The 72,089-nt window shown below is 35.0% G+C and overlaps 1 protein-coding gene and 1 pseudogene across 4 annotated transcripts; both read left to right on the top strand.

Moving 5' to 3' along the window:
* Window positions 1-769: 769 nt before the first annotated feature.
* On the top strand, window positions 770-58,645 carry LOC110591405 (UDP-glucuronosyltransferase 2A1). 4 transcript variants are annotated; one of them, XM_044912712.1, is made up of 7 exons: window positions 770-1,485; window positions 12,177-12,808; window positions 46,749-46,897; window positions 49,392-49,523; window positions 51,837-51,924; window positions 53,171-53,390; window positions 57,584-58,645. In XM_044912712.1, exons 1-7 carry the CDS (start codon window positions 770-772, stop codon window positions 57,861-57,863), a joined length of 2,217 nt encoding a protein of 738 aa, XP_044768647.1. In that variant the 3' UTR covers window positions 57,864-58,645. The 4 variants fall into 4 exon arrangements, with proteins under 4 accessions (XP_044768647.1, XP_021557980.1, XP_021557978.1 ...); XM_021702305.1 differs by lacking the exon at window positions 12,177-12,808 and having other exon boundaries at window positions 770-1,487; XM_021702303.1 differs by lacking the exon at window positions 49,392-49,523.
* An 8,057-nt stretch (window positions 58,646-66,702) lies between these two features.
* LOC110591361 overlaps window positions 66,703-72,089 on the top strand; it is a 10,555-nt pseudogene continuing 5,168 nt past the window's right edge.

Here is a 72,089-nt window from a genome sequence, read left to right on the forward strand (position 1 = left end):
ATTCTTGTAAGTATTCTCTTTGTAATAATCTTATCTATTAAGAACCAGTAACTAGGGGTGCTTGGGTGACTCAGTTCATTAAGCACCTGTCTTGGCTCAGGTCATGATCCCAGGGTCCTGGGATTGAGCCCTGTGTTGGGGTCCCTGATCAGTGGGGAGCCTGCTTCTCCCTCTCCTCCCCGCTCCCTCTCCTCCCTGCAACCTACTCTCTCTACCTCTGTCTCTATCTCTGTGTGTCTCTCTCTCAAATAAATAAATAAAATCTTTAAAAAAAAAGAACCAGTTACTACTATAATAATATTTAATTGTTGCTAATGATATTTTATTAAATTTATTAAATATTGGAAAATTTATAGCCTTGGCATGTCTACATTTCTGAGTAAGTTCTGACCCAATCTGATATTTCAGTACCCAGGCCTGAGTGTAGAGTTGAGATATATAGTGGCTTCATGGAATTTAATAGTAAGAATTTCACAATTATGAGATGTAATGAAAGGTTTGAAGGATCAAGTTTAAGAAAATGATCAGAGAGTAAGAATCATAACCCAGCTAAAGGAACAGGTTGAGAAGACACATGTTACCCCAAGCCTGTAATTATCATAAAATATTGTGCTACCATGAGTAGTATCATTTGGTCGAGGGAAGACTCTTAAGGGTATCAATTGTTTTGAATCAAAACTGAAAAATAATTTGCCTTTCCTTTTTGCTCAAAAAGCAGAGAAATTCATTTATGTCACATCTCATCAAGTCTTCTACATCAAGCTACATCATGTTAAACAAGAACATTCTGCTGTTATCTCTTACGATTAGTCTTTTAGGAATCACTCTTGGTGGGAATGTTCTGATTTGGCCAATGGAAGGGAGTCATTGGCTGAACATTAAGATACTTATAGATGAGTTGATTAAAAAGGAGCATAACGTGACTGTCTTAGTTGCCTCTGGTGCACTTTTCATCTCGCCGACCTCTAACCCATCTCTAATATTTGAAATATATAAGGTGCCCTTTGGCAAAGAAAGAATAGAAGGAGTCATCAAGGACTTTGTTTTGACATGGATGGAAAATAGGCCATCTCCTTCAACCATTTGGAGATTCTATCAGGAGATAGCCAGAGTCATCAAGAACTTTCACATACTGTCTAGAGAAATCTGTGATGGTGTTCTCAAAAACCAAAAGCTGATGGACAAGCTGAAGAAAAGCAAATTTGACATCCTGATATCAGATCCAGTATTTCCTTGTGGTGATATAGTAGCTTTAAAATTGGGAATTCCATTTATGTACTCCTTGAGGTTTTCTCCAGCTTCAACAGTGGAAAAGCACTGTGGGAAGGTACCATTCCCTCCTTCCTATGTTCCTGCTATATTATCAGAACTCACCGACCAGATGTCTTTCACTGACAGAGTAAGAAATTTCATCTCCTACCATCTGCAGGACTACATGTTTGACACTCTTTGGAAATCATGGGATTCCTACTATAGTGAAGCTTTGGGTATGTAATTTTTTTTTAATATCTGAATTTGAACAGAGTTTTGTATCACCTCTTTATTTCCCTGTAGCTGTTATTTTTCAATCCTACATATTGATAACTATCTATTAGTATCATTTGAGAGCAGGAAGGAAGATTAAAAAAATATGCTTTGTAACTATAGTGTGTTGTTTTCTAATTTTATGGACTCAAAGATACCAGCTAAGTTCTTTTATGGATAACATGTAGCAAGAGTTTAAAATCAGGACTGAATTCCCATTTAGATATTGCATTGACAATAGAAATTGCCTAGAAATTTCAGTGGTGAGTAGAGAAAACTGGAAGAGATTAAGTTTCCTATAAGTCCATTACTAATATAGGCATTTGTGTGTGTGTGCGTGTGTGTGTGTGTTTAAAAACATACATGCGTATAGACAATCTCTGATCATTGTTCATATATTTCCTACTGTTTACTAGCCACCACCACCCCCCCCCCCCAGGTAGGGAGGTTACAACAAGGACTAAGATCAAGTTCCTGGCTTCAAGAATTTCAGTCAAGCAGAGAAGTCATACAAGAAAGTGAATACTTGCAGTATGAACAACGTGGGTAATGAAAATATGTATAAAGAACAAAGATAGTATAAAGGAGATGGGCAGTATGTAACAGGAGAGAGTGACATTCTGAGAAACTAGAGTTGAGGTGATACACAGAAAAAAATTTAAACAGTTAATATGAATTTTCCTGCAAAACAAGTGTGGGAAAAGAAACTATGTCCAATGTTATGAAATCTGAAAGTAGCATATGTGTGCTGGGTATTACTGATGATTATTTATGAAGGTCAAAGGGTAAGGTGGGGAGGCGTGAGAAAGAAACATGGAGATGTCAGGATTGCAAAAATGAATTAATTTAAATAAATATTTTCAAAGTCTCTTGTATGTCATGCTAAGCATTTTGGGTTTTGTCTACTAAATAACTGAGAACAGTTTAAAGGGCTATATTATGACTAGATTGCATCTTACATAAAATATCTGGACAGATGTGGACCTAGAGTCAAAAGATGTTAGACTATAAGCTTCTGCATAACTCCAGGAAAGATGTGGTAAGAGCATGTACTAGTGAAGTAGCTTATAAATGGAAAATAATAATGCAGATGAGACTACGTAGTAAGGCAATTAGGAGTGTAGGCTCTTGATAAACAATTTCCACTTACAAGTGTGTGACCATGGTGAAGTAATTAATTCTCTTTACACCTGCACTTATTTACACTATCTCTAACAGAGCTACTGTAAGGACTAAATTAATTAACATAGAAAAGGATTTTACAATAGCGTCTAGGAGCTAGAAACCATTCAATTTGTGTTAGCTGTTTATCATGTGAAACTAATAAAAGCTAATGGCTAATTGGTTAAGTCATGTTAAGAGGCATGAGGAAGAGATTAAGATGGTTTCTTTTTGGGGGGGTATAATTGATATATAACATATTAGCTTCAGGTGTAAAACATAATGATTCTATGTATGTATATATTCAAAAAATGATCACCACAGTGAGTCTAGTTAACACTTGTGACCATACATAGTTAAATTATTTTTTCTGTGGTGAGAATCTTTATGAGCTACCCTTTTAGCAACTTTCGAATATACAATACAGTATTAACTGTAGTCACCAAGCTATATATTATATCCCCAGGATTTATTTATTTTGTAACTGGAAGTTTGTGCCTTTGACCCTCTTCACCCATTTCCTCCATACCTATCCCCCCCCTCTAGCAACCACCAATCTGTTCTCTGTATCTATGAGTTGGGATGGGTTTTTTTTTTATATATATATATCCCACATATAAATGAGATTATACAGTGTTTGTCTTTCTCTGACTTATTTCCCTTAGCATAATGCCCTCAGGGTCCATCCACATTAGCAGAAATAGAAGGATTCTCTTATTTTTTATGGCTAAATAATATTCCACTGTAGATATATATGCCAGAGCTTCTTTATTTATTCATCCACCAGTGGATACCTACATGGTTTCCATGTCTCGGCTATTGTAAATAATGCTGTAATGAACATGGGGACGTAGCTATCTCTTAGAAATAGTGATTTTGTTTCCTAGAAGTAGAATTACTGGATCATATGGTAGTTCTATTTTTAATTTTTTTAGGAATCTCTATACTGTTTTCCATAGTGACTGTACCGATTTATACTCCCATCAATAGTGCACCAGCGTTCCCTTTTTTCTACATCCTTGCCAACACTTGCTATACCTTGTCTTTTTTATAATAACCATTCTAATAGGTGTGAGGTGATTAACAACACAGGAAACAATAGATGTTGGTGAGGATGCAGAGAAAGGGGAACTTTCTTACACTGTTGGTGGGAATGCAAACCTACAGCCACTCTGGAAAACAGTATGGATTTCCTCAAAATGTTAAAAATAGAATTACCCTATGACCCAGCAAATGCGCTACTAGGTATTTACCCAAAGGATTCAAAAATACTGATTCAAAGGGTTACATGTACTCTGATGTTTTTAGCAGCATTACCAACAATAGCTAAATTATGGAAAAAGCCCAAATGTCCACTGACACGATATATATATATATTACTCAGCCACCAAAAAGAATGGAATCTTGCCATTTGCAGCAACGTGGATGGAGCTGGAGTGTATTACGGTAAGCGAAATAAGTCAGTCAGAGAAAGACAAATACCATATGATTTCACTCATATGTGGAATTTAAGAAACAAAACAGATGAACATAGGCGAAGGGAAAAAAAGAGAAGGAAGCAACCCATAAGAGACTCTTAACTACAGAGTACAAACTAAGGGTTGTTGGAGAGGAGGCAGGCAGAGGATGGGCTAAATGGGTGATGGGTATTAAGGAGGGCACTTGTGATGAGCACTGTGTTATATGTAAGTGATGAATCACTAAACTCTACTCCTGAAACCAATATTACATTATATGTTAACTAACTAGAATTTAAATAAAAACTTAAAAAATCAATCAATAAATAACAGGTGTGAGATGATATCTCATTGTGGTTTTGATTTGCATTTCCCTGATGATGAGTGATGTTGAGCCCCTATTCATGTACCTGTTGGCCATTTGTATGTTTTCTTTGGAAAAATATCTATTCATGTCCTCTAGCCATTTTTTTTTTGCTATTGAGTTATATGAGTTTTTATATATTTTGGATATTAATCTCTTATAAGATGTCTGATTTGCAAATATTTTCTCCCATTAGGTAAGTTGCTTTTTCATTTGTTGATGGTTTCCTTTGCAGTGTAGAAGCTTTTTAGTTTCATGTAGTTGCACTTGTTTATTTTTCTTTTGTTACCTTTGGTGTCAAATCAAAAAAATCATGGCCAAGACTGATGTCAAGGAGCTGACCACCTATATTTTATTCTAGGAGTCTTATGGTTTCAGGTCTTATTGATCAAGTCTTTAAATCATTTTCAGTTAGTTTTTGTGTATGGTGTAAGAAAGTGATCCAGTTTCATTCTTCTGCATGTAGCTGCCCAGTTTTCCACTTATTAAAGAGGCTGTCCTTTCCCCATTGTGTGTTCTTGGCTTCTTTGTAATGAATTAGTTGACCATATAAGTGTAGGTTCTTTGGCAAGGATTGTTAAGAGAAGCGTTAATTACAATTGGTTCATCATCTCCTCTGGGTATGCTAAATAGTTGTCCCCAAATTCAAAAATAGATGTTTGTCTCCTGGGATATAAATGAAAACTGAGCTATTCTGTTATTCAGAGAAAATAAGCATATCTACTATGTTGATTATAAACTACCCTATGAAGATAGAAGTGAATGGTCAATATTGTAGGGCTAAAACTGGATCTTTAAAAATGAAGAAAAAAGGGGGCACCTGGGTGGCTCAGTCGGTTAAGCAGCTGCCTTTGGCTCAGGTCATGATCCCAGAGTCCTGGGATGGAGCCCCATGTCGGGCTCCCTGCTCAGTGGAGAGCCTGCTTCTCCCTCTCCCTCTGCCTGCCTCTCTCCCTACTTGTGCTTTCTCTCTCTCTGTGTCAAATAAATAAATAAAATCTTAAAAAAAAAAATGAAGAAAAAGGATGAAGAAAAGGCAATTTTATGAGGCAACCAAGCTGTCAGGATCTGCAAAATCTCTTTAATCTGCTCATGCATGTAGTAAACAAACACATCTGAATATGTGCAGAATCTCAGTTAATGAAATAGAGGAGTGTGTACATAGTGCCTTAGTCACGATATAGGTTTACGTTTTTATCTCATTACTTATGTTTTTATCAACGACTTGTTCTCAGTCTTGGAATAACAATTATGATCACAATGCTTCTTATTCATATTGGTGAGATTATTAGCCAGATAAACCTTCCTCATGCTGGCAGTCTCAGAATCACGTATTCCTTTGTATTGTGCTTGTAAGTGAATACTGGTAATAAAACCACACAATTTTCCCAGTCATAAGGCATGAAACTAATCTTTCTTAACAATTTGTTCGTGGGAATGTAATGAAGATTTATAAAAATGTTCTTATCCTCTGATTTTGATAATATCATGTTTCTAATCAAATTACACTCTTTTGACTTAAAATGACTATTTAAGTTTGTCTTTATGAACGATATTCTTATTGATGTCCAGGGACATGAACACTCATATTCAAAAGACCAGGTAAGAAATAAAAGTACTTAAATGACAGAGTAATTCATTTTTGTGCAAGCCTTTGTACATGTAGAATGACAAATGGGAATGATAAATGGAACTGACTTATAAAAATCACTTCTTTCCAATGTGTAATTTGATTTTTTTTTTTTACTTTAATTTAAATGCTCTAAACAAAGTCATTGCAATGAGCCCATATCCACAGGTCTCAAATTATCACACCTGAGTAAATAAATGGGACATCTTTCTGTAAGATTACTTTTCTGCTCTGCAGTGGAATGCAATAACCTCAGAGTGAGTCCTTAATCTCTGCTAATTGCTAGGTCAGATATTATAATGTTTAAATAACTTCTTTTATTTCAGCATATGGGTATTTGGTTCAAACTCATGGTTCAAAATCATGATAGCAATAATAGTTAATATTTGTTGATTTCTTCCTGTGTACTAGACACTATAATAAGTCTTTCACATGTTATATCTCTTAATCTTTGCAATGTATTTGTGAAGAAAAAACTACTATCACAGATGAGATTATTGCGGCTGAGAAATATCAGTTGCTAAAATAAAATTATATAGTGACTAGTAGGAGAAAATAGTTTTCAAATGAAAGTCTGACACCAAAACTGCTAGAAAAAAATTTCTCTGTTTTTAAAACTTCAGGTGCAAATCTATCAATTATTCAGAATATTTTAAGTTTAAACTTTCTCCAGTACTTTTCCTCTTCCTTTCAGTGGATTTAGCTTATGAAGTCTGCTGTTCTATTTCTTATTTATATTAAGTTTGCTAACTGGAGTTTAATTGGCTTATGTTATCACTAGGTAACTTGCTGTTTCTTTAGGCAAAGGTTTCCATATGACTGTTGCCTGCGCGAGTTGCCTGAGGATAGGTATCTGGTCCTAAGAGAACTTAAAATGCCATGTTTAACTGAAAGAAAAGGCTTCTACAGATTTCAAATGTATTTATTTAAAGTTGAGCCAGGTAAATTTTGTTTTTATGTACGTATTAACAACAAAAAACCCCACCAAAATTGGGGGAATGTTTAAGAAAAAAATAATGTAGCATTTTAATGCCAGTAAAAATATTTATAATCCATAAACATTACCTATTGCTACCAACAGTTATACCTTTCGGCCTGTATAGAAACAAATAGCTTTTTTGTGTGAATAATCTTTATATGTTAGATTTATATGAATACATAATGTATTATTATACATGAATAATTAGGTGATTAATCTCTAAGAACTAATGCCATCTATAACAGCAGACTTTCCTATAAGTATAATAGAAAAAACAACAGATCTTCAAAAAAAATTATGACTATAATATTCAGATCTTTACATGAACTAAACACCGAGCACAGGTAATTAATGTAAAATGAAGTGTTAGAAATGTAACAAATGTGAACGTGTATATCTCCAAAGTGCTTGATTTCCAATAGTCATTTTAAAGGAGAGAAAAATGTATCAGGGTTCTTTCCCTGAAGAGTACTACATGTTGGTTTGGAACTTTTTTTTTTCTCTCTTTCTTCCCAGTCTTTTTCTTGCTTCCCTCTATCCTTTCTTCCTCTATTTTTTAATGTAAATTAATTTTGTTTGGTTAGAATCTTTCAAATGACTTCTATTAGCATCCCCTTTTTCATAATGACCCATGAATGGAATGACAGCCATAAGCAAGACATCCAAGATGGAATTTGCTATGGGACATGCACAATTTCAAGGGCACTGTCACTCTTTGTTCCCACTCAATGAAAGGGAATGGAGATGATCATTTTTATGGATATAATCTTGAGTTTTCTATGTGTGTACTCCTTAAAATAAGTCACTTGTGAACTCTGGTACTGAATATATTGTTAGTAACATATCATTCGTGATGTGCCTCAAGACTGAGCATGACTGACACCTGTAAAGGAACTTGTGGTGTTTGGGAAGACCTGCCCCAAAGCTCAGACACCCCAGAGGACCATTATCTGGGAAGTGGAAGAGGTGGGTCTAGGTGATGAGATCTGGTTAAACTGGTCGTTTTTAAAGTAAGATTCTCTCCCTATGTTATCAAATATAGCTAACATTTATTGAGCGTGGATGCTGTTCCGAATAATGTACACGCATTTTTTTCATTCAGTCCTCACAACTATAAGAAATAAGCACCAGGATTCTCCACCATTTTGTAATGAGGAGGTGAGTAACTCACCTGAGGTTACAATGAAGAAAGTGGTGATGCATTTGATGCGAGACCCTGAGCTAAAAGAAAAGTTCTAGAAAGATACTCAGTTTATATACAATAAAACAAAGGGGAAGAAAAAGTACATCGAATTTTAAGCTTTCAAGAATGCATTAACTAAATGAATTCAAGGAACTAAAAAAAAAGTTGAAGCTCTAATGTGAAGTTAAAACTCTAAGGTTACTAAGGAGTTGATTACTCAGTTTTTAAAAATAGTATGAAAGATGGTTTCCAAGCCATCTTTGGGACATCTTTATGGCCTTGGGACCACTTCCAACCCAAGAGACAATGAGAAATGGATTAGCACAATTAAATTCTAGCCATTCATTGAAATGCTCACAGGAAGAGGAGACCTTTAATTCAGGGTATGTAGTTGGGGGAAAAATTGTAAGAAAGAACTTGCATACAAAAATATTGTTTCAAGGATTCTCAATTCAAACTAATAGCATTATGCATATTTTAAAGAACTTTAATCTTAATTTAATTTTATACAGATGAACTACACATTCTCAAGCGTTATATACACTGTTAAACAACACAAATTCAACTGAGTGAATTTGAATATCTAATTGGCTTTATTAAATGGTTCAGAGATAGGACACATCTCATCTAGCAAGTAGAGGGGAACTCTGTAGAGCTGTAGAAAAGAAAGGTTTAAACAGTGTGGATTGAAGGGAATTACTAGCAAAGAATGCAATGTTTTAGGCAAAGTTTCCTTCCTAAGGGGAAGAGAAAAGTCAGCAGATTACCTCCTACTGTTTGACCAGGAAATTCCAGTTGGCAGGTTAAAGGTTACATGCCTGGGGGAGAGTGGGGTGCAGTTAGATTAAGTCTTGGTTTACTGACGTGGGACATTAACAAGACTTCATTTGGGCCTGTGCCTCTCTTTTTAACAACACAAATCTTATTAAATATGATTCTGAGAACTTTATATCTATTTTATTACCATTTGGAGTACTTCCTTTCAAAGCAAGCAGAGTAAGAATGAGAACTTGATTCATAGTATAAGGACAATATTCTAATTGGTGCAAACTTTCTCTGGCTGACTTATTTTTCACCCATGCTACTCATATATTGATGTTTCATAGACATATTTAAAAATATTATTTTCTGGGCTCTTTAATTATGTTTAAGATGTCATATTATCAAATAGTCATAATTATAAAATGTAGTGGTTTTCTAATTTTTGCTGTTATAAACTGTATCTCACATTTTAAAAAATAGAAGAAAGAAGAAAGAACATTGGGCTAGGAACTGGAATACTTAGGCATTCATCTCATCTGCCACTTACTAGCAATACAACTTTGAGATTATTTAAAACTTTCTCGATCTGTGTTCTTACATATAAAATGATGGAGTTGGCCAAACTGAACTCATGCTTTCTCCAGAATGCCAACCCCACTATGCTCTTACTCACTTCTTATTCAGAAAAGCTATTAGTGAACTCATGAAGCAAGTAAACATGTGATCATTTTAAATCACTGAACTTCATTTTTGTCATTTGGAATATTTGTCAGGAGTTATTATTTTTTCCCATTGATGGAAATTTAAATCTATGATTATACCTACATATATCCTCACACATAATTTATTTTTTATCTTCTTAAAATGTTTGAATTTGCAATGATATATTGCAGGCATACAGGGAACTGGGGAATAAATATAATAGACATCTACATTGACACTGGTGAAATTAAACACTGTAACATCGAAGTATACTTTGAAAACAAAAAAACAGATATGTTAGTTATTAATAAATTCTATTATCTGCAATTGCTCTTCAGTAAATTAGATAATTATGTTACTGTCCTGAAAAGGCCACTTAACAGTGGCAAATGGACTCCTTGAACTCTTCTTTTTTCTTTTATTCAGGGTAAGTCGTGTATTTGATTTGGGGATATATTTTGATAAGTTTTAAGTGCTAATATAACTGTTGCTAATGAACGATCCCTAATTAATTATTATATTCTACTTACATGGACCTCAATAATTGGACAAATCTAAGTATTTTATAGATAAACTTTTGGTTATGCTTTATATGTTGTTGTGTTTTGTCCCCTCTGTATTGGAAGGTCATGACAGCAACAGAATTATGAAGATACATCAAATTCTTTTCACTAGGCCTATTTTAATGGTCATTGGGGTTACTGATACTCTTGCTGTTGTGCTTCAAAATCTAATTAATTTTAAAAGTACAGACATTATATTCAAATTGAGGCTGACTCTTGAAAGGACACAAATACAATAATTCTAAAAGCATCACGTCTCTCTCTCTTCTTCCCCTTTCTCTGTCTTTCTGGTCTTTTTGTTACTCCAAGTCCTGTAATTAGTCAGTTTAAAGGCAACAGAGCATGAAAAGAAAACAAACCACTTAATTTCCATTCTCAATTCCTGGTTTCTATCCTTTTAATCACATTATTTGTTCTTATTTTCTCTTTTTAATGGCAACTTCTAATGATTTTAGCTTTTAAAATAGCATCAATATATGGTTACCCTTGTATAGTTTGGCATTTACTAAGAATCTCAACGGACAGATATCATTATATCTACGTCTAGCTGGTCATTCTGTAGCTAGCCCAGTGGTTTACCCATCAATCTTCAGGCAAATTTATTAACAAACATTACCAAATTTTTGCTTTGAACCAAGCAGTTTACAAAGCAACTTTGCAGATATTATTGCTAATCCACAAAGTAATATAACAAATTAACATCACTATCTCTCATTTATGCATGAGAAAACCAAGGCTCAAAGGGTCTAGGTAGTTTTCCAGGGTCACAAAGCTTGTAAAAGAACAGTTTTTGAATCTGGGGCTATTGAACTCTAGTGTCCACCCAATTTAAGCTACTACACAATTCTGAGTGAAAAAGCGTGTGACTTATTGAGGTGCTAGGCCCTATCTTCTTGATTTGTATATGAAGATGTCGTATGAAAGAAAGTGAAAAATTCTGTGCAACAAGGAGATGATTATCAGTATGCTTTATCAGAGAAGAAAACTCTCCTCTGACAAATGTGTAATAATTTACTCTATAACCCAATTAATCTAAAACATGTTGAAATCTTTGAGAAAACCTTTTCTAAGTGAAGGTTGTTTTTAGTTTTTCTTCCTAAATATGAGCCGTAGGGAAGTAATAATAATGCTGGTCATTGTGCATTGCCAAAGTCTCTAAAACTTACAAAGATGAGGCATAATACCGTGGAAATCCAGCAATTTCTCAAATGATGTTATGATAATAGTCCCAGTTGCCCTACTTTGTCATATGTTTTTAGGTATGCAACTCAACATTAATTTCATTATCTATGAAATGTAGCAAGTAATTTATGCCACACGACTCTGGAAGGGACTGAATTAGACAATGTATGTAAAAATGCCTCGTAATAGATATCTAACTTGAAGTTACTGTAAGTTTTGAGAAAGTGGCTTTAGCAGTAAGAATTATTATTTTTTGTTTAACCTAATTTTAGGAAAGATAAATTAAAGACACATTTTATAATTATTATCACAGAGTACACAGACCCCAGACTTATAATTTGACTTCTTCTTTTACTTTCAAATAGGACTTGATTTATTTCTGTTGCTAGAATAATAATATTATTACATATAATGGTTTGAATTATATCATTTTCCTTTTAATCTATAGATCAATTGACCTATGAATGAGTATACCTATCACATTAAACATTATTTGAAAAAATAATCTACCTAAATATACTTTGAAAATTTCTTTTTATCTTAAAAGATCTACAGTAGGATGGTTTTCAGAATGGATATCACCATGCCTAAGAAGTTTGTCCAGCTGCTGGTTTTTAATTTGACTTTGACTGAAATTGTTCTAAGTGGAAATGTGCTCATTTGGCCAACGGATGGTAGCCATTGGTTAAATATTAAGATCATTCTAGAGGAGCTCATTCAAAGAAATCACAATGTGACTGTCCTGGCTTCATCAACAGCTCTATTCATCAACTCTAATCCTGATTCTTCTGTGAATTTTGAGGTGATACCTGTCTCCTATTTGAACAGCAATATAGAATCCTTAATTGAACACATGATAAAGCTGTGGCTAGACCACAGACCAACTCTTCTCACACTCTGGACTTTCTATAAAGAACTAGGAAAACTTCTAGATACTTTTTTTCGAATCAATATACAAATCTGTGATGGAGTATTAAACAACCCCAAGTTAATGGCAAGACTTCAGAAAGGTGGTTTTGATGTGTTAGTAGCAGACCCAGTAACTATCTGTGGGGACCTCGTTGCTCTGAAATTAGGAATTCCATTTGTGTACACATTGAGGTTCTCCCCAGCCTCCACAGTTGAGAGACACTGTGGGAAAATCCCAGCACCTGCCTCCTATGTACCTGCAGCTTTGTCAGAGCTCACTGACAAGATGACCTTTGGTGAGAGGGTTAAAAATACTATCTCTTATCCTCTGCAAGACTACATATTTCAGTCCTACTGGGGAGAATGGAATTCTTACTACAGCAAAGTTCTAGGTAAGTCTCTAAAATATTATCTTATTAATGTCTTCAGATATCCCATTTATTCTTGTTGGTAAAACAGCAAATGGTTTCTGTCCCACTGCACATGCCAGGCTGAAGTAAATATACTCATTATATATAATACCCTCATACAAGATCATTCTTTTTGGATAAAGTCCTTAAAAATGTAATGGTGGTATTATTATGCATGCTAGTGCTTCAAAGCAAATAATCTTGTGCCTATTTAGGCAATGGGTTTTCAATGAGTAAATCAACCTTCAAATATAAATGAAAGTGCCTTTACTAGAATGAATTGTGGCGCTGCCAAAAAATACCTGGCAAACATTTTGAAGTGATACATGATTTCCTTTCCTTCCTTCATTCCTCATTCTTTTCTTTGTCTGCAGAAAACTTTAAAAAGCCTAGGATTGGGCACTGGAAACCTGAGTTTACACCCTCCCCCATCTCTCACTATCTCTCCATCTTAGGCTCCTCTGGGTGCTTAGACTAGCACATCTCATCTCCAGCTTAATTTCTCTGTATCCTTCGGCAATCCTCAAGTCTCCTTGCCTCACATATTCCTACGAGGATCAAATAAAATAATACAAACAGCTCTGTATGGTTGTTTATCTTTATGATCCTCATGAACCTTCCTTCATTTTTCTATTTTCTTCTCTCCTGAAGGTTTTTTTCCTCTAGATTTATCAGTAGTAAGTACCAGGGATATTAATTAACAGCAAAAATTAACCGTTGATATTACCAATGGTACTTTCTCACAAAGATAATATGCAAAATATTGTCCTTTTACGTACCTTTCAGCCTTCCTCCCTCCCACTCTTTATTTTCCTTTCTTTCTCCTTCCCCTCTTCTCTCCCTCCCTCCCTTCCTCTCTCCCCTCCTTCCTTTCTTCTACCATGCTTTCTTTGTGTTAAAAAAAAAGTATTTATTGAACACCAACCCGGTACCTGCCACTTTTCTAGGTACATTTTGCAAAACAGATCAAAATCTCTACTCCTCTTGGAGCGTACATTTTAGTAAGAGGATACAGACAGTAAATAAATAAAATATAAGATGTTAAACTGTGATATACGCTATGTAGTAAGATAAGAATAGGTAGTTTTGGGAGGAGGGTTATACTTTTAACTCCAGTGGTCAGGGAAGGTCTCAAAGGGTGACATTCAAATGAAGACTTGAGGGCAGTGAGTGTGAGAGCCATTGGGATCTCTGGGGGAAAAACAGTTTAGACATCCATAAGAACAAGTAGAAAGATCTGTGGCAAGCCATAGAAGCAGGAATATCCTCACTGTAATGTGACCTTAATCTTCCCTTTCACAAGCAGAATTTGTATATATTTTTTTCTTTTCTGGTTTTTGGAATATTCTTCATCCAATTTTTCATCACTTAAACTTTTAAATTTCTTCATAGAGTTGTCTAGAGGGAAGATATTGAACTTACCATGCATATGTAAATAAAAGATACGCAAGATAATTCAAATTTGTATATGCCTTTAAAAATATGGTAATTAGAATTTTAAAAGTAAAATGTGTTTTTATATTCATTATAATGTCACTTAACTATATTTTCTTTTTCTCTGGGTTCCAAATTTCATATGCTTCAATGACATATTTTTATTTTATTTTTATTTTTTTAAAGATTTTATTTATTTATTTGACAGAGAGAGACACAGCGAGAGAGGGAACACAAGCGGGGGGGAATGGGAGAGGGAGAAGGAGGCCTCCCTCCAAGCAGGGAGCCCAATGTGGGGCTCGATCCCAGGACCCTGGGATCATGACCCGAGCCGAAGGCAGCCGCTTAACGACTGAGCCACCCAGGTGCCCCAATGACATATTTTGATTTAAATTTAGATGTTATTTTACAAGACATTTGCAATGGGTCCTTTAATAATTACTTCTGCCCATAGATGCATCACATACCAACTATTGCAGGTATTGAGTGAGATAACCGTCTCTGCTCCTTAAATAAGGGGATACAAAAAGTAAGATGGTGAAAGTTCTTGGAAAGCACATGAGGTTCTGGGTTCAAGTTCCATTTGCTGTGTAATTTCAGGCAAGTGATTTAAACTCTGAGTCACAACATTTCTACCTTTTTAAAAGGGGGTAATTATTTCACTGTACTCTTTAGGATGATCATATGATATATGGATATGCTATGTCAAATACAAAGAATTGTACTTATGTTAGATGTTGTTTACAGCAAACTATGTAAGAACTCCGCAATGACAAAAGCCCGGGGTTCTCTGCTTATTAAGTAGTCAATATAGATAAGCAAAGAATAAATGCCCTCTGGGGTATACTAACTCTTCCTTCTCAGAGGGAATCATGACAGATTATATAATGTATGCAAAAGCCTTTGTAAAACAGAATGTTCTTGTCTTCTCATTTTCACAGGATCATAATCTAGTTTCAGAAATCCTACATCCTGAGAAATTAGATATCATATTTACTTTAATCCTTTATACTCCTCATGTTACTAACCATACTTGAACAACAAATAATTGCCTTGGATATTTTATTTCAAGTTGAAGTACTGGGAGTAGTATAATCTAATTTGTCTTTTGACTGAAATTACATTCTTAAAGTATTAGGGACACCTGGTAGCTATAAACTGATAGTGAAGTAGGTCAGGTACCTTACATTTGATATTATTATCAAGCATTGGAGAACACAGGATATTTAATAACATCAAATTGCAGGAGAGTTTCCATCTCCATGTTTAATCTTTTGTTTTCTGGGAAAAATCAACTAGAAAAATAGCATGTTTAAGTGTGATAATGAAAAATTCCAAATTTCTATATTGAAGGAAACAAGTTAGAAGGAAATATCTCACTGTACTGGTTCAAAATCCTGTTTTATTTATCAGTGAGATCTTAAATTTTATGGATGAAGCAAATAAAATTCATCAATTCAATTTTAAATATGCTTTTAACACCTAATGGAACAGGCCTATCTGGAAATATGACAATCACTGCTATTCATATACAGGAGTGAATCTCTAATTAATCTTGCTCAAGCCCAGTGTTCCGCAGGGCACCTTCAAATTGCACTGAGCTTGATCTCTCCCCAGCTTCTGAGAGATCTGCTGACTGGCAAGTAGATAGCTCTAATGTGGACAGAATTTGGGACTTGCCTTTGCTACAGCTATAGGAAGGATGAGGGCCTGAATGCTGTAGTAGAACTAAACAGGTATAGCAACGGCATGTCCCCATTTGTCTGTGTCTTTTTATTTTACCAGTCTTTTTCCATCTTTCCAAGCACACTGCAGATCAAGAGAGCAGAAAGCCCAGTACTAATCTAGGCACCATTTGGCCAGTGGAGCCCACTTTTACACACCAGCACCACACTGGTTCCATGTTGGTCCCTTTCTCTCCCTATTGCAAAATTTTAAATGGATTCCCTAGAACTAGTGCTACCTTTCCCAGCCCATGAAGAAACAAAACGAAACAAAATGAAACAAAACAAAACAAAACAACAAAAAGTTTCTTAAAGCTTCTTAACATTTCTTCTCTACCTTACTTGCCTGGAACGGGGCTAGATTAATCACATTTTTTTAATATATATTTGATTTCTGGTTCCCGTTCTGGACCCGGTGTTTTATTTGTTATACATTCTAATCCCCATTGTCAACCTCCCATCCTTTTTCTGGAAAACTTGGATCTATCTCTCTGTTAATCTTCCCTCACATAAGGCTTCTAATTCCTTCTCACATGCAATTTCCCTAGGGCCAGTGCTGTAAGGTTTTTAAAATTCTGTGTAACCTATCTGTTGAAGTAATACACAAATCCTAATTTTACAGTTTACTGAAGTTTCACAGTATGAACTTACCCATGCAACCAGCACCCAAATCAAGAAACGAAACATACCCATAACTCCTCTTTCTCCTCATACCAGTCTCTACAACTCCTAAGGGTAACCACTTGACTTCTAACACTACAGATTAACTTTGCCTGATTTTAAACTTTGTATAAATGAACCACACATTGTGTACTCTTTTGTATTTTGGTTCTTTTACTAATGTTTTTTATATTCACCCAAGTTTTTGCATAGAGGTATAATTTGTTCATTCTCAGAGTTATGTAGATTCTATTGAATTAACATACCACATTTTATTTATCCATTTTGCTGTTGATAAACATGTAGACTATCCTGGTTTTGGCTATTTATGATAAACATTGCCATGAACATTCTTTTACATGTCTTTTGGTAAATATGCGTGTGTCATACCTGAGTGGAAATGCTAGGTCATAGGATATGCATTGTTTAGCTTTAGTACATACCACTAAAATCTAGTTTCTCAAGTGCTTGTGCCAATCAATAATCCCATCAGCCATTTACTAAGATTCCAATTGTTCTTCATTCTTACTAACAATTAGTATTTTCTTTTTGCCTTTTGAAAAAATTATAACCATGCTGTTGATGTATAGGCTTATCTCATTTTTAAAAAAGATTAGAAACTAATTTATACATGGTAAAAGGAAGTGCATAAAGTATACAGTGTGATTTGTTTTGTCAAATGTATATATCTCTGTAACCAGCACATCAATCAATTTCTGGGATTCCTTTTCTAAAAATGCTGTTCTCCACACCCTTTCAGAGAGAGTAACTCTTACCACTTAGTTTTTATTCTTCATTCTGATTTCCATTTTCCTTTTGTGGGCTTTTAAAATGCATTATCTAATAATTTTAACTCTTCCATTTTTCTTTTGTGGGCTTTTAAAATGCATTATCTAATAATTTTAACTCTAAAAGTAACATGATTACATTGTCACTCATATTCAGTTTGTGCTCCATCAAGCAGCTCTGGTCTAGCTCTACTCAGTGATTCTGCAGCTAACACCCTTGCTAATTGTACCATCTTTGCTATTAACTTATTAAATAGCTACTCTTACTAAACAACTACCAAGAGCTTTGGTAGGTACAATGCAGACATTATTAGTAATCCAATACACAAGCCAAAAATGATCATTATCTTTTACATTGGAGCCCTCAAAATTCAGAAAGATTAAGGATTTTGCTGAAATCACCAAATATGTAACCGAACCAGAGAAGACCCTATGTATATTAAATCCACTACATAAAGAAATTCACGTTCCTAGGAATAATGACCACCCCATAATTTCCAGGATTTTAATATGAAAAGTCCTAGGTAGGGAAAAGAAAGAAACAAGTCTGCCCAACTCCCACTATTTGCTTGGTGATCTGGTGTTTCCTGTGAGCATTCTCTCACCCAACTTTCTTGAGGGCACTGCTGTGACATTATTTCAACTTGATAGATTTTGTTTGTTTTGCAAGTTAAAAATCTTTGAATATTTTGGTGCAAACTGTCTCTGTTGTCACAGAGAAGTGTGTGGTCCTGAGTTTGCTGAACTTTGCTTTGTCTTCAGGGAATGGCATGCAAGTCCTGGGTACCTTTGGCCTCTCCTGCTTGCTTATGGTGTATTGGAATTTTGAAATAATCTTAACTAGCTTTTGAGAAGGAAAAGAACTAGTGTTATTTGCATTGGCATACAGTTAAGTGCAAATGTTTGGTTTAAACTCTCATTTTAACTGTCACCATTCCAAGAATATATTATTATTTTACTTTTAAAAATCATCTATGTGGGGGCGCCTGGGTGGCTCAGTTGGTTAAGCGATTGCCTTCGGCTCAGGTCATGATCCTGGAGTCCCAGAATCGAGTCCCGCATCGGGCTCCCTGCTCGGTGGGGAGTCTGCTTCTCCCTCTGACCCTCCCCCCTCTCATGTTCTCTCTGTCTCATTCTCTCTCTCAAATAAATAAATAAAATCTTTGAAGAAAAAAAATCATCTATGTGTCTTTTGGAATGCTTACCAATGTTTCTTATATGGGTTTTACATATTTGTTGTTAAATTTCAGCCAACTGATTTGCTTTTTTTTTTTTTTTTAAAGATTATCTTCATTTATTTGACAGAGAGATACACAGCGGGAGAGGGAACACAAGCAGGGGGAGTGGGAGAGGGAGAAGCAGGCTTCCCGCCGAGCAGGGAGCCTGATGTGGGGCTCGATCCCAGGACCCTGGGACCATGACCTGAGCCGAAGGCAGACGCTTAACGACTGAGCCACCCAGGCGCCCCTGATTTGCTTTTTTGTTGGCCTTATAAATGGGTTCCCTCTTCCTTTTCTCTTCTATTGGTCATTGTTTGTATACATAAAACCTAATTATCATTCAATTTCAATTTCATATCCTGATATTTGTCCATATTATCCTATGCTTTACAGTAGTCATCCAAACACGTGTTCATTAAACTGATACTAGAAATAAATTACATCTCTCTTTCTAATTCTTATGTCACTGGTCACCTTCTCTTGTCTAATTTTACTTCTGATAAATTCAGACTTATTTAATAATAGTGAAGATAGTTGTCTTCATCTTTTATTTTTAAATTTAGTTGAAATAACTAAATTTATTCATTAATTAACTTGCTTGTTTATGAGCCATGTGAAGAAAATATCAATTACTTAATTACTATTACATTTAGTATTTTCTTTTGTACATCAGAACTGTGTCAAGTTTTGTCAACTTTTTTTTTCCACCTATGGCAAGAATTATTTGATTTTCTAGGCAAGTTAATAGATGAATTATATGAATAGATTTCCTATTATTGAATTATTTCTGGAATGATTTTAAATCATTTTTGTAAAAAATCATTAATATTTTGCTGGATATATTCTTATTGATAAATGAAGGGCTGGATAGAAATAGAATAAAAAATATTCCACTTTTGTGCAATCTCTTTAAGATTTTGGAACCATATCACAGACATTTCATGAAAATAACCTTTGTTTTCCTTCTTTTTCTATGCTTGTCACACTTTAAAAGGTTTTTTATTTTTGATATTTTAAGGTTTAGTATTTTCTATTCTTTTTCCTCCAGATTTATTGAGATATAATTGACATATAATATTGTGCAAATTTAAAGTGTACAAAGTAATGATTTGATAGATGCATATATTGTAAAATGACTACAACAATAAAGTTAGTTAACACTTCTATCACCTCATATAGTTACAGTTGTGTGTGTGTGTGTGTGTGTGTGGTAGAACTTACTCTTTTAGCAACTTTCAAATATATTATAGAGTATTGTTAACTATAGTCACCATGTTGTACATTATATCTCCGGAACTTACTTATCTTGTAACTGGAAGTTTGTACCCTTTGATCACCTTCACCCATTTCCTCCACCTCTCAACCTCTAACCCTGGAAACCACCATTCTACTCTCTGATGAGTTTGGCTTTTTTTAGTTTCCATATACAGGTGAGATCAGACAGAATTTGTCTTTCTCTGCTTGTCTTGCTTCACTTAACATAACACTCTCAAGGTTCATCCATATTGTTGAAAATGGCAGGTTTCCCTTATTTTTCATGGTTAATTTCTATCCCATTGTGTGATATATACATCACAACTTCTTCATTCCTCTGTCAACGGACACTTCGGTTGTTCCCATATTTTGTCTGTTGTGAGAATGCTGAAATAAACATGGGAGTGCAAATATCTTTCCAAGACAGTAATTTCATTACCTTTGGATATATACCCAGAAGTGAAATTGCGGGATCATATGTACCTCTATGTTTAATTTTATGAGGAACCTCCATACTGTTTTCCACAGTGGCTGTACCAGTTTACATTCCCACCAGCAGTGCACAAGGGTTCCTTTCCTCCACAGTTTTGCCAACACTTATCACTTGTCTTTTTGACAATAACCATTTTAACAAGTGTGAGATGATAACTCATTGTGATTTTCATTTGCATTTCCTGGTGATTATTGATGTTGAGCTCCTTTTCATGTACCTGATGGCCATTTTTATGTTTTCTTTGGAAAAATATCTCTTTGGATCCTCTTCCCATTTTTAATTGGATTATTTGAGGTCTTCTGCTGTAAGTCCCTTACATATTTTGAATATTAACCTTTTATCAGATATGTGCCTTGCAAATATTTTCTCCCATTCTGTAGGTTAACTTTTCACTTTGTTTCTTTTGCTGTGCAGAAGCTTTTGAGTTTGATGTGGTACCACTTGTTTATTTTTGCCCTTGTGTTTTGTGGTTGAGGTGTCACATCCATAAAATCATTGCCAAGACCAATATCAAGCTGCTTTGATTCTATGTTTTCTTCTAGGAGTTCTATGGTTTCAGTCTTATATTTGTCTTTACCATTTTGAGTTCATTTTTGCGAGTGGTGTAAGATAGGGATCCAATTTCATTCTTTGGCATAAGAATATCCAGTTTTCCTAGCTTCATTTATTGAAGAGACTATCTTTTCTTTATTGAGTATTCTTGGGTTACTTGCCAAATATTAGTTAACCATATATGCATGGGTTTATTTCTGAATTCCCAATTCTGATCTGTTGATCTATGTGTCTGTTTTTATGTCAGTATCATATTATTTTAATTACTGTACCTTATAAAAGTAGTTTAAAATCAGGAAGTGTGAGGCCTCCAACTTTGATCTTTTTTCTTGGGATTATTTTGGCTATTCAGGATCTTCTGTGGTTCCATACAAATTTTAGGGTCATTTTTCTATTTCTGTAAAAAATGCCATTGGAATCTTAATAGGGATTACACTGAAGCTATAGATTGCTTTGGGTAGTACGGACATTTTAAGAATATTAATTTGTATGATCCTGAACACAAGATGTCTTTCCCTTTATTTGTGTCTACTTCGATTTCTTTCATCAGTGTTTTAAAGTTTTCCATGTACAATTACAGGTCCAAATGTGAGACCTGAAACCATAAAAATCCTAGAAGAGAGCACAGGTAGTAATTTCTCTGACATTGGTCATAGAAACATTTTTCTAGATATGTCTCCTAAGGCAAGGGACACAAAAGCAAAAGTAAACTATTGGGACTACATCACAGTGCACAGTGAAGGAAGCAATCAACGAAACTAAGAGACAACCTACTGAATGGGAGAAGGTATTTGTAAATGATATATCCAAAGGGTTAGTATCCCAAATATAGGAAGAACTTACACAATTCAACACCCCAAAAACAAATAATCCAATTCAAAAATGGGCAGAAGACATTAATAGACATTTCTCCAAAGAAGACATACAGATGGTCAACTGACATATGAAAAGATGCTCAACATCATTCATCATCAAAGAAATACAAATCAAAAGCAGGTGAGGTTAGGTATCATTTCACACCTGTCAGAATGGCTAAAATCAAAACTACAAGAAAAGAGTGTTGACAAGGATGTGGACAAAAAGGAACACTCATGCACTGTTAATGAGAATGCAAACTGGCATAACCACTGTGGAAAACAGTATGGAAGTCTCTCAAAAAATTAAAAGTAGGGGGCGCCTGGGTGGCTCAGTTGTTAAGCATCTGCCTTCGGCTCAGGTCATGATCTCAGGGTCCTGGGATCGAGCCCCACATCGGGCTCCCTGCTCGGCAGGAAGCCTGCTTCTCCCTCTCCCACTCCCCCTGCTTGTGTTCCCTCTCTCACTGTGCCTCTCTGTCAAATAAAGAAATAAAATCTTTAAAAAAAAATTAAAAGTAGAATTACCATATGATCCAGTAATTCCACTACTAGGTATTTACTCAAAGACTATGAAAACACTAATTCAAAAAATATATATGCACACCTCTGTTTATTAAAGCATTATTTACAACAGCAAATTATGGAAGCAACCCAAGTGTCCATTAATAAATGAATAGATACACACACAATGGAATGCTGTACAGCCATGAAAAAGAATGAAATCTTGCCATTTGCAACAATCTGGATGGATCTAGAAGGTATAATGCTAAGTGAAATGATTTAGTCAGAGGACAAATACCATATGATTTCATTTACATGTAGAATTTAAACAAAACAGGGGCGCCTGGGTGGCTCAGTCGTTAAGTGTCTGCCTTAGGCTCAGGTCATGATCCTAGGGTCCTGGGATTGAGCCCTGCATTGGGCTCCCTGCTCAGCGGGAGGCCTGCTTCTCCCTCTCCCACTCCCCCTGCTTGTGTTCCCTCTCTTGCTGTGTCTCTCTCTATCAAATAAATTAGAAAAAGATTAAAAAACAAAACAAAGAAGGAAAGAAAAAAGAGACACTTTTAACTATAGAGAACAAACTGATGGTTACCAGAGGGGAGTTGATGGGAGGGGATGGATGTAATAGTTGAAGGGAATTAAAAGTACATTTATCGTGATGAGCACTGAGTAATGTATAGAATTGTTCAAACACTATATTGCACACCAGAAACTAATATAACACTGTATGTTAACTATACTGGAATTAAAAGTAAAAAATAATAAAGTTTTCCATGTACAGATCTTTCACTTTATTGGTTAAATTTATTCCTAAGTATTTTATTATTTTTGGTACTGTTTTGTAAATAGGATAAAAATAATTTTTAAAAATTAATTTTACTGCTATTTTGTTGTTAGTGTATAAAAACAACTTATTTTTGTATGTTGATTTTGTATCCTGCATTTTTACTAAATTCATTTATTAGTTCTAACAGATTTTTGGTGGAGTCTTTAAAATTTTCTATATATAAAATGATGTCATCTTCAAGCAGAGAAAATTTTACTACCTCTTTTCTAATTCAGATGTCTTTTATTTCTTTTTCTTGTCTGACTGCTTTTACTAGGACTTCCAGTGCTATGTTGAATAGGAATGCTGAGAGTTGGCATCCGCGTGGTTTCCACTTGAGCTGGGGAATTTATTGCAGGAGAGTGTTTGGCAATATATATACTTCTTAAAATTTAGAAGCTTTCTTTTTTGACTTCTGTCAATTTTGGTTAATGTTACATAGATGATAGATAGATAGATAGATGATAGATAGAGAGATAATATAATTTATCCATCCTTAAGTCATCAAATGTATTTTCTTAGAGTCCTGGTAACTGGCTTTTTAAGTGTCTTTTTTTTTTTAGATTTATTTATTTATTTGAGAGAGAGAGAGACCACACATGAGCCAGGGGAGGGGTAGAGGGAGAAACGGTGGGAGAGGGAAAGAATCTCAAGCAGACTCCCTTCAGAGACTTATACGGGGCTCCATCTCATGACCCTGAGACCATGTCCTGAACTGAAATCAAGAGTCAGTTGCTCGACTGGCTGAGGCACCCAGCTGCCCCTCAAAGTGTCTTCTTTATATCTACTCTCTTTACATTTTTAGAGTTCCTTTTTATTATGATTTTTCTACTTTCCCTGTAATGCATTCCCATATGCCCATATGTAGTCATCTTCCATGCTGACTCTGGTCTTGGCTATTTATCTTGCTTTGGCCAATGTGACTTTAGTGAATGTAATACAAGTGGCCTCTTGCAAGCAGCTTACTCTCCCTGCTCTGTAATATTTAAATATATATATATATATATTAATGGAAATATTTATTTAGAATAAGAAACCTTTACAAAATATTGATTTTGTAAAAACTGACAAATACCATAAGCAACACAAAATCCAGAAAAAATCACATTTTTAAATTTACTTCCTGGCATTTCTTTATAACCTTTTTTTGTAATTTCTTTGGCTGAATATTCTTTAATTGTCTTATTCACATGACATTTTATAATTCTATTTTCTATAGAAAATAAGGATAATTCAACCTGCTCTCTAGCATGGTGGATCAAAATTTATTTTTTACTATTGATAATTAAAGAAAAAATTTTTTCTGCTTCACAACTTGCTTTTGGGTCATATCAGATAAACTTTCAGAATTATTGCCAAATTTGAGAACCTTTGTCAAGTTTCCTTTAAAATAGTTGTAAGTTTTGAAAGAACATTCCATAGACCAAATTCTGGCTCCATAATTTTTAAATTTTTAAAAATTTTTATTTTTATTTATTTAATTGAGGTAGAATTACATACAACATTATGTTAGTTTCAGGTGTACAATATAATGATCTAATATTTGTATATATTGCAAAATAATCACCACAGTAAGTCTAGTTAACATCTATCACTATACATAGTTACAGAATTTTTTTGAGTGATGAAAACTTTTTTTTTTAATTAAAGATTTTATTTATTTATTTGAGAGAGAGAATGAGATGGAGAGAGCATGAGAGGGGGGAGGGCCAGAGGGAGAAGCAGACTCCCTGCTGAGCAGGGAGCCCGATGCGGGACTCGTCCCGGGACTCCAGGATCATGACCTGAGCCGAAGGCAGTCGCTTAACCAACTGAGCCACCCAGGCGCCCCATGAGTGATGAAAACTTTTAAGATTTACTTTCTTAGCAAGTTTCTAATATGCAATACAATATTATTAACTATAGTCACTGTGCTGTACATTACAGCATGCATGGGGCATACAGCCCCATGAGTATTTATTTTATAACTGGAAGTTTGGAGCTTTTGACTCCCTTTACCCATTTCACTCACCCCGTGCCTCCAGCAACCAGCAATTGTTCTCTGTATCCATAAGCTTGTTCTTTTCTTTGTTGTTGTTGTTAGATTCTACATATAAGTGAGATCATACAGTATTTTTCCTTCTCTAACCTGTTTCACTTAGCATGATGTCCTCAAGGTCCAAGAATGTTGCTGTGAACTTTTCGTTTTGTGATTTAACCTCCTAGCTTGCTGAATGACGAGGGACACACAGCTCAGGGTATTTACCCACAAAGATATGAGCCAAACAACTGCAAAACATGCGTGTGATGACCTCTAGTATCAGCTAGCCTTTTGATGACTTAGATTCATGTGATCATAAAAAAGGTCAGCACAGAATAGCTCTGCTTAGACTAGATCAGAATTGTGCGCAGAGTCAGAGGTAAATAGAAAGTTGTTGTTTTAAGACTTATAAGGCTTTGGATAGTTTGTCATTTAATAATAGAAAATGAATAAAAAGGCTTCTAGGTTTGAGGTACTCCATTTGTTAAATCCTGGACCTTTATTTTGCTTCTACCTCTACATATGCACTCTCTTTTTTGCACTTTGGTATCCAGTGATGTGCTATAAATGTTTAACAATTGGCTTTCTGTGGTGTAAAAAGAAAAAAAAAACACATTTGTATAACATTTATTAATATCTGTAGTGTAACTCCTCCCACCTTGACTAATTTCAAGCTAGTGGTGATGTAACAACCAGCTTGGAAAAACACGTAGAAATTAACAATTAACTTTCATGAGCCTGTGATAGTCAGGTCCAGATAACCTCTGGCAGATCCCTTTATGACACCAGCTTTGATTCATTAATATGAATTTATATTAATATAAAGTTCATGGAAACAAGTTTTGTTATGCTGAAAAATGTTGTACTCTCCAACACATGCTGCAGACCTAGTATCTGGGCCTATAAATATTATACCCAGATACAAATGCAAGCATATACAAATTATTTTCTTAGTAAAGCAGAAGCTTCTCTCTCTTGGAGAAATCTATTCCCCAAGAGAAATCTTGGGCAATAAATAAATGCCCTCCTCTGTAGTTCATTTTTATAGCTACAACACTCCCATCTCCACTTATGTATATTATCAATATATGCATTTCCAACATACATCATTTTTTACTCTTCAGGAAAATTGTTACTTTTTAAATACTTCTGAAAAGTCAAATGGATAGAATGGCTCTCCTTTCCCAACATCTTCCAAGATACTATGATAAAGTTTACCTTCTAGGAAAGATCATTTTCTAGGAAATACTATGCCATCTAATAATCTTAAACACTGCAACAGGATGCTTGAAATTTCAATAAAATGTCTCTTATGCACTGGATACCTATATAAAAGAGAAGGAAAAAGAAAAGAAAATGAAAAGTAACAATTGAGTATCTCATATAGTATTCATAAATTTCTTTGATTAAAAATTAGTAATTGCTTTTAGAATTTAGTATTTTTAGATCAGGCCAACTGTTCTGTATGTCTCATGACTTTGACTGCTTATATATTTCACAGATAATGTAAATGTGTACTAAATCTGAAATTTAAGACCGTTTGGACACTATTAAAAATGGAAAACACAAAGGCCATCATGTTTTGTTTTTGTTTTTGTTTTTTTAGGACAGAGAGGTGAGGGGGGAGGGGCACAAGGGGAGGGACAGAATCTTAAGCAGGCTCCATGCCCAGCACAGAGCCCAATCTCAAAACCTTAAGATCATGGCCTGAACTGAAAAGAGTCAGATGCTTAACTGACTGAGCCACCCAGGTACCCTGTCGGCATGTTTTTTATTAACATTTGAGAATGGGGCATCCAAGGAAATACTGGATCCCTGATGTATCACACTTTTCTAGCCTTTAGTAAAGATAATAGAAATTAGATACCTAACCATGCTGTATATTTTATGAAGGCAACATTTCAAACAGAAATTTGAAAAGAAATATTTTGATCCACATGTCAGTTTAATGGTGCAATATTAGAATTATGCTACTTATAGATTAGGAAGGAATTACCTCTAGTTATGGAAAAAAAATTACTACATTTTAAATACAGGTGCCTCATTAACCTGACAAACTTAATTCTTTTTAACTTTGTAATATTATGCTATGTCTTCCCTTCTGGACACAATCCATGAAAGAAGTAATTTTTAAGCTGTACTTCATTAAAATTAAAAACTTCGGCTCTGTGAAAGACAATGTCAAGAGAATAAGAAAACAATCTCTAGACTGGGAGAAAATATTTGTAAAGGACATGTTTGATAAAGAACAGTTACAAGTGTAAAAAGAACTCTTAAAACTCCACAGTAAGAAAACATATAACCCAATTAAAATATGGGCCAAAGTCATTAACAGACACCTTACCAAAGAAGATAGACAGATTGCAAATAAGCATATAAAACGATGCTCCACATCATTTGTCATCAGAGAAATGTAATTTAAAACAATAACGAGATACCACTACACACTTATTAGAATGGCCAAAATGTGGAACACAGACTACAGCAAATGCTAATGAGAATGTGGAGTAACAGGAACTCTCATTCATTGCTAGTGGAAGTGCAATATGGAACAGCCACTTTTGAAGACATTTGGCATTTTCTTACCAAACTAAACATAATCTTACTATATGATCCAGGAATTATGCCCCTTGGTATTTCCCCAGTGGAGTTTAAAACTTATGTTCACAGGAAACCTTGCACATTGATGTGTTAACAGATTTATGCATAATTGCCCAAATTGGAAGCAACCAACATGCCCTTCAGTAGGTGAGTGGATAGATATACTGTGGTAGATCCAGACAGTGGAATATTATTCAGCACTAAAAAGAAATGAGCTATCAAGCTGTGAAAAGACATGGAGGAACTGTAAATGTATATTAGTAAGTGAAAGAAGCCAGCCTGGAAAGGCTACATGTGGTATGGTTCCCACTATATGATAGTCAGGAAAAGGCAAAGAATGAAGACAGTAAAAAGTTCAGTGGCTATCAACGATTAGGAGAGGAAAAGATGAATAGACAGAGCACAGGGGATTTTTAAAGCAGTGAAACTATTCTGTATGATACAATGGTAGATCAGAACAGTATGGCACTGGCACAAAAATAGACACATAGATCAATGGAACAGAATAGAAAACCCGTAAATGAACCCACAACTATATGGTCAATTAATCTTTGACAAAGCAGGAAAGAATATCCAATGGGAAAAAGAGTCTCTTTAACAACTGGTGTTGGGAAAACTGGACAGCAACATGCAAAAGAATGAAATTGGACCACTTTCTTACACCAAACACAAAAATAAGTTCAGAGTGAATTAAAGACCTAAATGTGAGACAGGAAACCATAAAAATCCTAAAGGAGAATGCAGGCAGTAACCTCTTTGACATTGGCCATAGCAACTTCTTACTAGATATCTCTTGAGGCAAGGGAAACAAAAGCAAAAATAAACTGTTAGCATTCATCAAAATAAAAAGCTTCTGCACAGTGAAGGAAATGAATAAAACTAAAAGACAACCTATGGAATGGGAGAAGATATTTACAAATGATGTATCTGATAAAAGGTTAGTACCCAAAATACATGAAGAACTTCAAAACTCAACACCCAAAAAATGAATAATCCAACTAAAAAATGGGCAGAAGACGTGAATAGACATTTTCCCAAAGACATCCAGATGGCCAACAGACACATGAAAAGATGCTCAACATCACTGATCATCAGGGAAATATAAATCAAAACTACAATGAGATACCACCTCACACCTGTCACAATGGTTAACATCAACAACCCAAGAAACAACAGGAGTTGGCAAGGATATGGAGAAGGGAACGCTCTTACACTGTTGGTGGGAATGCAAACTAGTACAGCCACTCTGGAAAATAGTATGGATATTCCTCAAAAAGTTAAAAATAGAACTACCCTACAATCCAGCAATTATACTAAGTATTTACCCAAAGAATACAAAAATCCTAATTCAAAGGAATACATGCACCCCGATGTTTATAGCAGCATTATCTGTAATAGCCAAATTATGGAAAGAGCCCAAGTGTCCATCAACTGATGAATAGATAAAGAAGATGTGGTATATCTATACATTGGAATATTACTCAGCCATAAAAAGGAGTGAATCTTGCCATTTGCAAAAACATGAATGTTGCTAGAGAGTATTATGTTAAGCAAAATAAGTTAGTGAGAGAAAAACAAATGCCGTATGATTTCACTCATATGTGGAATTTAAGAAACAAAACAAATGAGCAAAGAGGAAAAAAAAGAGAGAGAGGCAAACCAAGAAATAGACTCTTGACTATAGAGAACAAACTGAGGGTTACTGGAGGGGAGGTTGGTGGGGGGAATGGGTGAAATAGGTGATGGAAATTAAGGAGAGCACTTGTGATGAGCACTGTGTGTTGTATGGAAGTGTTGAATCATTATATTGTACATGTGAAACTAATATTGCACTGTATGTTAACTAACTAGAATTGAATAAAAACTTTAAAATTTTAAAAATCATCTTATATTTGCTGCACCCTTTAAATTCTAAGTTGTATATTCTTCTAGATATTTTCTCCACATCTTTCCAAACCCAGCCAGCTAAATAAAAATCAACAGGTGGGACGTCTACGTGACTCAGTCATTAAGCATCTGCTTTTGGCTTAGGCCATGATCCAGGGTCCTGGGATTGAGCCCCTCTTCAGGCTCCCTGCTCAGCGGGAAGCCTGCTTCTCCCTCTCCCATTCCCTCTGTTTGTGTTCCCTCTCTCGCTGTGTCTCTTTCTGTCAAATAAATAAATAAAATCTTTAAAAAAATAAAAAATAATAAAAAAATGAAAATCAACATGTAACTTTCATTCTTAATTTCTATTTTCCATACTAAGCATATTTTTCTTGTCTGTCAATTTTATGATTATGTTAATAATACTATTGTTCAAAATAATATTATGAATTCTGTTATACTTTGGAATGTGCAAATGTCACTAACCTATTTCTCAATATCAGTGTCTAAGTGGTTAATCTGTGGATGGCTTACTTTCTTGTGGCACAATCTTCAGTTTAGATTTTATTATTTGTGGAACATAAGGAATAGCATGGAGGACATTAGAAGAAGGAAGGGAAAAATGAAGGGGGGGGAATCAGAGGGAGAGACGAACCATGAGAGACTATGGACTCTGAGAAACAAACTGAGGGTTCTGGAGGGGAGGGGGGTGGGGGGATGGGTTAGCCTGGTGATGGATATTAAGGAGGGCATGTACTGCATTGAACACTGGGTGTTACACGAAAACAATAAAGCGTGGATCACTACATCAGAAACTAATGTTGTATTGTATGGTGACTAACATAACATAATAAAATAAAATTTTAAAAAAAGAAAAGAAAAAAATTTTTAAATAACTAAATAAATAAAATCTCTGATGATTTAACCCTCCACTGAAGCACCTTTCTAAACATTTGTTATTATTATGATCTTCCTAGTACACTAACAAATTATTATCATTAATTCCATTTTTATGGATAATGAAATAAAAGTTGAAAAAAATTAAGTCTCTCATTCATAAACATCATTTTGCCCAATACATAAACTACGTCTATTTACTCCCAAAGTCCACCCAACTAATATCACTAAATATCTCATAGAAATCCTTGTGGTTCTAGGATTAACTCAAGCCTTAGTTCCCTGCTTTTAGACAAAGAAGTCAATGGGAAGACAAAAAAAAAAAAATCATTTGATATTGAATCAGGTAACACTGATTTTCTTTTCCAGAGTAGGAAGATGACAAAAAATTCCTTCAAAAGTGAACAGTAAAGAAAGTTACATTAATGTTTTCTATAACTAGGGAGTGGGGGATCCCATACAGAAAACACATGCCAGTTATTAAGAGTGTTTAAGTACTATTCTGTCACTTAGTCATGGATTCTTTGGTAAACACCACAATGTAATCATTTTTCACATCGATATGTGTATAACTGATATATAATGCAATTGTGTGTGCATGGTGTGTGCACTGCAGTACCAGTTCTTGAGTGATTTCTCCAAGCCATAGGATTGTATTCATGGTTTTGTCCTAAGTAATACCAAGCTACTAACCAAATGAAATACTTGAGGTGTAGAATTTTAGTATGTCCTTGACAACTCAGCTATGATCAGTGGTTTTAATTTTTTAATCAGTTTTACCATTGAAAATCCACATCATTTTATTTGCATTTCTCTTGGAGTTTTTTTTTAGATGCTTATTTCATAATTCCCTGTTTATAAACTTCTTCTACTTAGTGTGAGGGAGATCAATATTTGAATTGATTTGTAGGGATTCCAAATGGAAAATGCAAATATCATAAAATCTGCAGAACTCTAATGAAGATTGTAAAAAGTAGGAGATGGCATAGTAGTGGTGCAAGAAAATGATGGCTTATGGTCCTGGGGAAATGACAAAGATAGCTTTGGCATTGTCAGCATGACTGTAATGGGATGGAGGTGGGAGTGGAAAATAAGATGACCCAAAGCACATCTGGGGAAAAGGAAACTTTGTAAGGGTCTGGATGCATGTGGTTCCATTCCAGCTGCCTCAGAAATATAGGAGAAAAAATGCTGGAGGAATGTCCATGTTTAGATTGAGCTGTTATTATTGGTAAATCCTCTTTAAAACAAAGAGAAAGGTAAGCCTCTACCAGAATAAATTCTCATAAAAGTTCCAACACACTAGGTAGGACTTGAGCTCATTTATTTTTACATAATCCTCAATATCTACTCAAAATTCATTTAAATCTGGGAAATAAATTAAAATAAAATACTTCCATGCTATATTTGGAATATTTGCTATACTTACATATTTAAGATTACGGGGTATGGAGAAAACATTTTACAAAGAAATTGACATTGCAGTCATGAATTGCATTGTTTTACTAAATTATTCATAATGGTTTACTTGTTATTCTTATGACTTTCTGATTCCAAAATCATCAATATCATATATGTGTGTGTGTATCTATGTTCATAGTGATGTTGTTGATAGTTTTTTAATTTTTATTGTATTTTTTTTTTTAGAGAGTGGGGAAGGGGAGAGGGAGAGGGAGAGAGAGAATCTTAAGCAGGCTCTGCACTCAGCAGGGAACCTGACATGGGGCTCCATCTCATGACCCTGAGATCATGACCTGAACAGAAATCAAGAGTAGAACATTTAAGGGGCACCTGGGTGGCTCAGTCAGTGAAGCGGTTAAGTGTCTGCCTTTGGCTCAGGTCATGATCCCAGGGTCCTGGGATTGAGCTCCATGTCAGAGCTCTCTGCTCAGTGGGAAGCCTGCTTCTCCCTCTCCCTCTGCCTGCTGCTTCCCCTGCTTGTGTGCATGCTCTCTCTCTCTCTCTGTCAAATGAATTGATAAAATCTTAAAAAAAAAAAAAAAAAGAGTAGGATGTTTAACTCACTGAGCCACCGAGGTGCCCCAATAGTGTTTTTTAAAGTGGAACATATCAATCTATATAAAGTAGTATTCTGTATTATATAGTTAAATACACATATGTTCAACTTAAAAAACAGCACATACGTATAACATCTTATATCATAATATATGTAACATTATATATATTGACCATGGTATTATAATATTATAGCATCAGATGTTTAACATATCTATATATATTATATATAATATTTATAACTCATAATAACTTATATATATATAAACTGAAAGCTTGTCTCTATGCAGAATTTTAACAGGTAGTGGCTGTAGGTTTCTTTGAATTTCAATATAGACAATTAGAGCATTTGAAAGTTACGGCAGTTATATTCTTTTTAGTTCTTAGTATTTAATATATTATTCTTGTGATGACTGAGACTTTCCACTTAATATTAAATAGAAGTGGTCATTCTAGGGCAATCTCATATTAGATTTTAAAGGGAATGCTTTTAATTTTTTCCTTTCATTAAAACAAAGTTAAATATATAACTATTCATATTAGTTCAAAGAAGTTTCCTTCTCTAATTTATAAGAAATGTGGATCATTACATCAAAAACTAATGATGTATGGTGACTAACATAATATAATAAAATAAAATTTAAAAAAAAGAAATGTTTTTCATTGAAAATTTAAGGTTTTACCAAATGCTTTTTTTATCCATTAATGAAATAGTAATAAGGTTTTCTCTTTTTCTTTTAATCTGCAAACAGTGTATATAACAATGAAGAGTTTTCTTCTATCATTGAACTTATCACAATGCAATACTAATATTTTATATTTCTTGTTCATCGTTGAGTCCATTTTGCTCATGTTTTGATAGAAATAGAAATACTCACCTTTGTTTTCATGAGTGATTATAGATCCTTGGGTTTGGCCAGCAAACCCTGAGACGGTGAATGGAAAGATTACTCCAGACACCTTAGAAGGAGAAAGGAGAGGCCTGGGGACCAGACGCTCTAGTGGTGAAAGGTCCCGAGCCACACTCTGCCTCCGCCTTTATTGTGAATGTTATCAATACAACAAGGGAATACGAAAAACAAGAAGGAATATGAAACTGTAATAATCGGCACAGTGGCATAAGGGAGTATTGTGTGAACAGAACAAGCTGGCTCCTGATGGGCGTGCAGACAGGGAGTGCATGGAGAGCGTGACCTCCAAAGATAAATGTTTCTCCTAAGTCAAGCATTTACTCCCTGGATGAGTGCATTGAGCCCCAACAAGAATCTGCCTGTTTTCAGCCCAGAAACCTTAAAGGGGCCCAGTTTTCCAGACACTGCTTCTTTGCTTTTCAACTAGTCTTATCCAAAGAGGCATGTGTTTATTAAATCTTCTCTAGCCAGGCACTATGAATTCCTGCAGATCCTGAATGTTTCTCCTTCATTCCTTTTCTAATAAGACTGTATTACCTTTTTGGAATGAATGAAGTGAATATTTCTACCCCCTCCCCCCCCCCAGCCTATGGAATAAGATTTATTACTTGTAATTTTGCTAGAGTATACCTGTAAAATCATATGGGTGTACTATTTACTTTGTGCAAGGGAATTTGACTGCTGTCTCAATTCTATTAAGAGATAAATATAGGAGCGCCTGGGTGGCTCTAAGCAGCCCACTCTTCATTTCGGCTCAGGTTATGATCTTGGGGTCATGGGATCGAGCCCTGCATCCGGTTCCATGCTCAATGTGGAGTCCGCTTGTCCTTCTTCCTCTGCTCCTCCCTATACTCTCTCTCCTTCTCTCAAATAAATAAATAAATAAAATCTAAAAAAAAGATAAATTTATAAGGCAAATATTGTCTGGTTGCAAAAAAATTTTTTACAGGTCTATGGCCTAACAATCCTAAAACTATTTTATGTGTTTACTAAAACTGACCAGATAAGTAAGTACAGAGTGGTGCTGGGAGACAGGTTTCTCACTGTTGAAAGGACTTGGGAATAAACAGAAAAGGCTAGATATAGAAGTAACTATAGGTAGGCATATATGACAGTATTAGGATGTGCAATTGTATTTACTAGTTTCATCTGCTGAAAAAAACTAACATTTAAGTAGCAATGAACACACTTAGCATACTCATCCTGATTTTTTGAAAAATTTTTCTTAACTTTATTTTTTTTAAGATTTTATTTAAATTCTAGTTAGTTAACATATATGATAAAATTGGTTTTGGGTGTAGAATTTAGTGGGTCATCACTTACCTATAACACCCAGTGTTCTTCACAAGTGCCCTCCTTAAACCCATCACCCATTTAGCCCATCCCCCACTTACCTCCCGCCATAAACCCTCAGTTTGTTCTCTATAGTTAAGAGTCTCTTTGGGTGCCCGAGTGGCAAAGTCAGTTAAGCATTCAACTCTTGGATCCCAGGGTTGTGAGATGGAGCCCTGAGTCAGGCTCCACGTTCAACAGGAAGTCTGCTTGAGGATTTTTTCCCTCTCTCTCTGCCCCTCCCGCTGCTCGCACGTGCTCTCTCTCTAAAATAAATAAATAAATAAATCTTAAAAAAAAGAAAAAAACACAATGAGCAGGGATTTGCTTCCTTCTCTCTTTTATTTTCCTTCCTGTATGTTCATCTGTTTTGTTCTTAAATTCCACATATGAGTGAAATAATAAATGCCATTATCTAATAAAATGAAATAGTGCTCTTTGGAGACTTGGTTGGTTTTAAGGTTGAGGCAGTGAAAATAGTAGAACCAGAAGTATCTTGTGGTAACAGAAAGTAAAAAAAATGCTTTAAAAGAATGTGGTCCGGGGTGCCTAAGTGGCTCAGTCGGTTAAGCATCTGATTTCTGCTTAAGTCATGATCTCAGGGTCCTGGGATGGAGGCCCATGTCAGGCCCCGCCTCTCAGCAGGGAGTATGCTTGTCCCTCTGCCCCTCCCCCTACTCGTGTTCTCTCTCTCTCAAATAAATAAATAAAATCTCTAAAAAACTAAAAATAAAAGAATGGGGTCATATCAAAAGGACATAGAAATCAATATATAAAACAGTTTCCAAAATCTGGGACACTTTGAGCAATAAAATAATAATGATAATAACTGAATAAAATATATAAACTAAAATAAATTTATGAGTTATACTGATACAAGTAAATAAATAATTGTAATAAACAGCCAATTTCTTAAATTCCAATTAATAGAAATAGAATGAAAGATTTTTAATTGACTAAGTTTTTAATATTAATCTTTTACATTACCATAATAAAATGGTCAAAACTAGGAATCCTTATTAAAACATTGTCAATTATCCTAATGTTCTTATTTCTTTCTGATATATAATCCAGACTCTCCTCTTGAATTTATTTGTCCAGTGTCCTTATTTTTTCCAACTTATGACAGTTGTCACAGTATTTCTTTGCCTCTTGTTTATGGAGAGTACTGGCTAGTTATTTTTTTTAGAATATCCTTTAATTTGGGTTTTTCTGATATTTTTTCATGATTAGAGAGAGATTATGCATTTTTGGTAGAATGTTACAGAAGCAGTCTTGTGTCCTTTACAGTGTGGCGTATCAGGAGGCACATAATATAGACAGATTAGTCCTAGTGACAATAATTGTGATCACTTAGTTAAAATGGTGTCTTTCAAGATCCTCCCTATGTAATTAATAAATATCTTGTAGGGAGTTACCGTGAGTCTATGCAAATCATACTAACCATATATTTACACATACTTTCACAATCCTTTACAGTAAAATTCCAATTAACAACTACAGAAGAAATCATGAAAACAGTAAATCACCATTAGGCAAATAGCATAGTAATAATTACTGCAGGGTATATGGAAGTCTCTATACTTCATTTGTAACTTTCTTATGCCTAAAATGATGATAAAAAATTAAAAGAAACTGGGAGATTTGGTTGAAAGAACTTAAACATGGGGCTTAGTTGTGCAGCCTGGTTGCATTGAAAAGGACCAGATTTACTACTCCATAGAGTAGAAAGGGAGTTGAGAGAGGAGACACCAAGTAGGTCAAACCAACAACTAGATTTGGATATCTTAGTCTATTCTCCATGTCTCTTAACTGTTCTATCATGTTTTCTATTCCATGTTTTTTATTCAGAACTTAATTCTAAGTGATATCTTTAGATTCTTCTTCTGGGTCACTGTTTATTTCTACAGCTGTGTCTAATTTACTCTTTAAATTTCATTTGTTGAATTTATAATTTCTAGAAATTCTCTTTGGCTCTTTAGCAAATTTTCACAATTATTCTTTTTAATCTCTTGTTCCTTGCTTATGTTTTCAGGTTTTGCTCAAACATATTAAACAAAATAATTTTATATCTCATTTCAAATAATAATAATATTTCAAATCACTGTGTTAATATTTGTGTTTTCTGTTGGTTTTGCTGGTTCGCAGTCATGAACCCTTGTTTCCTTATAAACAAATTCTAATTGAGCAGGGTTGATTGGAGATTTGACCCTAGATTTATCTTTGCATCTTCTAAACAGTTCTACTTTTGATCATCTCTTTAGGACAACAGAAAAACTCTCAAGGGATTTGAAATTTCAATATGTCGTTGTCAAATATTTTGATAGAATTTTGTAACTGAATATAGCATTGATATAACTATGTCATACTTCTTAGAACACAGATATATTAGTATTCTCTTTTACTTCCAAGTGATGCTTTTCAACTTGCTAAATACCACTCTTAAAGACTTAGCTAAAGCATTATTTCATCATTCTCTTCCTCCACTAAGCAACTTCCTTTATGGGCTTGCCCTCCTCAATTCATCCTGACCATCTAAGATCCATCCCCCTCATGTCTGTAAAATAAGTATTGGTTTAACTGACATTTTCTACAGTAATCTGTGAAGTCATTTCGAACTGGAAATGATCTTTCTTGTTTATGCCCTGTGCATAGTACAGAATCTGGCATACACTGTGGGGTAAAAATTGCTTTTTTGGTTTGTTTGTTTTTGGTTTTTGTTTGTTTGTTTTTTAAATTAACATTCAATGTATTATTTGTTTCAGGGGTACAGGTCTGTGATTCATCAGTCTTACAGAACACCCACCACAACACATACCCTCCCCAATGTCCATCACCCAGCCACCCCATCCCTCCACCTCCCCACCCCTCCAGCAACCCTCAGTTTGTTTCCTAAGACTAAGAGTCTCTTGTGGTTTGTCTCCCTCTCTGGTTTTGTCTTGTTTCATTTTTTCCTCTCTTCCCCTATGATCCTCTGCCTTTTTCTTAAATTCCACATATCAGTGAGATCATTTTATAAAAATTGCTTTTTGAAAGTATGAAATATTAAAGGATCTGTAGAGGAATTGAAATTGGGTTGAAATATAGACGGATGATTGGACACAAAATCTAAATTTCTAAATTTACCCCTCCCTTGAGATTTTAGTGTTCATAGCCAAATCAATATTTCCACAGACATGTCCAATTATTAACTCACACACTGCAGGTCAAAAAACCATTCCACAGCTACTACTCTTTTTGTATATCATGGTTTTTCTTAGTCATTATCATACTCTGGTTGCTCAAACTATAAACTGAGCACTTCATTGTTTTTTTTTTTTTTTTTTTTTTTAAAGATTTTATTTATTTATTTGACAGAGAGAGAGCGACAGCGAGAGAGGGAACACAAGCAGGGGGAGTGGGAGAGGGAGAGGCAGGCTTCCTGCGGAGCAGGGAGCCCGATGTGGGGCTCGATCCCAGGACCCTGGGATCATGACCTGAGCTGAAGGCAGATGCTTAACGACTGAGCCACCCAGGCGCCCCCACTTCATTGTTTTTTAATTACCAGTCATCTCTCACTTCTCATCAATCATACAGCCATCATTCTATGCTTTCCATTCACAAACCAATATTATATTCTCCCTGATACTCTCATCAGATCTTGCTTTCCTAATATTTACTTTTAGCCCGTTACACATTGTTTTTTCTCTACCACTCAAATCCTATTTAGAAGCTAGAATAGTTTCATTATAGGACACATATAATCATTTTCCAAACCTGACTTGAAAATCTCAGTAGACCTCTTTGTGGAGATTAAAATTGAACCCAGAGTATAGCATTCAAGACTCTCCAAAGTGTCCTGTTTTAACTAGTATATTCCTTGTCTGCACTGTTCTGTGTTGGCCTTCACTCTAAACATATTGAAATGATAACTGTATATATAAATGGCCATGATTTCTATATCAGCATTCTTTTTCTCCTGTTCTTTCATGCTCTTTCAGAACCCTCCTTCCATCACCTTTGCTTCTGGGCTCAGGTGAAATGCACCCTACATCCTGAAGCTTTTTGTGATTTTTTTCACATTGGGGTGACAGCATCTTCTGGGGCACTGAAATGCTGTATCTTAATATAATATTTAGCATATTCCTCCTGTTATTATGTGATGTATGCATCTTATCCATATATTAGCATGTAACCAACTTTATGTCAAGATCTACATTTTTGTTTTCCCAAATTATCAATCATCATGTTCTATGAGATAAACCATATTATCTACTAGACTTAATTAAATGGGTTCTTTTATTATATTTAAAAATTGTCGGGCACCTGGGTGGCTCAGATGGTTAAGCGTCTGCCTTCGGCTCAGGTCATGATCCCAGCATCCTGGGATCGAGTCCCACATTGGGCTCCCTGCTCCTTGGGAGCCTGCTTCTCCCTCTGCCTCTCATGAATAAATAAATAAAATCTTTAAAAAAATTGTCAATTAAAATATATCATTTTTATTTTAATATATTTAAAACTAACTCCTAAAATGCTGCAGCTATATCCTCCAAAATATTTAAATATTTCATATCTCCTCCTGAACAAATATTCTGTAGTACTGTGTCCCATCAACAATGACAAAGTTCTCTACACATAGACATTTCCTAACTCTAGAAATTAATTTTTAACTTGATCTGTATCTAAATTGCCTCTTCGTTTCTGTGCCCAGCAAACATTTAACCTTTGTAAAGCAGTGTGTGAGGGAATTGCTGTCATGGTATCTAAGAATGGATTTCAGCAATTGTGCTGCTACAGCTCTGCTACATTGGCCGTGGATTCTGTGGGAAGGTGCTGGTGTGGCCCTGTGACATGAGCCATTGGCTCAATATGAGGATTCTTCTGGAGAAACTCACGGAAAGGGGCCATGAGGTGACTGTGTTGGTTTCTCCAGAGAGCTTCATCGTGGACTACAACAAGTCTTCCACACTGAAATATGAGGTGATCCCTATGCCACATAACAGAGAGACTGCTGAAAAAAGATTCAGTGGTTTTTTAGACATGGCTACTAATGTTATGCCAACATTGCCACGATGGCAGTCAACCATAAAACTGCAAGAATTCCTTTTTAATATAAGTGGATATTTAAAACTCCTATGTGAGAGTGTAATCCACAACCAGTCATTCATGAAGAAACTCCAGGCAACCAACTACAATGTAATGGTCATAGACCCTGTGGTACACTGTGGAGAGCTGATGGCTGAGTTACTGACAGTCCCTTTTGTGTACACGATAAGGTTTTCTATAGGTGACAATGTGGAGAAATACTGTGGGAAACTGCCAGCTCCACTTTCCTATGTGCCCGTTACCATGGCGGTACTGACAGACAGAATGACCTTTCTGCAAAGGGTAAAAAATGTAATGTTTTCCATTCTCTTTAACTTCTGGACCCACCAGCCAGACACTCAGTTTTGGGACCAGTTTTACAGTGAAGCATTAGGTAAGAGACTGCTTTTCATTCTAAAGTAGTTATGTAAAGAAACTTAGGAGGTTTAAGAAAAGTCTAGAAAATGAAAAGTTTTAAAAATTTCCCTTCCACATAAAACTTTATAGGTGATAGCAATGAACTGTTATCAATAACTAATTGGTAGGGAAAGGCAAGAAATATATTGTCATGGTTACCCTTTTTTTACAGTCATCTAACCATTTCTGTAAGATACCTTGATACGTAATAGACTGTTATCAAAACAAAAAAATATAAAACACACTAATAAATGTCACTCTAATGGAAGATGTATTTTTTATCAGATATAGGATATCACAAGTAAGTCTTGTACACTGAGTTTTCATAGTGGAGGAGATTTGACTTTTTATTGATCAAAAAAGTGTAATGTTTGTTGTAAGAGTAAGATAATCTCCTTGCCTGATTCCAGTAATAAACTGAAATCTGAACTATATTAATGATGGGATTAACTTTGGCATATGATTTACTTTGTCTGAATTTTGACCCACAAATTTTGAGACTCATCGATTATTGTATTCAAAATGTGTATTATTCCCCTGTTGGACCATTCCCTGCCATTCTTATCTCTTTCATAAATGTGGGATGAAACTTTATTAAGTCTTATGTGAACTGTTTCATCATAGGTGGTCATACTGAAAAGTTTTCTAGATGTTTCATACCTCTTAAGGGAGTACTACACAGAAAACTGAAAAATTAAATAGAAAACTAAAAAAGTTTAGAGCTTGAGTTGTTGAAAGATAGCATTTTTTTATGTCACTAATTACACATATTCTATTTTTTAATTGCTTGCTTTTTCTAATAAGGAATGGTTTTGCTTTGCAAGTTTTATATATATAGCTCTTATTTGATTTCATCAACTGAAGCTGGCTTCTACTCCAACTGTTTTTGAGAATCATGAAGAAACATGAACTGACAAGCAAAAGATCATTTGGAGTATTAGAAATATTGACTAATTTAACTCCCTGATTGTATTAGTTTGCTAGGTCTGCCACAACTAAATACCATGAACTAAGTGGCATGAACAACAGAAATTTGTTTTCTCACAGTTCTGGATGCTAGAAGCCCAAGACAAAGGAAGGTGTTGCCAGAGCTGGTTTCTCTAGAAGCCAGTCCTCCTAGCTTGTATGTGGCTTTTTTTTTTTTTTTCCTGCTATATCCTCTCATGGTCTTCTCTCTGTGCGTGCATAAACCCAGTGTCTCTTCCTCTTCTTATAAGGAGACCAGTCATATTGGATTAAGACCCACTCTTAGGACCTCATTTCAATTTAAGAATTTTTCTGACTTTAAAGAACTTATCTCAAAATATAATCAGATTTCAACATGAATGTTAGAGGAACACAAGTCAGTCCATAACACTGACTTTCCAATAGATCCTTTGTTTCACAAACTAATATTCAAAGGAATCCACTTTAAAAACCTTAGCTTTATACATGATTTAAATTTATACTATTCTGATTTCACCATAAATAATTTTAGAACCAGGAAGCACTACCTGAGTGTAGGCAGTGTGTAGGGCTCTATGGATTTAAAGTAAAGAAGACAGGATTTGGGCCTCAACCCTATTCTCAGAAATAAATGCAAGACGTAGAAAAATAAATATATTCTGATAATTAGAGATGCTTTTCCAGTTCTAATCAATAATTTTTAGGACATTTGTCATACTATGATAAATAGGGGAAAGTTATAGGATTCTGTGTGTATAAATATTATGGAATATATGTAGTCCTTAGGATCTATGGCAAATTTTTAACTCTATCATCTTTAACGGGTTTGTTTGTTTGTTTGTTTGCTATATGTATTTTTGTTGATTTTCATTCCTTTATTCCCTCATGTTCTTTATCAGGGAATTCTGAATGCACCATGAGTATAACTTCATTCTCAATCTCATAATAAAAATAACTAATACAAAAGGCTAAAAAACTTAAACAGAACAAAAATATATATAATGAATGATAATTGGCTTCATATTTCTCTTAAATATGTACTATTAACTATTCTTGTCTTTACATCAAGACATTATCTATGCATTACTAAACACAAGTATTTATATACATTTTTTTTCTTTTTCAATAGGAAGAATTACTAAATATTCATTTTTGCCTTTCTTCTCACCAAATCTAGATTTGACATCTTTCTACAAAATATTTTGAAATTTACATTATTCTTTACATTCACATAATAGTATTCATTTTAATGGATGTAACAAATCATTGAACTAGTCTAGTTGTGAGAGCTACTTGGTTTGTTCCAAATCTGGTATTACAAAAAATATTGTCCTAAATTTATTGCACTTACATCCTTGCCACAATGTTCTCTAAAATTGCTGGATCATTTAGCCTTTATCCTCAGACCTTTTCTGAGGTGCATAGTAATTCATTTTCTTCTGATCTATTTATCTTACTGACCTGTAACTAACATATTAGGGAATTTAAGCCTTTTTTCTATAATATGTAATACAAATATATTTTAAACCCATCAATTGACTTAGGAACTTTCAACTAATTTACACAGACATAAAAATATTTTATATCCATTTTAAAATATTATGCATCTACTTTCAGATTTTAGAAAATATCATACCAACAAAAAAGGTATATAAAATGTAAGTGTACAGTTGAAAGAAATAATAAAATTAACTTCTGTATACTCTATAACCAAGTTCAGAAATAGATTGTTGCCAGTACCTTAGAAACACACTTCTTCCAGTGGAAACTATAAGCCTGACTTTGGTGAACATTTTGAAAATTTTGCATCTGCCGTCTATATGCAATTCTCTCAAAACTATTGTTTAGTTTTTTGAATAATATAGAAATACAAACAGATTGACTACTTATGCTCAATATTCTTTTGGTGATGAAATAATGTATTTTCTTTTTTTTTAAGCTCTATAGATAGAGTTTTATCTATAGATAGTGTTTTACTGTGAAACTACACCATGCTATTCTGTGGATGGACTTCTGGCTGTATACAGCTTTTATGTAATGCTACTGTTATGAACATTTGTATATGTCTCCTGTTATATAAAAGCAATAGTATAAATAAAGTATAAACTATATATTTTCCCCTACCACGTAATCTCAGACTTTGCTTAAAAATTTATACTTCAACAATGATTATATAAATTTATACTTCAACTGTTTATTTTATTTTATTATGTTATGTTAGTCACCATTCATTATGTCATTAGTTTTTGATGTAGTGTTCTATGATGCATTGTTTGTGTATAATACCAGTGCTCCATTCAATATGTGCCCTCTTTAATACCCATCCCCAGGCTAACCCTTCCCTCCACCCCCCTCCCCTCTAAAACCCTCAGTTTGTTTCTCAGAGGCCATAGTCTCTCATGGTTCGTCTCCCCCTCCGATTCCCCCCTTTCATTTTTCCCTTCCTACTATCTTCTTCTTTTTTTTTTTTTAAAGATTTTATTTATTTATTTGAGAGAGAGAGAATGAGAGACAGAGAGCACGAGAGGGAGGAGGGTCAGAGGGAGAAGCAGACTCCCTGCTGAGCAGGGAGCCCGATGCGGGACTCGATCCCAGGACTCCAGGATCATGACCTGAGCCGAAGGCAGTCGCTTAACCAACTGAGCCACCCAGGCGCCTTCTTTTTTTTTTTTTTTTTTTAAACATATAGTGTATTATTTGTTTCAGAGGTACAGGTCTGTGATTCATCAGTCTTACACAATTCACAGTGCTCATCATAACACATACCCTCCCCAATGTCTATCACCCAGCCACCCCATCCCTCCCTCCCCCTACCATTCCAGCAACCCTTAGCATAATACCCTCTAGTTCCATCCACATTGTTGCAAATGGCAAGATTTCATTCTTTTCTGATGGCTGCATAATATTCCACTGTATATATATATACCACATCTTCTTGATCCATTCCTCTGTTGATAGACATCCAGGCTCTTTCCATAGTTTGGCTATTGTGGACATTGCTGCTATAAACATTGGGGTGCACCTACCACTTTGGATCACTACATTTGTATCTTTGGGGTAAATACCCAGCAGTGCAATTGCTGGGTCATAGGGTAGCTCTATTTTCAACTTCTTGAGGAGCCTCCATATTGTTTTCCAGAGTGGCTGCCCCAGCTTGCATTCCCACCAATAGTGTAGGATGGTTCCTTTTTCTCCGCATCCTCGCCATCTGTCATTTCCTGACTTGTTAATTTTAGCCATTCTGACTGGTGTGAGGTGGTATCTCATTGATGTTTTGATTTAGATTTCCCTGACGCCAAGTGATGTTGAGCACTTTTTCATGTGTCTGTTGGCCATTTGGATGTCTTCTTTACAGAAATATCTGTTCATGTCTTCTGCCCATTTCTTGATTGGATTATTTGTTCTTTGGGTGTTGAGTTTGATAAGTTCTTTATAGATTTTGGATACTAGCCCTTACTCTGATATGTCATTTGCAAGTATCTTCTCCCATTCTGTCGGCTGTCTTTTGGTCTTGTTGACTGTTTCCTTTATCATGCAAAAGCTTTTTATCTTGATGAAATCCCAATAGTTCATTTTTGCCCTTGCTTCCCTTGCCTTTGGTGATGTTTCTAGGAAGAAGTTGCTGCGGCTGAGGTTGAAGACGTCGCTGCCTGTGTTCTCCTCTAGGATTTTGATAGATTCCTGTCTCACATTTAGGTCTTTCATCCATTTTGAGTTTATTTTTGTGTGTGGTGTAAGGAAATGGCCCAGTTCCATTCTTCTGCATGTGGCTGTCCAATTTTCCCAACACTATTTGTTGAAGAGACTTTTTTCCAATGGACATTCTTTCCTGCTTTGTCGAAGATTAGTTGACCATAGAGTTGAGGGTCCATATCTGGGCTCTCTACTCTGTTCCATTGATCTATGTGTCTGTTTTTGTGCCAGTACCATACTATCTTTATTATTACAGCTTTGTAATAGAGCTCGAAGTCCAGAATTGTGATGCCACCAGCTTTGCTTTTCTTTTTCAACATTCCTCTGATTATTCAGGGTCTTTTCAGAAAGAAGAGCGATCACAACCAATACCACAGAAATACAATTATAAGAACATATTATGAGCAACTATATGCCAGCAAATTTGATAATCTGGAAGACATGGATGCATTCCTAGAGATGTATAAACTACCAAAACTGAACCAGGAAGAAATAGAAAACCTGAACAGACCCATAACCACTAAGGAAATTGAAGCAGTAATCAAAAATCTCCCAACAAACGAGAGCCCTGGGCTAGATGGCTTCCCAGGGGAATTCTACTAAACATTTAAAGAAGAAATAATACTAATTTTTCTGAAGCTGTTTCAAAGAATAGAAATGGAAGGACAACTTCCAAACTCATTTTATGAGGCCAACATTACCTTGATCCCAAAACCAGACAAAGACCCCATCATAAAAGAGAACTACAGCCCAATATCCCTGATGAACATGGATGCAGAAATTCTCACCAAATACTAGCCAGTAGGATCCAACAGTACATTAAAAGGATTATTCACCACGACCTATGGGATTTATTCCTGGGCTGCAAGGTTGATTCAACACCAGCAAATCAATCAATGTGATACAATACATTAATAAAGGAAAGAACAAGAACCATATGATCCTCTCAATAGATGCAGAAAAAGCATTTGACAAAGTACAGCATCCTTTCTTGATTAAAACTCTTTACAATGTAGGTATAGACAGTACATACTTCAATATAAAAGCCATCTATGAAAAACCCACAGCGAATATCATTCTCAATGGGGGAAAAACTGAGAGCTTTTCCCCTAAGGTCAGGAACGGGGCAGGGATGTCCACTATCACCACTGCTATTCAACACAGTACTAGAAGTCTTAGCCACAGCAATCAGACAACAGAAAGAAATAAAAGGCATCTGAATCAGTAAAGAAGAAGTCAAACTCTCCCTCTTTGCAGATGATATGATGCTTTATGTGGAAAACCCAAAAGACTCCACCCCAAAACTGCTAGAACTCATACAGGAATTCAGTAAAGTGTCAGGATATAAAATCAATGCACAGAAATCAGTTGCATTTCTATACACCAACAACAAGACAGAAGAAAGAGAAATTAAGGAGTCAATCCCATTTACAATTGCACCCAAAACCATAAGATGCCTAGGAATAAATCTAAACAAAGAGGCAAAGAATCTGTACTCAGAAAACTGTAGAATACTCATGAAAGAAATTGAGGAAGGCACAGAGAAATGGGAAAACATTCTATGCTCATGGATTGGAAGAACAAATATTGCGAAAATGTCAATGCTACTTAGAGCAATCTACACATTTAATGCAATCCTTATCAAAATAGCATCAACTTTTTTCAAAGAAATGGAATGACTAATCCTAAAATTTGTAATTTCCCCTTCCTTTTAACATCTAGATGTGATAAATAATCTAGGAGACATAGATTTATTTTTTCCTTAATAGCTTGTTAGTAAATTAGTGTAAATTGTATCCCAACAAAAATATATATAAATAACCTTCACACAACTTTTTTCATTTTCTCCAGGAAGACCCACTACATTATGTGAGATTATGGGGAAAGCAGAAATTTGGTTAATTCGGACGTATTGGGATTTTGAATTTCCTCGTCCATACTTACCTAATTTTGAGTTTGTAGGAGGGTTGCATTGTAAACCTGCCAAACCATTACCTAAGGTAGGTCTATTACAGTGGAGGATTTCTTTTGTACCTTATGAGATAATGCTGATATTGCTTTAAGGTGTACTGTCTCAATAACAGAGATATGCTGTTTGCTACTCCAAACCTATTTTACAAATCATAGGGGTCTCTTATTACTGGTATTACCTTTTTTAGACTTCACTTTGACATTATGGCTAAAGAAAGAAGTGAATCAAGTAGCATGTTAAAATTTCAGTGTGTCTACAGTTTGGGTACTGGATTGAAGCAACAGGAAGGTAGGGCCTTGGAAATTACTCAGGAGATTACTATAGTCTTCCTAACAAGCATGATGGAGTTATGAATTGGGACAGTTAACTCTGATTGTTTGAGTGATAAAGATACTTTCATGAGAACTCTCAGGTAGATTCCAGAGTTTTGTCAGTAAGAAGAAGTAAGTATTGACAGAAGACATGGAATCAGGTAGCTCTTCTTGGATAATAGTGATCTTCCTGAGATAAAAAATAATTCATGGAAGAACTCTTTTGAGATGACAACGATGAATTCACTTTTGGACCTATTCACTTTAAGGAGCCAAATAAAGTTTCAGGTGAATATTTCTAGTAATCATTTGGGTAATGCAAGGTCTAGGTTTTAGCAAAGAGCATTAGAAACAGATTAGGAGTCATCAAAATAAAGACGTCATAGAACTAAGAGACCCAAACCCTGAATTCCTTCTTTAAGATCATGATGTCTGTTTTTTTCTGAAATGAAAAGGATACCACATTCCAAAGTCACCAACAAATAAATGTGGACAGCCAAAAGTGTTGGAAGAAGACAATATTGAAACAAAAGAGAATAATAGATAAACATGATAAAAATATTGTATTTAACTATCTTTAGCAACAACTATCATCAAGGGATTGAGGAGGCAGACATTCATTTGCTTGGGTTGTAGGTAAAATAGCATAATCTCTGTAGGAGATTGCAGGTTAAATAGTGTTCTCAGGAGAGTTCTTGATGTCTATTTAGGGTAAGATGCACATTTAAGTTTAAATTTTATTTTAGGATTCTGAATATGCTTTTCTTACCAGTCAAGTTATAGCTGCAGCTCTATTGAATGTTATTATAGCAAATAATAAACCAATATCTAAACAAAGGTACAGAAAGAGACAGGACATATCCTTGGCTCAGTAGATAATATCCTGTGCCACACTATTATATTCATCCTCCTATCCTCATTTTTCATATACACAATTTCACAAAACAACTCAGACATGTTTTACAAGAGGGAGAAATTATTCCATTCCAAACCCAGTTACTAATACAAACATTTGGGCAATATGAATACCAATCAAAGCTTGTATCTCTGATGAAAAAGTTATGCCAGTCACTGCATACACAGAAAAAAAGCAATGAAAGACAGCCAAATCAGGAATCTAAACCCAACTGCTAGATTTGTAAATTTTCATATATGTGTGTTTGTGCATGTGTGTGTTTATTCCATCACTGTCTCATAGGGGATGAATCAAAATGGCAAAATACCAATTCCTGGGACTTCAGAGATATTCTCCTAACATTATCTAAGCTAAAAGATAGCTTTCATTTATGACATCATCCTTTCCCTAGTAATTTTACTAGCCTTAAATTGAGAAATACATTGATAAATAAATATAACTGAGAAATATAATAAATATATTGAGAAATATTGCAGGGAAGCCACAAATAAATGCACAGGGAATGCATGTCACATCTCTAGAAGTTGACATTCACATAGATTATAATGCAAAAGACCCCAGTTCCAGATTTTGCAGTGCCTAACTTGCACAATTGTTAAGTGGTGACCCAGAGGATTTTATTTGTAGAGAAGTTTATATTTACCACTGTGCTAAGGTTCAAATTAAGGCATGTCAGCTACTTGTGGGAAGGTAGAGAAACACTGTCTCATAAATGTTATCATGATAAAAAAAATAGCAGAAGTTTACCTTTTAAAATGTGTTACTATATATCTCAATTCCAAAAAAAAAAAATCATTTTTAGCCCCATTAATCAGGAAAAGAATAAACATGAGAAAAATACCCCGAATGCCTAACAGGGAGTTAGATTGATTTATTAATAATTTATTAGATGTAAACTGACATGGTACACATTTTAAAAGTCTAGTTAGGACCCTTTTTTGGGTTTCCTTACAAGGAATATTTCTGTTTGCAAACATCTCTGCTGGTTCATAAAATTAAGCCTTGAGGGTAAGAGTTCCATGAACCATGGGAAGAGCTGTCTCTTATTGCCCGTTCTCTTTCTATAATGGTTTGTTTCTATGCCTTTATCTGTAATCACTCATTATATATTTAAGCCATAGTTTTCAGAAACACACTTCATCTTAAAGATACTAGATGGTTCTCTTTGGCAGAAGATAGAATGAGTCTAACGTCTCTGACACATCTCTTGACTCTGCCTATTTAGAAGAATAGATGAAATTCTCCCCACCCCATGATCCTGCATGTTTGAAATAAAGAGAATTTTATCACTGTAGGAAATGGAAGAGTTTGTCCAAAGTTCAGGTGAAGATGGTATTGTGGTGTTTTCTCTGGGATCAATGGTCAAAAACCTCAAAGATGAAAGAGCCAATCTCATTGCCTCAGCCTTTGCCCAGATTCCACAGAAGGTCAGTACAACATTGGGTCCTGGTGAAGCGTTACTTTGCCAATTGGAGAGAAAGTGTGACTAACAGTACTTTTTCTAGATCAAAGCTGAGACACTGAGCATAACTGGTACCTCCTTCAAGTAAAAATTTCTTAAAACATTAAAATGATGTATTGAGGCACATTTAATCATTTGCTTAGTAAGCCTTTGTATTACTATGGAAATACATCTTTTTATACAATCATTTATTTTCATTGAAGTAGAGATGAAAATGTTAAGATCCTAATAACTTTTTACTATTTGAAATCTTTTGACCTGCATTGACTACTCCCCCAATTCTCCAGTGTGTTAGCTCCAAGGTTCAGGAAAAGAGAGATGTTATACATAGAGTAGATAGGAATTATGTTCAAGGATATACTTTATATTTTTAGGTTTAATTGATGCTGTATCAGGATCTAGTTGGTTTAGAAGTAGAAGCCTAATCTTTCTAAACTGAAATTTCTACAGTTAAAAACAGTTAAAAATCCCAATATTATTATCAAACAATTTATATTTTCTGATTTATGATATTCAATTAACTTTAATTTTGTTGTCATTATAGTTCTAGATTTCTACTCTTTATATACTCCTATTTATGAAATACCCTAGAACTCTTCATATTGGTATATTAGTTAAAATATATAAAAGCCCATAAAGGTGAGCATACTAATTAGGCTTGTTAAATCTTTGAATTTTTATTTCTTAACTTTTTTGTTAAAAAGTTTGCCACCCATGGATGTGGAGAAAAAGGAACTCTCTTGCACTGTTGGGAATGCAAACTGATGTGCAGCCACTGTGGAAAACAGTATAGAGGTTCCTCAAAGAGTTAAAAATAGAACTACCCTATGATCCGGTAATCGTGTTACTGGGCATTTACCCAAAGAATACAAAAACACTAGTGCAAAGGGATACATGCACCCCAATGTTTATAGCAGCTTTACAATAGCCAAATTATGAAAGCAGGCCAAGTGTCCATGGACGGATGAATGGATAAAGAAGATATGGTATTATGTAAGTGATGAATCACTAAATTCTACTCCTGAAACCAATATTACACTATATGTTAACTAAAATGTAAATAAAAATTTGGGAAAAAAAAGATGTGGTATACATACACAATAGAATATTTTTTCAGCCATAAAAAATAATGAAATCTTGCCATTTGCAAAGACATGAGTGGAGCTAGAGAGTATAATGCTAAGCAAAATAAATCAAAGAAAGACAAATATTATATGATTTCACTCACATGTGGAATTTAAGAAACAAAAAAGGGGAAAAAGAGAGAGAGCGAAACCAAGAAACAGACTCTTAATTATAGAGAACAAACTGATGGTTATCAGAGGGGAGGTGGGTGGGGGCATGGGTTAAATAGGTGATGGGGATTAAGGAGTGCACTTGTCATGATGATCAGTGGGTGAGGTATGGAATTGTTGAATAAAATAAACACTTTAAAAAATAAGTTTGCCACCTATTAATATTTAATCTGAACTTTGTCTTACAGAGCTCCCCCCACCTGCAAAAAGTATGTAACAAAAGGTTAACATCCTAACAAGATACTTCATTAAAAAATGAAATAAAACAAACCTCCAGCTCTTCCTCCCTCAAAACTATAGAGAGAAAAAGAAAGAGAAAGAAAGAAAGAGAGAGAGAGAAAGAAAGAGAAAGAAAGAAAGAAAGAAAGAAAGAAAGAAAGAAAGAAAGAAAGAAAGAAAGAAAGAAAGAAAGAAAGAAAGAAAAAGAAAGAAAAAGAAAAGAAGAAAGAAGGAGGAAGGAAGGAAGGAAGGAAGAAAAGAGAGAGGGGTGGAGGGAAGGAGAGAGGGAAGAAGGAAAGAAGGAAAGACAATCATTCAGCAACCAGACAACAAAAATTTAAAGCTAATTATATTTTTGGAAAACATTACATTTGAAACATGAGAGGATGGCCTTATGACATTAGTAAATTTACACAGTATTCATGTTTATTTTAATGCTTTTTAAACCCCCATGCTCTGATTGATTAAACTAGTCTTTTCATTTTATATATCTTTACTTATAATCTCATACCTCAAAACTTTTAAGTGATAAATATAAAAATGATAAAACTATACTTAATAGAGTATTAGTTCAAGCCCTTTTTGACAGGGTTGATCTAAACAGTCCTACTATATCACCATGTTTGCAAACTACCCCTTATGTCCACTTCTCTCACTATCACATAAAGTAGTGGTGGGCCACATGATTTATAAATAATTCTACAGCATTAAGATGCCTTCACTGTGTGTTTTTACTTGCAACATTAAAGCACTGTCTTCGACAGGTTTTATGGAAATACAAAGGAAAGAAACCAGCCACATTAGGAGCCAATACTCGACTCTATGATTGGATACCCCAGAATGATCTTCTTGGTAAGACTGGGGGAAAGAAAAGCTGTACAGTTGGATAATGGGCAAGTAAAGTAACTGTTTAACAGCAAATAATTCAGTAAGTATTTAATGGTTAAAATTGTCACATTTTAGGCTAAAATCAAAAACCCAAAAAACAACAAATGTTGGAGAGGATGTGGAGAAAAAGGAACTCTCTTACACTGTTGGTAGGAATGAAAACTGGTGCAGCCACTGTGGAAAACAGTATGGAGGTTCCTCAAAAAGCAAAAAATAGAACTACCCCATGATCCAGTAATCACACCACAGGGTATTTACCCAAAGAATACAAAAACACTAATTCAAAGGTATACATGTACCCCTATATTTATAGAAGCATTATTTACAATAGCCAAGATATGGAAGCAGCTCAAATGTCCATCAATTGATGAATGGATAAAGAAGAAGTGGTATATATATATATATATATATAATGGAATATTATTCAGCCATCAAAAAGAATAAAATTGTGCCATATGCAAGAACATGGATGGAGCTAGAGAGGATAATGCTAAGAGAAATAAGTCAGAGAAAGATAAATACCATATGATTTCACCAATATGAAGAATTTAAGGAAAAACAACAACAAAAGAAAAGAACAAAGGAAAAATAAGAGAGAGAGAGAGACAAATCAAGAAACAGACCCTTAACTATAGAGAACAAACTGATGGTCACCAGAGGGAATGTGCATGGGGGGATGGATAAAATAGGCAATGGAGATTAAGGAGAGCACTTGTGATGAGCACTGGGTGATGTATGGAAGTGTTGAATCACTATAGTGTACACCTGAAACTAATACAACACTGTATGTTAACTATACTGGAATTAAAAATAAAATTTAAAAAAAAAATAAATAAAGCTAGAAAAAATAAAATGTCACATTTTACTTGCAGTTTTAAAGCAGAAATAATTCGAGAATTGGCAGTTAATTTTATAGATTCAATGCTTTCTTTGATTCACAAAATAGCATTTCAGTTAAGACTCTCATCACTCTTCAAGTTTCAGTCTCAGTTCGGTATTTCCTCCTCAGTAAAGTCCTTCCAGACAATGCAGAGGGAACTAATTCCTCCTTTCCTGGGATCATAGTTTTCTGAAATAGCAATAGCCCATGTGCTCTCAGCTTTTCTAGAAAATGCTTTCTTCATTGAGCCACTCTGTGGGTTTTTCCCTATCTCCCTCTAAAATTCTGTTACCTTATTATAATGACATCCTCACCCAATTCCCAAACTAGGTCATCCCAAAACAAAAGCTTTTATCACTCATGGTGGAACCAATGGGATCTATGAAGCTATTTATCATGGGGTTCCTATGGTGGGAGTTCCTATGTTTGCTGATCAACCTGATAACATCGCTCACATGAAGGCCAAAGGAGCAGCTGTGGAGGTGAACATAAACACAATGACCAGTGAAGATCTGCTCAATGCCTTGAGAACAGTCATTAATGAACCTTCGTAAGTACTACTGTTTTAAAAGGCTTCCCATTGATTATGCTACCCATCATACTTGGAAATGTTCAATGTCTCCTGACTTTGTTAATGGGTTTATTTTCAAATAACAACTATAACATGACCAATATGAAAATGACTTTATTATTTCATTTCCCTAACATTGAAGTAATTTGCTGAAATTGGGAAAAAATACTATTACTTCAAATATTTTATCAATGCTTTTTTCAAAATCAATCATTTTAATGATCACATAAGTTCTCTGACATTTTTTGAACAATCTGCTTGTTCGTATAGACACACATATATATGCCTATTTAAGTATTATAAGTAAGTACAAAATTGGAAGTGATAATTCACTTTATCATTCAAAAAGAGCCATCATTAACACTGACTATATATCATTCATCAGTATATGCATATACACAGAGAGGAGAGATACTAAGTAGGTAATAATTTTACAAATACTGGTTATTACTATGTGTGAACAAAATTTTGAATTTTATCTGATTTAGCTAAAGATTAATTGAAATGAATCTATAAGCTATATTTAACTTTAAGTATATATCATTGTATCTTATTTTTTTCTCTGAAAAATCTCATCAAGGTTAAGAATTAATATATGAATACAGTTTTAAGTTTTCATTTTTATGTATTTTTGATTTTGGCAACAGTTGAACTCCTGCTATAGAAATAATCTCATCTCAAAAAAAATAGAAGTAATCTCATCTCTAATATGTATTCCTTAAGATTTTAATTTGTCAATATTTATGCCACTTATTTTCCTCAAATTTAGTCTTTTTGCTGCATCTTAAAGGAATCAATATTTGCCATTAATTCTGAGATTCTTTATTCCAAAATATTTTGGATTTACTCTTAACTGAATATACTATATGAAATTTTCTTTCAATAAAGATTCATGGGTATTAAATTTCCTGAGATCGTTTAGTAATATTTGCTGATTACCTTGATATAAGAATGATATCTCACCTCTCTGAATATAAGATGTTTAGCTCTCTCTTTTCTTCAGAGTTGTGTAAATATGACTCATGGTCTCCTGGCTTTAAATCCTTCTGTAGGAATTTGAGGCCTGTCTGATCATTTTTGTTTGTTTCTTTTTCAGTTTGGAAAAAAATCATTTTTTAAAAAAATTCAGAAACCCAATTAACGATGTATCTTGATAAATTATTTTCTACATTTTCCCTGGGTTATAATATGTCCTTTCAATACTGTTAATCTAGATTAAAAATTATTTTTCTTCTCAGAAATTATCTTTTTGTTATTTATTAGAATGTTAGTTCCACTTTTTATCTGTATTTCAGGGACATCAAACTTCAGCATTCTCTATGTTAAAATATTTTGGTTTTCCTTCTCTATCATTTTCTAAGTGTCCTAATCATCTTCTACTTTTCTTAATTCACTGGGATTCCCTCAATCCATAAATTGGTAAGTTTACTTTTTTGCCATTAGAAAATTACAGTTTCTAGGTTATACCCTCCTTTCTATTTTCACATTTCTCACAGCTGTTACTTTCCTCTCTTTTCTTTTCTTTTTTTTTTTATTATGATACACTGAATCACCACACACTACATCATTAGTTTAAATGGGGGAGAAAAAAAAAGAAGGTAAAAATTCTAGTTCTCAGCTGACATATGACATGGATCTGAGTATTTTATAGAGAAGTCATAAAAATGTACAGAATTACTAAGCATGCAACTCTGTGAAATGTAATCTAATAAATGTCTTATCAAAGCACAAAGAAAAAAAAGAAAATTACAGTCTCTAATTTCATTATTAATCCTTTAAGAGGTATTTTTGCCAATTTATTTCAACAGCTCACCTACACCCTTTATCACCACTTTTTGTTTTATAACTTAATTTTTATGTCTTTTATTCATAACCCTTGCATTCTTCTTTTACTTCACCTCTCCTCTTTTTTGAACTATGTATTATGCTTACTTACATTCTAAGTCCATCATTTTTATGGTTCCCCCCCATACTGTATAAGTTGTTATCAAGGCATATTTTTCATCTAGCTGTCTCAGTATTTACTCAGAATTTGTATAAGTGCCTTATATTTAAATTTGTTTCCAGGTTATCTCAGACTCAATTATTTTTATTCAGAGGCAAAACTCAAAGGATGGTTAAAACATTCCATTTGTATTACTGAAACCTGAAATTGAGGAGGTAGATGAGAAGGTCAGCTCAAATGCAATTTTGTGCGGCTTTTTTTTGGTGGATCTAGTCTATGTAAAACCATCTATTCTAAGCCCTAGTTGCAGGTTTTTTTTACACAAAGGGGTCAATGTATTGCTCCTCAAAAGGGAATGTTTGCCTTGAATCCAACCTAAAAAGCCAGTGCTAGTGGTCCATTTCCCCCTCTCACACACATTCCCATCAAATGACTCTTATTATGATGCATGTTTAAGTCATAATTTTCAAAATATAGATATCATCAATTCAGGAGCTGGAGCTGGTGTTAAGAGCTTCAGGAAGGCTGACTATGATCTTCTGTTTCTCATAAATGATGATCTTGATGTCTAATGCATTAAACTATTACTGAGTTGTTATTGCTGATAATTTGGTTCATTTTACTAAATAAGAGTAAGTTCTGTAATTTTTTAGAACTCTAGCTTATTTCATGGAATACCATTAAATTTTATTATTGATTTGAAAACTACTGATGCAAAAGACAGAAACATAAGTACTCAGGATTTTCCAGTAAAATACCTAAAATTATTTATTTTAAAATATCTTAATATTAACTGTAAACCTAATTCTAACTCAGAAATCATCTGGGAACAATAGAGTTTAGTATAGAGTGCATATATGGATGTATTTGTGTTCCATTTATTACTTCTTAAAGGAATTAAGGAACACAAAAGATTACACTTAAATACATAAAGCATAGTAATTTTAATTACTTATAATATTTTAAGATAACAGTCATATAACAGTGTACAATAAGATGTTAAATAATCATTTTAAATATGAGCATAGACCTTTCTTGTCTCATTTATAGGAAAGCATACTTTATTTTTATTTGGACTCACAAGTACAAGTTTATCTAGTATACATGTATTTAAGATTTTAAATCTCTATCTATAAATGGAGAAAACCTTGGACAAAAATATGATTTGGAAAGATAAGCTTTTATTGTTACTGTAGTTTGCCTGAAATATTTTAGGACAAACCACGTGAAATTACTGCTTTAACCCTACCTATATTTCAATCCAATTGAAAGAGTAGGACTATTCTTTCACATTGCACACAAAAAAGAACACAAGTAAATTATCCCCTCCTACTGGATCTAGCATACCATGTTCACTGGTGAATGATGATCACATTTCTTCTTCTCCAATCCCAGAAATGTCTAACTCACACCAGGGCATCTCTTCACAAATCACTTACCTTCCAATATCTTCATGTTTCCAAGTTGCAACTATTATTTATAACACAAAACCAAAAGGAAATATACTAATTCTGGCTCATCAACTAAGAAATGTCAAGTGAAGATAAAACCTGCCTTTCAAATACATACCTATACCCATTACTGTTTGAGACATTAGAGTTAACTCCATATAACCATTGCTACTTTGATGCTTATTGATTGGGAACTCTAGTTCTAGCAAGATATTTCTATTTATCTTAAAAATTCAAAGTCTATATCCTTGCCATTTCCAAAATTACCCTAGTATCTTCACCAATATTGATATTGCCAATATAGACACTGTCCCTTGCATCACAAAGACACAGTGTGTGCAATGGAGAAATTATCCCAGTGCCAAGATCTTAGACACTGCAGAAATGGTTTAGTAATGTCAATTATCAGCTTCTTGTCTGTAATCATGAAGTAGCCAGAGATTAAAGACCATGCTTGGGTTATTTGCTGTCTTGGTTTTTGAACAATCCTGGGAAATATACACAATATCAAAATTCCTCCTTGGAAAAATTAGGTCATACATCTGCAACAAACATTCTATTTTTTTTATATCTGCATTTCACCACATTCTGTTAAGAATATATTTCTTCTACATCCTCCCTTCACAATTCTTAAGATGCTATGCAACCAACAAAGTTCACATCTCAGCAAGACTCAATGTACCTATGGCCTTTGGCTTACATAACATATAGCATGTATCACATCTTACCAGTAATGAAAACAAAAATTCTCTAATTTCTAAATTTTTGCCTACCAGTTATAAAGAGAATGCTATGAGGTTATCAAAGATTCACCATGATCAACCTGTGAAGCCCCTGGATCGAGCAGTCTTCTGGATCGAGTTTGTCATGCGCCACAAAGGAGCCAAGCACCTGAGGCCAGCTGCCCACAACCTCACCTGGTTCCAGTACCACTCTTTGGATGTGATTGGGTTCCTGCTGGCCTGTGTGGCAACTGCTATATTCTTGGTCACAAAATGTTGTTTGTTCTCTTGTCGAAAATTTGGTAAAACAGGAAAGAAGAAAAAAAGGGAATAGATCTAAGTTTGGCAAAGGCCTATTAATGGGCAATCCTGTTCATTCTAGCCACAGTGACCTTAATGAAAACAGATTATCTCCATCCTGTTTTCAAAATTCCCATTCCTCTACCTTAGCCTAGAGATAAAGCCTAGAATTCAACATGATCATTAATTAGTGAACATGTCCCAGTCTTCCTTTGTCTTTTCCCAGGTGCCTTTACCCTCTTCTTCTCATTTTCCTGTGACAGGGACACTAATAATTTTATGTATCTTCTATTCAAAATATCATTATTTTCATTATGCTTAACCTTAAGAATATGCTGACTAACAATATGCTGAATCCTGAGGAGCACACAACATGTGAGTTGAATGTGATGGATGTAGGGAATATAGAAGAATAAAATTCACAAGTTCCCCTAGAATATACAAATCAAGGAATCACCATAGATTAGTATGCTATAAGAAGCATAATGATTTCTTTTTTCATGAAAAATAAGCCCTTCTGCTTGTCCAAAGTTATTGGGGTCAGAGCCTAAATTGATAACAATGGTTAGAGTGTATCATACTAGGGAAGGTCTACAAATTCCCATTCAATCCATAGGTAATTATGGCCTGTGTTCCTGCAATCAACTAGCCCTCTTGTGTGCCTTTTAATGCAAGGGTCTGGGGACTGCCCTCAAACAAAAGAGATTAATTGAGTCATTATTTTTTTCTCAGGGACAGAGAATGTCAGCAATATGTTAAAGGTGGCCAGATCATTTATAGAGAAAATAATTAAGAAATATAGAAAAAATTTTATGAAATTTTTAATTAACAGTATATTGGTAACATTAAAGTTGAATGTCAATTTATTATATTGAAAAATCAGTAATGCCCATAATCTATAATCATTCTTTATAATCAAAGGTTTAGTTTTCTAGCAAAAACAAATATTTACTTGGAATGTAAGATCATTGTATTAGTTTTCGGTCTGTATCTTTTACAAATTTAAATTTATCAATTAAGTACTATGCCAAGGATATAAGTAAGATATTAATAGATCTGCTTGACTAAGGGTATGTTTTAGTAAATATTTATCATGGAAAGCACTAATTAAAATTCATAATGAATCAGCTCTGCCTTAATTTAACAAGACTGCACTTTCTTTACCCCTTATAAACTTAATGATATATTCTAATTAAAGTTTTAATTTCAGTATTTCATATATAATTGAGTTGATGAATGACATCCGTTGGCTTACTGAAAATTTTGAAATTCATATTCATTTTAACATGGCATATTGAAAATTACCTCCAATTTAAAAATAACTGCATGATATATAAGAATATGTATTTCTTTTTTTAATATGTACATTACCAAAAATGCAAATAAATTCTTAAATTTTTTTGTGAAGGCTAAAAATTTATTTGTTAAATGTTAACATTTTTAAAAGGTGATTCATGTTGATATATTTTGACTTTTACAATTTGGTCATGGCCTGAGAAAAGCTGTTTATGTTTGCTCTGTGCCTACTTTATTTTCTGCTTTTGGAATACAGCAAACGGCTTAAGATCCAATGAGAGGTGGGCTAGCGATTCATGGTGTTGAGCACTACCAGGTTCAGGCACCCATTTGGTTTCTGAGACTGGCTGCCCACAACACAGAGATTTGTTTCTGCACAGAGATAGTCCCTGCTCACCAGTTTTCTCCCCTCCTGCTGATTATCTGCAGGTTTCTTCCTTTGCCTGAATAACATCAGAAGGCAGCTGGCAAAAATTCCTCGGTGATACCAACTGCATTAGTCAGTCTAACTGCAGCATATATTTGGATAATAAACAAACAAATAAACAAATAAAAATAACACACACATACATATATACATGGAGAGAATGGACTTTCCTTAGCTGTCTTTTGCAAAACTGTTCAGATGAAGAAACTCTCATCCTTAGTAAGCAGAAACCAAGTCCCATTAACCAGAGCACTGTTACATAGCTCTTACATTCTCAGACCCTGGAGCTATTCGGGAGGCTGCACTTAATACTTTTATTTATTTTGTTCATAAACATTACATGTTCCCCTCATCTTCTGGCAGCAACTCCCCTGGTTAGGATTCTTTACCTGATAGAATGATCCAAAATTTCATGCACTCCAAATAAATGTCACCAGCCAAGTTTATCTTTGGTATTTTGAATCCTTATACAGCCAAGAGAGTAATGCCTTCTCTGACTGAATTCTGAAGCAGAGGAGCTCAAAATAATCAAGCTCAAAATAATTCACAGTTAATAATCTAAGTAAATCATGGCTATATCCCTGGGTGGAATCATTCCTCCCTTGAGAAATGCAACCTCCAAACCTTACCAGACTCAAGTTGTAATAATGAAAAACAAACTTGTCTAAGGGAAATAGTGAGGCATACTTGTTAGGGGACTCATACCCACTTTCAGCCCCTTGAGATCTGAACCCATGTATTCAAACTAAAATACAAAAGCATATATATGAGGTTATGATTTGAAGCGTACACTGCATCCTTTAAAACAGCACCTAAAATATATAGGATATTGTCTCCCAGCTAAAACCCTGAGAAGTTCTCATTAGCTAAGGGGGAATTTGGTAAAAAATCAGCAAATTCCATGAATATTAGACTGTTGCACTTCCTTCATGGTAAATATGTTTCCTGGTCATGCACAGTGTTGATATCAACACCAACATTTTTACTAAGGTTTCATGTGCACAGTTTGTGATCTGGCAGAAATAATACAGAGAATTTAGGGGAAAACCTGTTATTTGGAAATTATAACTACTTCTCTGAAGAAAAAATGGTGCATCCTCTAGGATGAAGGTGACCAATGCAATTTTTCTACTTTTTGGCTAGCTAGAACCCTTGGGAGTTTACCATATTGGGAAGGAGGTGGGGGGGATCCCTGCTGTTAACAAGTTGAGCACGTAACAGCTGGAGTAGCCAAACGAGGCTTGGTGAGGTGAAGTCCGTGCTGTGCATTCATATATAGTTTCCCCCCCGAGTATCCATTGCTCCTTTGTGAAGGAGCTTTTTTTTTTTAAAAAAAAAGATTTTATTTATTTATTTGACAGAGAGAGACACCGTGAGTGAGGGAACACAAGCAGGGGTGAGTAGGAGAGGGAGAAGCAGGCTTCCCGCTGAGCAGGGAGCCTAATGTAGGGCTCCATCCCAGGACCCTGGGATCATGACCCGAGACGAAGGCAGATGCTTAGCAACTGAGCCACCCAGGCTCCCCTGTGCATGAGCTTTAAGATCAAATTCTGGAGGGTCTGGAAAAAGACATCAACATTTGCAGGACTGCTCATCCAAACCACCTTATTATTATTTTTTTTAAGATTGTATTTATTTATTTATTTGAGAGAGAGAGAGAGAGCACAAGCAGTGGGAGGGGTAGAGGGAGAGGGAGGAGCAGACCCTCCACTGAGCAGGAAGCCTGACAGGGGACTACATCCCGGGACCCCGACACCATGACCCAAGCAGAAGGCAGGTGCTTAACTGACTGAGCCACCCAAGTGACCCCAAACCACCTTATTATTGAGACAGTTGTCTGTAGCACTATAGAGGGAATTTCCACAGAATATGAGTATCTTCATAATCCATGCAAGCTCCAGGAGGTTTATTCACATACTTCTACCTCAAACGTTCTTACCTTTCAACTTCCCTCTAATTATTCCCAAATCTTCGACAAACCAGTCAATCCATTAGCCTTGGCCTATGAATCTATAGATCTGAAAGGAGATCACTTTTTTTCTCCGTAAAAATGGAGTCACCTGGATGTATTGCTTGATATTCTACCCATTGGAAAGATTTTACTCCACCACTACCATTCAGAGACACCCTTGAGTGGAGCTGTAACAGTGGCTACTCCCTGATGCTATGAGAATATCCTGTGTACTCATACATAAATTGGGATGTATGAGAGTGTTTTCCCTATTTTCATTTGGGAATCCCCTTGTGAGTCTGAAGGGGATTGACAGATTTATTTAAAAACATTGGTAGGGGCGCCTGGGTGGCTCAGTCGGTTAAGCGTCTGCCTTCGGCTCAGGTCAGGATCCCAGAATCCTGGGATCCAGCCCCGCATCGGGCTCTCTGTTCAGCGGGGAGCCTGCTTCTCCCTCTCCCACTCCCCCTACTTGTGTTCCCTCTCTCGCTGTGTCTCTCTCTGTCAAATAAATAAATAAAATCTTTAAAAACAAACAAACAAAAAAACGTTGGTAGGTTCCATAGGAGTCTAAGCCATCTGCAGAGACAATTTATCTGTATTTCTGGATTTGCTCTGACCTGTTCTCATATATACTATATCTATTTAACTGTAGAATGTTGCTGCTAATGTTCAGTCATATTTTTGTTGTTACCACAGCATAGACCATCACAAGTAGCATAGTCACTTGGTGCCTATGGTTAGGTATTCAGTCTTAGCCAGAACTCAGTAACAAGGCAGGGGCTGTTTTTTCTAGGAAGGAGAGATACCAAGAAAATAGGTCATAGTTTTGCTTCAAAATCCTAGGATTCTCTTTTTGGAGTTTGTCAAAAGTTTATTTAACATTGCTATCGGCTACAGGCATGGCAGATACCCTTGGATTTTCTTTTTTTTTTTTTTTTGTGGTAAACAAAAACAACACATGAGATCTACCCTCTTAACAAAATTTTAAATATACAGTACAGTGTTACTAACTATAAGCACAGTGTTGTACAACAGATCTCTAGAACTTGTTCATCTTGCATAACTGAAATGTTATACTTCTTGAACAAAAACTCCCATTGACTCTGGCATCTACCATCTGCCTTCTCCTTCAATGAGTTTGATTACTTTAGACATCTCATTATAACTGGAATCATGCAGTATTTTTCCTTCTATGTATGACTTATTTCACTTAGCATAATGTCCTTAAGTTTCTTCCATGTTGTAGCATATGACAAGATTTCTGTCTTTTTTTAATGCTGAATAATATTTCATTTTATGCATATAGCACATTTTCTTTATCCATTCATCTATGGATAGACATTTAGGTTGCTTCCATATCTGGGCTATTGTGAGCAATGCTACGATGAACACGGGAATACAGATATCTCTTTGAGATAGTGATTTCAATTCTTTTGGATAAACATCCAGAAAAGGAATTGCTATATTATATCAAAAAATCAATTTTTAATTTTTTGAGGAATCTCTATACTATATTCAATAGTGAATGCACCATTTTCCTTTTCCTATGTATTACATTACATACATTTACTTTACAACAGTGCACAAGGATTCCAATGTCTCCACATCCTTGCCAATGTTTCTTCGTCTTTTTTTTTTTTATAATGGCCACTCTAACAAGTGTGAGGTGATGTCTCATTGTGGTTTTGATTTGCATTTCCCTGATGATTAGTTATGCTGAGAATCTTTTCGTATACATGTTGGCCATCTGAATGTCTTCTTTGGAGAAATGTTTATTCAGATCTTCTGCCCATTTTTTAATCAGATTCAATGACTCAGTTTCCATACAGATAACAAAAGTCACCTAAGGTGTGTCAAACAGGGACATTTTTTTTTAATTTTTTAAATTTAAATTCAATTAATTAACATATAATGTATTACTTGTTTCAGGGGTACATGTCTATGATTCATCAGTCTTATATAACCCAGTGCTCATTACAACACATACCCTCCCCACTGTCCATCATCCAGTTACCCCATCCCTCCACCCCGCTCCCCTCCAGCAACCCTCAGTTTGTTTCCTATGATTAAGAGTCTCTTATGGTTTGTCTCCCCCTCTGACTTCGTCTTGTTTCATTTTTTTCCTCTCTTCCCCTATGATCCTCTGCCTTGTTTCTTAAATTCCACATATCAGTGAGATCGTATGATAATTGTCTTTCTCTAATTGACTTATTTCGCTTAGCATAATACCCTCTAGTTCCATCCACATCATTGCAAGTGGCAAGATTTCATTTTTTGATGGCTGCATAATAGCCCATATTTAATGGACTATATATATACACACACACCACATCTTTATCCATTCATCTGTCTTTGGAGACCTGGGCTTTTTCCATAGTTTGGCTATTGTGGACATTGCTGCTATAAACATTAGGGTGCAGTTGCCTCTTTGAATCACTACATTTGTATCTTTGGGCTAAATATCCAGTAGTACAATTGCTGGATCATAGCGTAGCTCTATTTTCAACTTTTTGAGGAATCTCTATACTGTTTTCCAGAGTGGTTGCACCAGCTTGCATTCCCACTAACAGTGTAGGAGGGTTACCCTTTCTCCACATCCGCGCCAACATCTGTTGTTCCTTGATTTGTTAATTTTAGCCATTCTGACTGGTGTGTGGTGGTATCTCATTGCAGACAAGTACATTTTATTTTATTTTTTTTTAAGATTTTATTTATTTATTTGAGAGAGAGAGAATGAGAGACAGAGAGCATGAGAGGGAGGAGGGTCAGAGGGAGAAGCAGACTCCCTGCCGAGCAGGGAGCCCGATGCGGGACTGGATCCCGGGACTCCAGGATCATGACCTGAGCCGAAGGCAGTTGCTTAACCAACTGAGCCACCCAGGCGCCCTGCAAACAAGTACATTTTAATGAAAAGAATACTTAACAAATATCTGGACAATATGAAGGGAACTAAAAGGAATGGTGAAGCCCACAGACAACAACAGTGTAGGCCATTACTAACACATTAGGCTAAGATGTAAAGGAAAGCAGTAATGTTCTCAGAGACTGGTGAAAATAGGAACTGTGGAAGAAGAAATCAATGGCAAGAGATGTAATAATGGAAGGACAAAGTGGTTGCCTAAGACAAGGTCCTAAGCCAGGAAGGGAACCACAAAATATATATATATAATTGCTCTCTTCAACCACTATCTGAATCCAACCAGAAGCCACATGGCAGAGGAATTCACATGATATAGTTCACAGAGCTGAGCCTCCTGAGACCCAAAACTAGAAAAGAAAGTTGAGGATAATAGATCTGGGAAGATAAAGAATAATCACAGCATTCCAGGGCCACCATTGGGAACAGAGACAGAGAAATAGAAGATATAAAGTGAGAATAAGAGAAACTAGGTATTAGGAGTGAAACGGATTTTATTGTTAGGGAAACCAGGAGAAGATGGTGTTTCAAGAAGGGGAGAAAGAATAATTGTGAAATTATGTAAGTATTCTCATTGATATGTGATGTAAAACCAAGGAACCTTCTACAACACATTAACTTTTAAAATGCACATGAATTATCACTGAGGAGATTGTATCTGTACAGATACAATTGTTTACCTGAAAATCTAAACTTATTTAATTGAATAATTATAAGAATTAATAGCAGCTAAATAAAATGAGCAGATACTGAAAATTCTATGAGTGCTTGAACTTACTGAATATAAACTATTGCCAGGTATTTTGTTAGGTGATTTATACATTTCTCTAGTACTTAGAACAACTCCATGATGCAGACATGTTCATCTTAGTAGAATGAGTAAGAAAGCTATATGCACTGAAGGTTATTTTGTGGGGACATATAATATCATTAAGTGAAAAACAAATGTTTACATATACATATAATTACACTTATATAAGTGTAATTATATTTGTATTAATTATATGTGCTAATGAACAATGACTAGAAATATGAAACTTAATTCAATATTCATTTCTTTCACTCATTCAACAAATATTTTTAGAGAAAACATGGAAGAATTTTGGAGAATCATTGTGTTATTACAGAGGATATGGTAGTTAATAAGTTAAACACTGTACTTTTCTCTATGAAAAATGAGTAATGATCCAAACAAAGGAATTATAAACATGGGTATGAAAATAATATTGAGAAGTTTATGACCATTATGTCTTTCTGTATTTGTCTACTATTAACATGGCTATTTTTGCTCATTTATCAACAACAGAAATTAGAATATGTGCCTTTTAAGAGCTCCTACCAGATTTTGTTTTCATAGAGAAAAGTTCAGTGAAAGGAATGTGTCCAGCGAAGAGAAGGAATTAAGGTGGATTCTGGGATTTCTACCTTGTGAGTGTATTTGAACAGAGTTGACTTTTACAGAAATAGAAAACAACTGGGAGGAACAACTTCTTTGAGATTAATATGCTGTGTTCTCTTTTGAATTTATTCACTTTAAAGAGCCAAAGTGATATTTAGGTAGAGATTCTTAGAAGTCATTTGGATAACACAAGGTCTCAACCTCAGAAAATAGTAAAAGAAATAGGTTGGGGGTTAACAGCATAAAGGAGACTTTATAGAAATGAGAGACCTAAACATCGGTTGGTTCTTTATCAGTGTGATGGTAGATTTTTTTTTAAGTAAAAAAGAAAATTGTACAACACATTCCAAGTCTTCAAAAGAGATATGTGGAGTGTTAGGGATTTTGGAAAGAAACAGTATTGAGAAAGAAAAGATAGTAATGAAATAGGGTAACAATACTGTATTCAGCTAATAATAGGGACCATGGAGAGGGGTTATCTTTTGCTTGGGTTGTAGAATATGAGTAAAATCTCTTTGAGAAGATTTCAAGGTAAATAGTGTTCCAAGGAGGGCTCTTGATTTTTGTTAATGGCAAAATGTGTATTGATATTTGAAATTTTATTTCAAGATTCTGAATATCTTCTTTTCCCCCACCCAGTCAAGTTATAATTTCAATCCAACCTCTACTGAGATTTGCTATTGTAGGAATAATGAATCAATATTTATTAGACATAAAAAATGAGATATGACATTTTTCATGGCTCTCTAAATAATCTCCCATTCTATAATATTATATTTTTCCTTCTACCTCCATTTTTCACACATAAATACACAGACATTCACATGCACATGCACACACCACACTATGATTCATGATTCTTCACAAAGCCATCTCAATGATGCAAGATGGGAAAAATTATACTCTTCCCCTTTTCCCAAATTCATCTATTAATATGAAAGCTTGTCATCTACGAAGAGTAAGAGTTTGATTTCTTTGCAAATTTGAATGCCTTTTATTTCTTTTTGTTGTCTGATTGCTGAGGCTAGGACTTCTAGTACTATGTTGAACAAAGGTGGTAAGAGTGGGCATCCCTGTTGTGTTCCTGACCTTAGAGGAAAAGCTCTCTGTTTTTTCCCCCTTTGAGAATGATATTCTCTGTGGGTTTTTTGTATATGGCTTTTATTATATTGAGGTATGTTCTTTCTATCCCTACACTGTGGAGAGTTTTAATCAAGAAAGGATGCTGTACTTTGTCAAATGCTTTTTCTGCTTTTTTTTTTTTTTTTGGTGGATGTTGAACCACACTTACTTGCCCAGGAATAAATCCCACTTGGTCATGGTGAATAATCCTTTTAATGTACTGTTGGATCCTATTGACTAGTATCTTGGTGAGAATTTTGGCATCCATGTTCATCAGGGAAATTGGTCTATAATTCTCGTTTTGGTGGGGTCTTTGTCTGGTTTTGGGATCAAGGTAATGCTGGCCTCATAGAAAGAGTTGGGATGTTTTCCTTCCATTTCTATTTTTTTGAAACAGCTTTAGAAGACTAGGTATTAGTTCTTTAAATGTTTGGTAGAATTTCCCTGGGAAGCCATCTGGCCCTGGGCTCTTGTTTGCTGGGAGATTTTTGATTACTGCTTTAATTTCCTCGTCGGTTATGGGTCTGTTCAGTTTTCGTAGTTTATATGTTTCTAGGAATGCATCCATTTCTTCCAGATTGCCTAATTTGTTGGCATATAGTTGCTTATAATATGTTCTTATAATTGTTTGTATCTCCTTGTTGTTGGTTGTGATCTCTCCTCTTTCATTCATGATTTTATTTATTTGGGTCCTTTCTCTTCTTTTTGATAAGTCTGGCTAGGGGTTTATTGATCTTATTAATTCTGTCAAAGAACCAGCTTCTAGTTTCATTGATCTGTTCTACCATACTTTTGGTTTATATTTCTATTTCCTGGTTGAACGATTCATTCTTTATTAGAATGCTCTTTAACCATCATGTATTTGTATTCCTTCCAAATTTCCTCTTGTTACTGAGTTCAAGTTTTAAAGCACTGTGGTCTGAAAATATGCAGGGAATAATCTCAATCATTTGGTACCTGTTGAGATCTGATTTGTGACCCAGTATGTGATCTATTCTGGAGAAAGTTCCATGTGCATTTGAGAAGAATGTGTATTCTGTTGCTTTAGGATGGAATTCTCTGAATATATCTGTGAAGTTCATCTGGTCCAGTGTGTCATTCAAAGCCCTTGTTTCCTTATTGATCTTCTGCTTAGATGATCTGTCCATTGCTCTGAGTGGGGTGTTAAAGTACCCTGCAATTATTGTGTTATTATCAATATGTTTCTTTAATTTTGTTATTTAACTAATTGGCTGTTCTCATGTTAGGGGCATAAATATTTACAATTGCTAGATCTTCTTGTTGGATAGACTCTTTAATATGATCTAGTGTCCTTCTTCATCTCTTATTACACTCTTTGGTTTAAAATCTAATATGTCTCCTATAAGGATTGCTACCCCAGTATGATAAATGGTTCTCCACCCCCTCAATTTCAATCTGGAGGTGACTTTGTCTAAAATTAGTCTCTTTTAGACAGCATATGGATGGGTCTTGCTTGTTTATCTAATCTGATACCATGTGTCTTTTGATTGGAGCATTTAGCCCATTTACATTCAGAGTAACTATTAAAAGATATGAATTTAGTGCCACTGTATTACCTGTAAAGTTACTGTTTCTGTATATGGTCTCTGTTCCTTTCTGACCTATGTTACTTTTGGGCTCTCTCTTTGCTTAAAGGATCCCCTTTAATATTTCTTGTGGGGCTTGTTTAGTGATCACATTCTTTTAGTTTCTGTTTGTTCTGGAAACTCTTTATCTCTCTTTCTGTTTTGAATGACAGCCTTGCTGAATAAAGTATTCTTGGCTGCATATTTTTCCCATTTACCACCCTGAATATATCATGCCAGTACCTTGCCACAGTTCTCTGTGGACAGGTCTGCGCTCAGCCTTATGTTTCTACCCTTGTAGGTTAAGGGCCTCTTGTCCTGAGCTGCTTTCAGGATTTTCTCTTTGTCTCTGAAATTTGCAAGCTTCACTATAATATGTCAAGGTGTTGATCTAGTTTTGTTGGTTTTGAGGAGGTTCTCTCTGCTTCCTGGACTTGAATTCCCATTTCCTTCCCCAGATTAGGGAAGTTCTCAGCTATAATTTGCTCAAATATACCTTCTGCTCCTCTCTCTCCTCTTCCCTCTGGGACCCCAATTATTCTAATATTGTTTTGCATTATGGTATTATTTGTCTCTCAAATTCTTCCTTCATGATCCAGTAGTTATTTAATCTCCCTTTCACTGTTTCTTTATTTTCCTCATTTTGTCTTCTATACCACTGATTCTCTCTTCTGCCTCATTTATCCTAACAGCTAGAGCCTCCATTTTTATTGCATCTCATTAATAACCTTTTTGATTTCAACCTGACTAAATTTTAGATCTTTTATTTCTCTAGAAATGTCTTCTATGTTTTTCTCAAGCTCAGCTAGTATCTTTATAATAATTATTTTGAATTCTAGTTTGACATCTTATTTAAATCCATATTGATTAAGTCCCTGGCAGTCAGTACTGCCTCACGTTCTTTTTGGGGGGGGTGAGTTCTTCTATCTTGTCATTATGTCCAGAGAATAGATAAATGAGAGAACAAAATACAAAAATAGCAACAACCCTGGAAAAATTTACCCTAAACAGATCAAAAGAGATCAGAAACAAAAAAAAAGAGAGAGAGAGAGAGAGAGAGAGAGAGAATGAGAGAGAATATATAATCAAACAAGTGAGTAGAATAGAGCAATACACTAGATCCTGGATGTATTTTGATCTGTTTGTAAGAAGAAACTAGATCCCAAAATTGTAAAGAGAAACTTATATATATACAAAAGTAAAATTGAATACAATGAAAGGAAGCCAAAAATGAAAATATATATATATTAAAAATAAATGTAAAAATGAAAATTAAAAAGAGTTGATAAAATAAGAAATTAGTTGAAAAGGAAAAAAAAAATATTTGAAAGACTAAAGAATCATGAGAAAAAACCATGAACTCCATATACTAATTTCTCCTAGCACTGGAGTTTTACAGTTCTGTGTGATTGGTAAACTTGCTATTAGCTGGAAGTTCCTACTGGTCTTCTGGGGGAGGGGCCTGTTATGCTGATTCTCAGGTGTCTTTGTCCCCCAGCAAAACTGCACCACCCTTGCCAGGGGGCTGGGCTCAATGTAAGCTACTCTGGAGATCTGGAGCAGGTGAGGGGGATGAAAATGGAGGCACCCCACTCTAGTCTGGGAGCTGAAAGTTCATGCCCCTCACTCTCTAGTGAGCTCTCACAGAAAAGCAGTTAATCACGCTTGTCTCCTTGGTTTCCATTCACACTCTGTGTTCACCCAGCCTGTGACCAAGCATCTTTATCTCCAGCACGCAACCTTGTTTCGAGTCTCCAAACTTTGCAGACTCTTGTGGCCTGCAACTGTGCTGCTCCTCCCAGGGGGTGGAGGGAGATCTCGCCATGGTTCTGCCATTTGTTGGGCCCCTGCTTGGAGAGTGGTCACCCAATCATGGCGTGGTTCATGGTTTATGGCAACATGGAGCTACAAGCCCACTCCTGGGGTTGTTGATTGCAGCCTGCTTCCCTGCTCTGATGTCTGTGAACTCTGCCACACTCAGGCACATCCATTCTTTCTGTGACCTCAGGGATCCTGAGACCACACTGTCTCACCTAGGATTCTGCCCCTCTTTGCCACCTGAGTGCCTTTCAGGCAGGGAGTCTTCCACCAGAGCCGATTTCTAAAAGGTCCAATTTTGTGCTCCTCTGCTATATCACTTTCTGGTAGCCAGCTGACAGAGGCTCCCTCCATCCATGGTTTATCTTCACATACATTGCCTTGGATTCACTTCTCCACACCTCCTACCTTGCAAAAAGTGGTCATTTTTCTGTTTGTAGAATTGCAACAATTCTTTTCTTAGATCTCCAGTTGAGTTCACAGGTGTTTGGAATGATTTGATAGCTATCTAGCTGAATTCCAGGGACCAGATGAAACTAGGGTCCCCTACTCCTCCACCATCTTCCTCCTTCTAGCCCTTGGTTTATTTTCTGTTGTGAAAATAAACTTACATATAACTATGTTTTCCTTTCTTTTTCTCTTTCTTTTATTCCATACTGTTGCATTAATGCTCCCTTTCATTTCACATATATAAGCCATATTATTCTAAAAGACCTAAACTTATTTTTCCCTTAATAGCTTATCAGTAAATTGGTGATGGAATTTTCTCATTTAACTTATAGGCTAATCTTTCCACCCAATCCTTCATCTTCTCCAGGAAGACCCACTACTTATGGGAGACTCTGAGGAAAGCTGAAATTTGGCTAATTCAAACATATTGGGATTTTGAATTTCCTCATCCATACCTACTTAATTTTAAATTTGTCAGAGAATTTCACAGCAAGCCCACCATACCTTTACCTAAGGTAAGACTGTTATGTTGAAAGATTTTTATATTCCTTATGATATGATTCCTGATCTTCCTTTAAAGATTACAGTCATAGCAACAAAGACATGATACTGAACATCTTTGGTTGGCCACTCCATTTCCATTTTCCATGTCAGGAGGGCTCTTAAGTTACAAAAAGGTGTTTTAGGCATTCTATTGAGAAATTAGACTGAAAAATGGCATGATTGAAGTACATCTCAAAATATTATTTCTATAGAGTGGATAATGGATTGAAGTGACAGGAAACTAGAGCCATGAAAATCACTAAGGAGACTGCTGTAGTCTTCCTAAACAAGCTGATGGAGTTATAAACACAGGCACTTATCATAATGGTAGAGAGATAGCATGCTTTCATGAGGCATTTTGGGATAGGTTCCACAGTATTTAGTGAACGAAAGGAAATTAACAGTTGAGGGAAAGTAAGGAAAGAAGGAAGGCTCCTGGATTTCCATTTTGAATGTTTATTTGATAGTGATGGCTTCTAATGATATAGGAAACACATAGAGTTACAATTTGTTTAAAATTAATACAATGAGCTCTATTTTGTGACCACTTAGAGGAGTAATCCTACTCAGTAGAATTTTCATGTAGAATTTTCTAGAAGTCATTTGGGTAATAGAGGTCTAAAGCTTAGCAAACAGCAAAGGAAATATTGAGAGTCATCAGCATAAAGGAGAGTTCATGAAAATGAGAAAAATTCCAAATTTGGATTGATTTTTTTTTTTACCAATCTGGTAACGGGTTCCTTTTGAA

The sequence above is a fragment of the Neomonachus schauinslandi genome, chromosome 2 (genome assembly GCF_002201575.2).
Source record: "Neomonachus schauinslandi chromosome 2, ASM220157v2, whole genome shotgun sequence".
Taxonomy (NCBI): Eukaryota; Metazoa; Chordata; class Mammalia; order Carnivora; family Phocidae; genus Neomonachus; species Neomonachus schauinslandi.

Bases quoted from the DNA above. Each gene is read 5' to 3' on its own strand.
- LOC110591405 (XM_044912712.1), top strand. From the start codon at position 770: ATGTTAAACAAGAACATTCTGCTGTTATCTCTTACGATTAGTCTTTTA. The intron at 1,486-12,176 runs GGGTATGTAATT...CATTTGGCCAAC, and splicing joins TCCTACTATAGTGAAGCTTT to GGATGGTAGCCATTGGTTAA. The intron at 51,925-53,170 runs GTAAGACTGGGG...TTCCCAAACTAG, and splicing joins ACCCCAGAATGATCTTCTTG to GTCATCCCAAAACAAAAGCT.